This window comes from Astatotilapia calliptera, chromosome 4 (assembly GCF_964374335.1).
Source record: "Astatotilapia calliptera chromosome 4, fAstCal68.1, whole genome shotgun sequence".
Lineage (NCBI taxonomy): Eukaryota > Metazoa > Chordata > Actinopteri > Cichliformes > Cichlidae > Astatotilapia > Astatotilapia calliptera.
Genome location: NC_137425.1, coordinates 34,796,083 through 34,867,133, shown reverse-complemented (window position 1 = coordinate 34,867,133; position 71,051 = coordinate 34,796,083). Strand labels below are relative to the sequence as shown.

At 45.6% G+C, this 71,051-nt stretch overlaps 3 protein-coding genes and 2 long non-coding RNA genes across 8 annotated transcripts; 3 read left to right on the top strand and 2 right to left on the bottom strand.

Annotated features, from left to right (window-relative positions):
* The first annotated feature begins 10,522 nt into the window (after window positions 1-10,522).
* Window positions 10,523-12,199, top strand: tmem187 (transmembrane protein 187). The gene has a single exon (XM_026186305.2). It carries the CDS (start codon window positions 10,933-10,935, stop codon window positions 11,716-11,718), a length of 786 nt encoding a protein of 261 aa, XP_026042090.1. The 5' UTR covers window positions 10,523-10,932; the 3' UTR covers window positions 11,719-12,199.
* Window positions 12,200-13,520: 1,321 nt separating this feature from the next.
* LOC145428398 (uncharacterized) lies at window positions 13,521-20,373 on the bottom strand. Its single transcript, XR_013908693.1, has 2 exons — window positions 16,821-20,373; window positions 13,521-16,470 (listed from the first exon to the last, which is right to left on the bottom strand). It is a non-coding gene; the product is annotated as an uncharacterized LOC145428398 (long non-coding RNA).
* Window positions 20,374-21,707: 1,334 nt separating this feature from the next.
* On the bottom strand, window positions 21,708-23,505 carry LOC113033053 (uncharacterized). The gene is made up of 2 exons (XR_013908692.1): window positions 22,392-23,505; window positions 21,708-22,267 (listed from the first exon to the last, which is right to left on the bottom strand). It is a non-coding gene; the product is annotated as an uncharacterized LOC113033053 (long non-coding RNA).
* Window positions 23,506-35,397: 11,892 nt separating this feature from the next.
* On the top strand, window positions 35,398-51,543 carry ppl (periplakin). The gene is made up of 22 exons (XM_026186272.2): window positions 35,398-35,618; window positions 38,603-38,702; window positions 38,985-39,139; window positions 39,320-39,440; window positions 39,869-39,994; window positions 40,090-40,131; window positions 41,844-42,005; window positions 42,083-42,190; window positions 42,586-42,681; window positions 42,758-42,880; window positions 42,970-43,116; window positions 43,199-43,350; window positions 43,436-43,545; window positions 44,558-44,721; window positions 44,845-45,023; window positions 45,132-45,270; window positions 45,450-45,643; window positions 45,894-46,044; window positions 46,126-46,209; window positions 46,301-46,417; window positions 48,315-48,407; window positions 48,483-51,543. Exons 1-22 carry the CDS (start codon window positions 35,569-35,571, stop codon window positions 51,153-51,155), a joined length of 5,286 nt encoding a protein of 1,761 aa, XP_026042057.1. The 5' UTR covers window positions 35,398-35,568; the 3' UTR covers window positions 51,156-51,543.
* Window positions 51,544-54,663: 3,120 nt separating this feature from the next.
* glyr1 (glyoxylate reductase 1 homolog (Arabidopsis)) lies at window positions 54,664-70,621 on the top strand. Of its 4 annotated transcripts, XM_026186285.2 has the most exons (16): window positions 54,664-54,784; window positions 55,736-55,772; window positions 55,853-55,932; window positions 56,024-56,162; window positions 61,814-61,924; window positions 62,329-62,412; window positions 65,554-65,607; window positions 66,686-66,736; window positions 66,905-66,978; window positions 67,083-67,182; window positions 67,336-67,446; window positions 67,840-67,941; window positions 68,075-68,237; window positions 68,714-68,893; window positions 70,167-70,291; window positions 70,463-70,621. In XM_026186285.2, exons 1-16 carry the CDS (start codon window positions 54,747-54,749, stop codon window positions 70,535-70,537), a joined length of 1,524 nt encoding a protein of 507 aa, XP_026042070.1. In that variant the 5' UTR covers window positions 54,664-54,746; the 3' UTR covers window positions 70,538-70,621. The 4 variants fall into 4 exon arrangements, with proteins under 4 accessions (XP_026042070.1, XP_026042072.1, XP_026042071.1 ...); XM_026186287.2 differs by lacking the exon at window positions 62,329-62,412; XM_026186286.2 differs by lacking the exon at window positions 65,554-65,607.
* Window positions 70,622-71,051: the final 430 nt, after the last annotated feature.

The window sequence follows — 71,051 nt, the reverse complement described above, 5'->3', positions numbered from 1 at the left end:
AAGGTCATCCAGATTGACAGTGGTGTGTCATGGTGCGGGGAAGTGCGGATTTTTTCCACAGTGCTGGGCTCCACCTTCAGGCGGAGACTCCAATCAGCCTTCACACCTGACTGCAATCAAGTCACCGGCATTTAAGACCAGCACTCACAACAGACCTCTGCCAGATCTTCAGCTAACCTGTGTCAGTGCCAGGCCGTCAAGCTCTCATGATGAAATCCTTTAATGTTTGCAATTTTGCTCATAGTGTTTTCTCTCTGCCATAGTTACCTGCCTGGTCATCAATACAATACATTCCATCCATCCATCCATTTTCATCCGCTTTGTCCGGGGCCGGGTCGCGGGGGCAGCAGCCTAAGCAAAGAGGCCCAGACCTCCCTCTCCCCAGCCACCTCCTCCAGCTTATCCGGGGGAACACCAAGGCGTTCCCAGGCCAGCCGAGAGATATAATCTCTCCAGTGTGTCCTGGGTCTGCCCCGGGGCCTCCTCCCGGTGGGACATGCCTGGAACACCTCACCCAGGAGGCGCCCAGGGGGCATCCTTGTCAGATGCCTGAACCACCTCAGCTGGCTCCTTTCGATGTGGAGCAGCAGCTGCTCTACTCTGAGCCCCTCCCGGATGGCCGAACTTCTCACCCTATCTCTAAGGGAAAGGCCAGCCACCCTTCGGAGGAAGCTCATTTCTGCCGCTTGTATCCGCGATCTCGTACTTTCGGTCACTACCCACAGCTCGTGGCCATAGGTGAGGGTAGGGACGTAGATCGACCGGTAAATTGAGAGCTTCGCTTTTACACTCAGCTCCCTCTTCACCACGACGGACCGGTGCAGCGTCCGCATTACTGCAGCTGCAGCCCCAATCCGTCTGTCGATCTCCGGCTCCCTTCTCCCATCACTCGCGAACAAGACCCCGAGATACTTGAACTCCTCCACTTGGGGCAGGAACTCATCCCCGACCCGGAGTGGGCACTCCACCCTTTTCCGGCTGAGAACCATGGCCTCAGATTTGGAGGTGCTGATCCTCATTCCCGCTGCTTCAAACTCGGCTGCGAACCGCTCCAGTGCGAGCTGGAGGCCCTCACCCGATGAAGCCAACAGAACCACATCATCTGCAAAAATCAGAGATGAGATTCTGAGGCCACCAAAGCGAAAGCCCTCCGCCACTTGGCTGCGCCTAGAAATCCTGTCCATAAAAATTATGAACAGAACCGGAGACAAAGGGCAGCCCTGGCGGAGCCCATCACCCACCAGGAACGAGTCCGACTTATTGCCGGCAATGCGAACCAAGCTCTTGCAACGGTTGTATAGGGATCGAATGGCCCGTAGCAATGGGCCAGACACCCCATATTCCCGCAACACCTCCCACAGGACACCCCGAGGGACACGGTCGAATGCCTTCTCCAAGTCCACAAAACACATGTAGACTGGTTGGGCAAACTCCCATGCACCCTCAAGTATCCTGGAGAGGATAAAGAGCTGGTCCAGTGTTCCGCGACCAGGACGAAAACCGCATTGTTCCTCCTGTATCCGAGGTTCGACTAACGGACGAACTCTCCTTTCCAGCACCCTGGCATAGACTTTCCCAGGGAGGCTGAGGAGTGTGATCCCCCTGTAGTTGGAACACACCCTCCGGTCCCCTTTCTTGAAGATGGGGACCACCACCCCGGTCTGCCAGTCCACAGGTACTGCCCCTGATCTCCACGCAACATTGCAGAGGCGTGTCAACCAGGACAGCCCTACAACGTCCAGAGCCTTCAGGAACTCGGGGCGGACCTCATCAACACCAGGGGCTCTGCCACCAAGGAGTTGTTTAACTGCCTCAGTGACCTCGCCCCCGGAAATTGGCGGGTCATTCCCCTCATCCCCAGACTCTGCTTCCTCCTCGGAAGACGTGTCAGTGGGATTAAGGAGGTCCTCGAAGTATTCCTTCCACCGCCTGACAATTTTCTCAGTCGACGTCAGCAGCGCTCCGCCAGCACTATACACAGTGCAGGTAGAGCACCGCTTTCCCCTCCTGAGACGCCTGACGGTTTGCCAGAATCTCTTCGAGGCAGCCCGAAAGTCTTTTTCCATGGCCTCTCCGAACTCCTCCCACACCCGAGTTTTTGCTTCAGCCACTGCCCGAGCCGCATTCCGCTTGGCCTGTCGATACCTGTCGGCTGCCTCCGGAGTCCCACAGGCTAACCAAGCCCGATAGGACTCCTTCTTCAGCCTGGTGGCTCCCTTCACCTCTGGTGTCCACCATTTGGTTCGGGGATTATCACCACAGCAGGCGCAAACCACCTTGCGGCCGCAACTCAATGCAGCAGCTTCGGCAATGGAGATGCTGAACATGGTCCATTCAGACTCAATGTCCCCAGTCTCCCTCGAAATGCTGTTGAAGCTCTGCCGGAGGTGTATGTTGAAGATCTCGCAGACTGGGGCCTCTGCTAGACGTTCCCAGCACACCCTCACTACGCGTTTAGGTGCACCAGGTCTGTCCAGCATCCTCCCCCGCCACCTGATCCAACTCACCACCAGGTGGTGATCAGTTGACAGCTCAGTCCCTCTCTTTACCTGAGTGTCCAGAACATATGGTCGCAAGTCTGGTGATACGATTACAAAATCGATCACCGACCTACGGCCTAGAGCGTCCTGGTGCCACGTGCACTTATGGAAACTCTTATGTTCGAACAAGGTGTTCGTTATGGCCAAACTGTGATTAGCACAGAAGTCCAATAACAAAACACCGCTCAGGTTCAGATCAGGGAGGCCGTTCCTCCCAATCACGCCCCTCCAGGTCTCGCTGTCGTTGCCCACGTGAGCGTTGAAGTCTCCCAGCAGGACAACAGAGTCTCCAGGTGGAGCACCCTCCAGCACCCCACCCAGGGACTCTAAGAAGGCTGGGTACTTTGAACTGCCACTCAGGGCATAAGCGCAGATGACAGTCAGGACCCGTTCCCCGACCCTAAGGCGCAGGGAACAAACCCTCTCATCCACTGGGAAGAACCCCAACGTACATGCAGCAAACTGAGGGGATATTAGAATTCCCACCCCAGCCCGCCACCTCTCACCAGGGGCAACTCCAGACTGAGACAGAGTCCAGCCCCTCTCCAGGAGACTGGTTCCAGAGCCCAAGCCATGCGTAGAGGTGAGCCCGACTATATCTAGCCGGTACCTCTCAACTTCACGCACAAACTCAGGCTCCTTCTCCACCAGAGAGGTGACATTCCATGTCCCAATTGCCAGTCTTGGTAGCTGTGGATCAGTCCGCCAGGGCCTCCACTCCTGGCCACCGCCCGGCACACAATGCACCCGACCCCTACGGCACCTCCTGCGGGTGGTGGGCCTGCGGGAGGATGGGCCGTGGCCGGCCCAAAAAGGGCCTGTTACCTGTGGTAATGCAATTTATAATTTATATATTCTGTATTCAGTTATGAAGGCTCTAATTGTTGCTTGCGAGCTGCCGTTTAGATGCTTGTATGTGCCCGGGGCTCTTGATGGGTCTGTATGCAATGATGAGCGTAGCTGCGGGAAGTTTATTGGGGTTTTTTGTTGATGAGTGAGTATAGGGGTGGGATTTAATAAGTTTAGTAAGTTTTCTTCGTCCCACTCCTTTTTCAGGCAATTTTTGTTTTTTGTTTTGTGCATTTTAATATAGGTATTTGTTGTGCCTGAAAATGAACAAATAAATGAATGAAAAATGAATGAATATGCTCTGTCAAGGACATGTAGCCTAATTGGCCAGCGAACCTGAACTGTCTGAGGAGGTCAACTGTTTCTTTTTGATTAGCTTCTAGGTTTGCCTCCACAGCTCCAGCAAAGGTTCTAGTAAGCAGTAGCGGTTTTTGATACGGGTGACACGGGCGGTTGCCCGGGGCGGCATCGTGGTGGGGGGCGGCATCACGGGCATCGGCAAAAAAACTAAAATAAAATTGCTCGTACTCATGCCAGCGCATACTGGGGATGGCATAGGCACCGATCGGTTTTCTATCACCCATCTGCTGGCAGTAAGGGAGCCCTCCATCTGCGAGGTGCGCCTGCTGCTTGCGGTACAGGGAGGGGAGGGCAGGGCGGCGGGGGATTTTCTGGCTGGCTGGAGCAGCATCTAATAACCAACTCGCAAAATAAAACAAAATAAAAACAAACCAACAAACACGAAAACACCTAACATTATGATACAGAGGGAGTGTTCACCCAGGGCGCCAAACGGGCTAGGACTGCCACTGCTAGTAAGTAAAGGACCATAATGGCATTTACCTTGCCAAACAGATCAGGCTGTGCAGTCCTCTTGCCCCTCCGGTCTATGGTTCTCCAGGGGATGTGGATCGTCAAAGAGGCCTTAATCATACAGCCCCTCCCTAAGAAGTTGCCATCATCCAGCTGCTTCAAAGCCCTTTTGCAGCTCCGGTGACTCTTCTAAGCAGACTTTTAAGCTTCCAGACTTCTGCTTGTAAGTTTTCTGCTTTAAGGTTAAGGCCAGTAGGGGAGGGATGATTGTCAGGCTGGCTACCTCAGCTTCAGAGTCACCATCATCGTCCTCATTCTTCTCATTATGAGCTTCTCTCTCCCGAAGATCATTATGGCGGAGTGGAAAGAGCTTTCACACAAAGTGTTTTTGAACCCTCAGATGCTTTCAGGTCTCACAATAATGTCCCTCTTTATGAATGCTATCAAAGTCACTAGGGCTCGACTACATTTGTGGCCACAAGGATCATATGGCTACAAACGGAAGTACTCTTCTGTAGGCAACCGTTTTAGGCACAGACTGACGCTCTCCCAAGCATCTAAATATTGTCATCTTCGCAAAGTGTTGCACAGAGGTGGGAAGTTACAAAGTACAAATACTTTGTTACTGTACTTAGTAGAATTTTCAGGTATCAATCCTAAATCATTTCTGTTTGTGTAATAATGACCAGGGGATGTCGCATAAAAAGGGTTTTTTTATTTTTCTTGCAGTAACACCAGAACAACTGCAGGTGTCCATAAGTTTCGGTTGCAGTACTTCAGCATCTAGCTAGCCCTACAGAAAACAAGCAACCATGCAGGCAATAATGCCTTTTCAGTGGCAGGTAATTTCAAATGGAGCAAACACACAAACTGTTTGTGTGCAGTTTGTCACACAGTGTGTTGCAGCTAAAGGCGCAGCTGCTGTATTTCACAGGGAGAGAAAAGACAGAGAGCTAACTTTTGACACAGATGGAGAAAGATAAAAAAGCCAATATTAGAAGATGATTACCATTATGCAAATGTACTGTTTAAAAGGTTGGAAGCCTTCCATTTAGCTGAGACTGAAGAAGTCACCTGGAACAGTGACGAAATGTTTCTCCCACTGAAAACGTCCAGAAGAACAGAATCAACTTTTGGGAAGGCTGAGGGAGCTTTGCACATGGAGCCCTGTCAGCTCTGTCGGCATGGAGGGATACAGGAAAGCGTAAAAAACATCACAGTTCTAGAAGCATACAAAAAAGGACTAGATTGATTATGATGTATGTACAGTAATGCAGATGTAGCATAAGGACCTGACAAACTCGGCATTGCAGAGTAGTGAATGTTTATTTGCACCATTTCTTTGTCAGTCTTTGTTAGCTCAGCATTCAATACCATCGTTCCCTCGAAGCTGGACAGGAAACTGCAGGATCTAGGACTGAGCAGCTCCCTCTGCAGCTGGATCCTTAGCTTCCTGTCTGACAGACGCCAGGTGGTCAGACTGGGCAGCATCACCTCATCCCCCATCACACTGAACACTGGTGCTCCACAGGGGTGTGTACTGAGCCCTCTCCTGTACTCACTCTACACCTACGACTGCACAGCCACTAACAGCTCCAACATCATTGTGAAGTTTGCGGACGACACTACAGTGGTGGGTCTTATCACCAACGGTGATGAGACGGCTTACAGGGAGGAGGTCAGCGCCCTGACCCACTGGTGTCAAGACAACCATCTCACCCTCAACGTCGCAAAGACAAAGGAGTTGATAGTGGACTTCCGGAGGTGCAGAGAAGTACACACCCCCATCACCATCAACGGCGCTGCTGTGGAGAGAGTGAGCAGCTTCCGGTTCCTTGGCGTACATCTGGCTGAGGATCTTACGTGGTCAGTACACACAAACAAAACAGTGAAGAAGGCGCAGCAGCGCCTCTTCTTTCTCAGGAGACTGAAAAGATTCGGCATGAGCCCCCGCATCCTCAGGACCTTCTATCACTGTGCCATTGAGAGCATCCTCACTGGATGCATCACCACCTGGTATGGCAACAGCACCGCCTACAACTGCAAAGCTCTCCAGCGAGTAGTGCGGTGCTCTGAACGGATAATTGGAGGTGAGCTTCCCTCCCTCCAAGACATCTACAGGAAGCGGTGCCTGAGGAAAGCGGGGAGGATCATCAAGGACTCCAGTCACCCCAGCCATAAACTGTTCAGACTGCTTCCATCAGGAAGGAGGTTCTGCAGCATCCGGTCCCGTACCAGCAGACTGAGAGACAGCTTCTTCCACCAGGCCATCAGACTGCTGAACACGTCATAGACACCTCAGCTTCACTACTGGAACTTCAACATTATGCACTCCACACTGTATATAAATGCCACTGTTTTGCACATATTCAACTCTGTATATTTTATATATTTTATTATTATTATTATTATTATTATTATTTTATTTTTTTACTATTTAATTTGTAAAAATGTGTATACACACACACACACACACACACACACACACACACACACACACACACACACACACACACACACGTAGGAAAATATTTAGTATACACATCCAGAAATGCATACACTATTATATATTGTACATATATTTATTAGTTTCAGGTTGGCCATTCTTGTATTTTGCTCGTTTGTGTTGTTGTGTTTGCACATCTCTGTTGCTTGTGGGGCTCGCACACAAGAATTTCACTCGCATGTGCTGTGCCAGTGTGCCTGCACATGTGATGTGACAATAAAAAGTGATTTGATTTGATTTGATTTGATTTAGTGTAGCTAGTCAGCTGCCTTCTCTTGCTTAGATGATGGAGATCCCCTGTGGTGGTCAGCCTCCCCCAACACCACCCCTGAACCCACTGCTCCACCCATCCCCTGTAACTGATCCACAAATCACACCCTGCCACATACCCCCATCATCTCCCTCAGGCCAAAGAGCCATGCAACCTAACCTATTACCCACCCCCGCAAGCAGGACAGGAAATCAGCCATGACCATCTGTAGCCCTGGCCTATGGACCACCTTGAACTTAAAAGGCCAGATATCACCGGGGTTCCCCACAGGGAGTTTCTTCACCTGCACGAATGCCACCTGGCTCTGCTCTGTCCACCGGACCAGATCTGGGGCACCATTTCAGCTGAGGGCAGTCAAGGGGCTGGTAAGTGCTGTGAAGTTTTTGGCTTTAGGAGATGGATAGGATGTAATGGCTGTTGTTTTCTTCATATGAGGGTGCACCTGCCCACATCCAAAGAGGGACCCCTGGCACTGTACCTCCCTCCATCCAACCACACACTTCTCGGGTTTCCTAAAATGTGGTTCGACCTCTAAACAAACTGAACGGAAGTGTGACAAATTGGTACAAACTGTAGGCCGTTCTTTTCCTCAGACATCGGAGACAAGGGAATCTGCCAGTAGCTCTGATTTTCCATGTGCCCTCTAACTGGTTCTGTGTACTACTGTGCAAAATATGTCCCGTGGCCAAATGACAGAGATATATAGTTGTTTTTTTCCAGATCAAAGAGACATTTTATTGACTGAATATTTCCTGAAGATAAATCAGCCTGGTCTCTCTTCTAGCAGTTGCAGTTCCTGCTATTTAAAACACACTGGCAGCAAATTAGAACTGAAAATAAAAATCTTTATAAATTTTCTACATCAACAAGTTTATTGTTTCTATGGAGCATATACCACTATTCCACTTAAACTCTGAAACTTTCCTTTCCTTTCTGGGGCGATCGTGGCTCAAGAATTGGCAGTTCGTCTTGTAATCAGAAGGTTGCCGGTTCGAGCCCCGGCTCTGACAGTCTCGGTCGTTGTGTCCTTGGGCAAGACACTTCACCCGTTGCCTACAGAGACTGACGCCAATGCCCGGCAGCCTCGCCTCTGTCAGTGCGCCCCAGGGTGGCTGTGGCTACAATGTAGCTGCCATCACCAGTGTGTGGATGACTGGATGCGTAAAGTGCTTTGGGGTCCTTAGGGACTAGAAAAGCGCTATACAAATACAGGCCGTTTAATATTTCCTGAGACCAGCACACAATCCCAACTTTGTCGCAATGCTCCTATTTGTTTGACCACATGATTCCAGATCTCAGTATTTACATGAACTATTGTTACTAAACTTGGACTGTTTGTCTTATTGTCCATTCATTTACCTAAGCTTAAGTCCAGTACTTCTGTTATATCTGCAAAGATTAGGAGTTAAGCCTCAACCTATGAGGGCACAGGATGAGGCTCGCATGGGATTCATGAAGATCAAAACTAAACACACTCAATGAGTCTTAATGACATCATTCTGTCAATCATCACATGTTTTGGAGAAATCGTCGTGCAAACAAGGAAAGAAAAGTAAAAAGACTGTTAAAGACAGCAGTGTGCTGCTCAGTGTGCTTCAGAAAAATCTCTGTTAACATTTGTGTTGCTCACAACAAACCGATGTATAAGGCAAAGCATGCAGAGGAAGGTTTACTGTAATAACCACACAGCTGTTGTTGGACTCACCTTTGTTTTTTGCTCAAAGATGTGAAACTTTGCACGTGTTTGGTTGACTTTTAAGCTTTCTAGGAGTTTCTCAAGCAAAGCTAGAAGCTGGCATAGAATAAGACTTCTTTTTTTTTTTTTTTTTAATTTGTGTCCCGTTTGGATCTTTAGCATCAGAATTGTTGTCTTGAGGCCAAGAAAGATGCCAAGCGGATTTATTTTACCAAGTGGATCATCATGGCCTTGCCATATTGGTCCATTTGTTTGACCTTTATTATAATTATGAATTTATTTTATTTTCAGTTGCTACAAACGGGACAGACGTGACTGGGGGATAGGACAGGGAGAAAGAATGAAAGAAAGAGAGGGAGAGAAAGAAAACCAAAGGGGAGAAGAGACGGTGAGAAGGGGGGGGAAACAAACAAACAAAACACCTGGATCACCTGTATGGAGAAAAAAAACCAGAAGAGAAAGCAAACAAAAAAAAGAGCAACATAATAAAAAACAGCACCATCACAAGACTTCATTTTTTATAAATTTAAACATATATATTTAAATGAAAAGACTATATGTGTTTTCCTTCTGTTTATCACATATTTATGGGCAAATTCAGACCAATCGCATGCATGTTTAAATGATCCCCTGCTGAGCAGCCTCTGAACTATAAAGAAACTTGATTTTATCCTGCTGTGGATTTTGTATCTTGTAACGCTGGCGTGATGTTTTACTGTGAGTCTGGAGTTTTGGTCATAGTGAACCTGCATAACTCCTGCTGTTTGTGAGATACTCGCACCAGAAGCATCAGTGGGAATAAAAAGGAAATGGAAAAACATGTGTAATGTGAATTGAATTGGGTCGCGTCTAATTAATTTTATAGCTTTTCACAGTATGCATGTATTCCTTATGGTGGCACAGTGTGTGTCGGGGGTCTAGTGAGGATGAAGTCGCTGGAGCTAGTGATGAGCGATACCACTGATTTCCTTTCCAATCCGATACCAAGTAAAAATAAGGGTGGTATCGACGATACTGATCCAATACCGATACTTTGTACAAAAACGTATTTTATTTATTTATTTATTGTATCTTTAATTGTATCTCAAATCATTGTGATTACAGGACATCAGATTACTTGTTCTTATCATTTAATAATGCAGAATTCATCATATAGAAATGAAAAAACTGAAGTTGTGCCTATCTGAACACGTTGCCTGCCTGCAGCACTAAAGGACTCCGTGAGAGACGTCTGTCTCGCCCTGGCAGCACCTGTCCCTGTCCTCCTCTTCAGTTCGCCTCAGCATACGCTCATCTCATTCTGTGATATGATTTACTGTGAGGTGTTTGACGAGGTCAGCGGTGTTACCACAACACTTCACTTTCTTGCCACATGTATCACAAACCGCGTCTCGGCTGTTTGTGGAGGTAAAACACGTCCACACATGACTCCGTTTACACTCAGCCAGTGTTGTGAGTGCGCACGCCAGAGGCTGCAACACATTTATGCAGCCGTGTTTCACACATGACTATGAAAGGTGGAAGAGGACGTAGTTCCTTCCAATGCAGACAATCCGAATGTTATAGTTTCTTTCCGCTGTGTTCCTGTTAATGATAAACTACAAATTTACTAAAATATCGATATTTTAATGTGAGAATCGATTCTAGAACATAAATGACTGGTATCAGAGGAATCGATATTTCAGTATTGATCTGCACACCACTAGCTGGAGCACCAAATAACATTTGATGTTGAAAGCAGTGTGTGGCTCTCTCTCTGCTAATAGGAGTGAATGGAGATCGCCCAGCAGTCTCTGTCTGTCTCACGTTCTCGCAGTAATCATTAGAATAAGATATTTATCTGGTATTGATATATCTATATAATGTTTATTGACTCTTCACAGTCCACATCAAAAATAATAATGAGATATTGAGGATACTGTTTTCCTTCCAAAGCTGTCATTCAGTGCTGACGAGGCCAAATGACTCCGGATAATAAACAGTGAATCCTTGCGCCTGGCTCTACAAGAAGCAGGAACCTAACCCTTGTCTGGTCGTGGTCACGTGGCCTGGGTGTTTTGACCCACGCCTTGAGCAGTGTTTGCCAGATCTGCGCTTCTGACGCTCGTGACAGTGTTAAACGTCTGTTTCGAGGCTGCCGGCCTCATGCCCGGATCAAGGCAGCCAATCCAAGCCTTCAGTTTCTGTACCACGTGATTTTGAAACGCGGAAAAACACCTAAGACCTTTGGTTCCAGTCTCGGAGCGGAGGTCCGGAGATGATGAGGCGGGCCGTGGTGCACGTGTCCGTGGGCTTCCTGCTGTGTGTCGGCCTGGTGAACACCGGCCTGTTCGCGGACGTTGACGTGGACCTGAGTTCCGAACACTACGCGGAGAGGCGGGTCGACGGTCTGCCCGCGTTCTTGGCGATGCCCTGTAACTGCGTGGTCAATGTGGGTTACGTGTGCGTGGGGCTGTACTGGCTGCTGTGGCGCGGGGACGGCGCTGAGTCGGAGCGCGCCCGCTACCTGAGGCACGTGTTCGCCCTCATGGCCGTCTTTTACGGCCCCGTACAGTGGACGCGCCTGGCCATGCTGCGGCGCGCTCCAGCCGTTCTCGACCAGTGGCTGACTTTACCGATCTTCGCGTGGGTGCCGGTGTGGATCGACTTTATCGAGAGGCGGACCGAATGGCGCGCGTCGCACGCGGCGACGCTCGAGCTCGGCTCCGTTCTCAGCTACGGACTGGCGATCGCACACCGACGCGGCTTCGACACGGCGCTCGCAGGTCACGTGCTCTTTGCGGTGTACAAAGGGGTTGACGTGCAGCGGACGCACGGAGATGTGCGCACGCGCAGACACCTCGTGCTGGCTTTGCTGTCGTGTGCAGGCTTCGTGCTCCTGAAGCTGCTGGATCACCACCTGGCTCAGTACCGCCTGTTCCAGCGCTTCACCGGACACTTCTGGTCCAAAGTGTGCGACGTGCTGCAGTTCCACTACAGCTTCTGCTTCCTGACCAGGCTGACGAGCAGAGCGCGGGCCAAGACTGAGCCGCAGCAGCAGTGACAGCCACGCAGCATCCTCCAGCTGGGAGTTCATTCTGTCTCATTCCACACAAGACCACATCTTCACCTCAGCATAACTCTAGATTCTGTTCAGCTTCAATACTTTAGTTCCACATAAATATTGATTCTCCCTGAGCTACAGGAGCAGCTGCAGCATTCGATGTGCCCCAGCCACGTGGCTCCAGCTCCAATCAGCTGTATCTAATAATAGAAAAATGAGCAGAATGATGCCAGTGGGAGGGCAGAACAAAGAAAACCGCTGCTCTCAGGAAAAGGACCACCAGGATAGCCCCCCGGACTTTTGTGGACTCTTGAGACCAAAGATGACCACTGCAGTGTAGCTGAAGTAAACATGTGACATTAAGCTTCACCACCCCTTAGGGCTGCTCTGCTGGAGGAGGGGTGAAGGATTGCTGCTTACTTACAATGTTCAGTGGTGCACATGTGCAATCTGAGTTAAAATAAAGAAAAGTACACATGTCTGTGTGTTGTTTAGTCTGACTGTGACTTACAGACCATTAGTACCTACTCGGATCGACTCGGCATGGTTCGGCTCAGTTTTCAGGGTTTCCCATTATGTCACAGTATGTGGCACCCCTCCTCACAGGGGCGGATCTACAGGGGCAGCATGTGCCACCCTAGTTTTGCATATGTCAGTGTTGTTCATTAAAATAAGATAGCACCCCCCACCACCACTTAAAATGGTTCAGCCCAGAGCCTTTTCACATCTTACACTGGGGATTGATTGCGTGAGTGTTATTCACCCTCCGGGGGCAGCTATTGGTGTAAATGTACCATGATTTGGCAGCACCTGTGATTTGGTTATTTAGGAAGAGGGGAAAGTTTTGGGACAGTGGCGAGAGAGCGATATCGACAGCGACTTTTGAGTTGTGAGAGATTTGTGACGTTTAGCATGTAGTTAGTGTGTAGTGTAGTCATGAGCTTTGTGTGTCAAAACAATGAGGAAAGCCACCAAAGGCAGACGGCAGTGGAAACACTGGAATGATGCAGCAGCTTTACTCCTGTGCTGTTCTCCTCTGTCTTGTGGCCGACAAACTATTTTTTGCACTGGCACAAATAATTTGTGGGGCACCTTATTGTGACAACTAATTGTTCTCTAATTTTAGTGTTAGTAGTATTTTTAAATAGCTGTACAAAAAAATGCCAGATGTATTATTTTTAGGTAAATGGTTAAATATAACTTTATTTCTAACTTAATCTACAATTTATATTTGCATTTCAAGTTATGAAAATAATTCAATAAACATGTCTGTGGTTTTTACAGTAAAAATAGAACTTTCTCCTACTCGGTTTTTATATTTTTATGTGATTTCAGATCAATTGTGTTAGTACAGTATGTCAATGAAAACATTACTGTAAGTTCAGACGTGAGATTGTGCTGAAAAGAATGATGCCACAGAAGGCACGAGAAGAAAATTTAAAGGTGAAATACAAAGTAGTGAAAAGTGGCCAATGGTACCCTGGACCCCAGAGGTTTAACCTGAAAAGTCAGGTTTCTGTTGATGACAGCGCAGATTTAGAGGTAACTTTGGGTTCCCTCTTCTTCCTCTTGCACAAAGTGCAGTTAGCTGCAACATCTTTCTAAATTCTTCTTTTACTGTCATTTTCTTAAACTGACAGCCCATCAAATACGTGTGTCTACTGTCCATTTTTATAGTTGCATACTATCCTAATAACAGTTCCAAAGTTATTTCTACAGAGAATTTACTGAAAATTAGAAGCTCTATTGTGCCACATCAAACCTACAAAGGCAAAGTCATTCATTACTCTGTTAAAGACTCGTACTGGGAGACATGGTCAGTGCAGTTTAATGTCAGAGAGATATTCCTGAAACTGCTGGATAAACAGACACTCACTCAAGAACGAGTAGCACAGTTGAGGTCATAAAGGGCAGGAAGTTAAACATCACTATACCATCTGACATGCTGGGGAGGGGAACAGAAACAAGGGAATGTCTTCGATCATGCTGTTTAGGACAAGGCTTACAACTTAAAGCACAACAATGGCAACATTTAATGAAATCACTCTAAAATATAAGACATTGTAACAAAAAAGAAACATTGATGAAGCGTCCAAAAAGCCCCATGGTGAGTAAAATCCCAGAGAGAGCGCAGCTTTCACACCTGATCAGCGTGCAGCGTGCTTGTATGAGCGAGGCTTGTTGTGTAAAGCACTTTGATTTCTCCTGGAGAGTAGAAAGGTGCTGCATAAGAGTCAGTCCATTTACCATTAAAAGATGTATGGATGTTCTGCTTTGTCATTTCATAGACTTGGTCACTGGTACTTTCTTATTATAAGGATGCTCCTGCTCTGCTCCCATTCTACCTGCTGGCTCTTTAAAACGTGTGGGAAGTTTTGTCTTTGGTTCCAAGATTTCTTCCTTCTGTCTGTCCCCAGAGTTGGAAAAAGAGCAGTGAGATTTGCAGGCCTGCCCTCGTGCAGCATCAAATAAAACTTAATGAGCTAGTCTTACAAAAAGAATTGTACAGATTTATTTAACAAAGCTTGTTTATTTCACAAATTAATAGTAAGACACAGAAACTCAGTATTGATATGGATTAAACCTGCGAGAGCGAGTTACTCACAGCATGCATTACAAAGCGAGCACCTCATTGTTGATGCTGCTTTGTTTGGTGACCCTGTGTTTGGTTGGTGAGTAGGTCTGTAGGCCTTTAGACTGCAGGGTGACTCAGGGGAGAACCACTGATAACGCATGTTTGCATTAGGACTCCAGCTGCATTTGTTGTTCTGTTTTTACATTTTGTTATCTTTAAAAAGTAACCTCATTGGTTTTTGTGCTGTAATTAGTAATGTGAGTATTTGGTAACAGAAACAGAACTAATGCAAAGTGAAGCTTTTTATTGATGAGAATGCACCATGAGATATGTGTGTGTGTGTGTGTGTGTGTGTGTGTGTGTGTGTGTGTGTGTGTGTGTGTGTGTGTGTGTGTGTGTGTGTGTGTGTGTGTGTGCTGGTTTGGACACACACTGTGACTGTGAGCACTAATGGCTCTGCAAGGCTTAGTGCTGTGAACTGACAGAGCAGCAGTTTCCTGACTGCAGGGATTTACCCATGCTAGCAGGGCTTTAGGCGTCTCGTTCTCTCACCCTCTCTCTCACACACACACACACACAAATATCTATATCCAGTTTGTATTTCCTGAGAAGGCGCCTTGATATTTTCTTGATGTGTCTCTTGCAGTCATGCTCCATTTTAGTTTTGACTGAAAGAAACAGGGGCTGCAAATTGATATGTTTCTTTTTTGGAGTTCCACAGGGTTCAGTGCTAGGACCAATTCTGTTTACATTATACATGCTTCCCTTAGGCAGCATCATTAGAAGACATAGCATACATTTACACTGCTATGCAGATGACACCCAGCTCTATCTGTCCATGAAGCCAGATAACACACACCAATGAGTTAAACTGCAGGAATGTCTTAAAGACATAAAGACCTGGATGGCCGCTAACTTTCTGCTTCTTAATTCAGATCAAACTGAGGTTATTGTACTCGGCCCTGAAAAGCCTAGAAATATGGTATCTAAGCAGATTCTTACTCTGGATGGCATTACCTTGGCCTCCAGTAACGCTGTGAGGAACCTTGGAGTCATTGTTGACCAGGACATGTCCTTCAACGCACATATTAAACAAATATGTAAGACTGCTTTGTTCCTGTCTTCCTGACAGGGACTAGAAAGAGAGAGCAGATTTCTCCTGTTTTGGCTTCCTGTTAAATCCAGAATTCAAAATCCTGCTACTCACATACAAGGTCTTAAATAATCAGATGCCCTCACCCGTTGGTGCATTGATGGTTCTCGGTGTCCAGGGCTGGATGTTCGGGTTTGTACTGGCTCACTCCCGGGGGCTGCTTGGCGGGGCCTGGGGCTTTCCTCAGCTCTTTTCTGCTTTTAAGATTAGGCTTCAAACTTTCCTTTTTGCTAAAGCATATAGTTAGGGCTGGACCAGGTGACCCTGAATCCTCCCTTAGTTATGCTGCAATAGACGTAGGCTGCCGAGGATTCCCATGATGCATTGAGTTTTTCCTTTCCAGTCACCTTTCTCACTCACTATGTATTAATAGACCTCTCTGCATTGAATCATATCCGTTATTAACCTCTGTCTCTCTTCCACAGCATGTCTTTATCCTGTCTTCCTTCTCTCACCCCAACCAATCACAGCAGATGGCCCCGCCCCTCCCTGAGCCTGGTTCTGCTGGAGGTTTCTTCCTGTTAAAAGGGAGTTTTTCCTTCCCACTGTCGCCAAAGTGCTGCTCATAGGGGGTCATATGATTGTTGGGTTTTTCTCAGTATGTGTTATTGTAGGGTTTACTGTACAATATAAAGCACCTTGAAGCGACTGTTGTTGTGATTTGGCGCTGTGTAAATAAAGTTGAATGAAACTGAAAACTTTTTTATATATGAGGCTGTTTGTATTCCTTGCTTTTTTATACTTTCCCAGAAGTTCTCTAGTTTATTGTTTGAGTTTTGTATGTTGTTTCCTATTGCAGTTGCATTTTTATTCTGTTCCCTCAGCACTCCCTATTTAATGCTTTTGTCTCATTTCCCTGTTTAGGTCATGCTGTATCTTAAAAGCCTCTGTTTGGATGTGTTCCTTGTTGTGTTGCGCTGTGTGTTCCAAGTGTTTTTCCCGATATTCCCAGCCATGGAGGGCCCACAAGCCTATATATTCTAAGGGGGAGTGGTCAGTGATGATTGGAGCAGACTTCAATGGACTGGTGAAGAGAGCAGAGATGAAGAGGCATTGTATCAAGGACAAGAAATGCAAAAGGACAGATGGAGTGAGTGGAATTGCATCTGCGATCTGGGAGAGGCAGTTCAGAACACAAGTCATGATCAGTAAGCAGCAGTATGGCTTCATGCTGAGAAAGAACACTACAGATAGTAGAACAATATGAAGAACCATACGTATGAACCCCTTTACTCTACACAGGCCTCTGGGCTTCAGTGTCAGACGTTGCATCACTTGTAAAAGGCCTCATCGGTTCATGCTCCTCGTTAAAGTCTCGTACTTACCTCAGTTTCTTTGTGCTTTTAGTCACCTCGTCCTACCATCACCACTCACCTGCAGCTCAAGATCCTCTGAATGCTGGTGTCCACAGCAGGGCTCTGGTTTTGTTGCTGATTCTTCACCTCTCAGGTTCACACCATTCACCATTTCCACCTGCATGTCCTCCTGACACCGTCTCTTGTGGATCTCTGGAAAAACAAGGATGGAATCTTCTCACTTGCTCAGCACTCTAGGAGCTCACCTGGCTATTCACCTGCCCCAGAGCCTTTTACGCTTCACCTGCCAAGTAAGACTCCAATATCACCTCTCCAGTCTAGCTCCCCCTGCATCATCTCTAACCACACTCTCCCTCTGTTCACAGCTTACCACGCTCACTCCCTCGCCCTGTGTTTGAGTGAATAAAACTAGTTGAAGGTCCGTAGAAGCAAGACAGAATACATGAGAGGGAGACAGATGTACCAGCAAAGAGCACAGGTAGTGAATAATTTGAATACGTTTAAAAGCCTGAGATAATCCAAAGCAACAGACAGTGCACAAGAGACGTGAATAAGGGAACGTAGGCAGGGTGGAGTGGGTGGAGATGGCTAAAGGATAGCAGCAAGAAGGAAAGGGAAGGTAAGAGGCGGGAGTGAGCATGATGGATAGGATTAGAAATGAGTCCATCAGAGGGACAGCTCAGGTTGAGATATTTCGAGGCAAAGTTAGAATGGCGAGGCTGAGATAGTTTGGACGTGTGAAGAGGGGGGAGAGGGGGTACATCAGACAAAGGATGATGAAGATGGAGCTGCTAGGCAGGAAGAAAATCTCAGATAAGACTCATGGATGTAATGAAGGAGGACATTCAGAGGGCTGGTGTGACAGAGGATGCTGGGATAGGGTGAGATGGTGGCAGATGACCTGTTCGTGACACCTAAAGGATTTACGGCAGTAGGACAGCAGCTGAAATACAAGTAAGCAAACTGTTTCCTTCATTACACTGTCTTATTAAAAGTTATATGAGGTTCTTAGAGTCAGTTAAAAAACAGCTGCAATTATCAACAGAATGTGAAGAAATATGAGAAATCCTATAAAGACTTGTGTTTTGACTGAGAGCAGACTGGGAGTATGTGGTGAGTCTGACAGAAAGCTGAGCAGACACACAAATGGCCTCTTTCTTCACTTTTAAAGCATATTGAGATACATGAACAACACAAAGCTGGGCACTGTGTGACATGGCTAACTGTAAAGTGGATGATTCAAAATATTAATTCAAAATGAAGGTGGTATATTAGCACAAACGCTGGTTAAAGGCAGTGGCGTACATTCAGTCAGTCGAGTGATTTGTCATAGAGGCTAATCTGGAAGCGCTGCTACAGGCGTCCCTGCTCACCTTTGTCTGTGTGAGTAAACAGGAGTGCCCGTCTCCATCATCAAGGCTTTCTTTGTTAATGTGCTAAACAAATAAAGTTTTTACACTGCACTGTCACTCCTCTACATCACACATGTTGGCCAAGGCTAATACGTAAACTTTGGCTACAGTGAAGCTTGTTTCTTTGCTAATGCTAGTCCTGTTTGCACACAAAGCACAGATAATAACTGATCTCAGAGCTGTGAAAGTAGAGCCAGTGCCAGCTTGTCATGCACTGCACAGTAGTCTCCCATCAGCCCCTGTCAGAGACCAGAGGATTACAAACCAAAGTCAGCTTGAGAAGCTTCACAGACGCAGCTTTACTTCTAAGCACTGCTTGCAGCCACAAGATGGCAGTAAAGTAAAAGATGGATGCAAATTGGTGTGTAGCTTTGAGGTGAAAGGAAAGAGACTTTCACTGTTGTATGTTTAAAATGAGAGCTGAGTAGCTTTAGTTTGAGAGGGCCATCTGCTGCTCAGGAGGTTGGCAGTTCAATCCTTGGCTGCATCAGTTGGCCTGCCAAAGTATCCTTGGGCAAGTGTAGAGGTGGGAAGTGATGAAGTACAAATACTTTGTTACTGTACAGTCAAATTTTCAGGTATCTGTACTTTTCTTAAGTGTACAGATACATTTACTCCCCACATTTTAACACAAATATCTATCATTTCTACTCCAAACATGCTCGTTACCTTTGCTTTGACACATTCGAGAGGAGTCATTATTCCAAGTCACATCAATCTAAGCCTAAAAGGTAACATGTGAAAGGCAGTCCTAAAAGTGCATCAATCACCAGGTGTTATTGCATACAAAGTGATGAAAGAGGCAAAAACATGTCATTTATGCAGCACCACCAGTGCCTTTTTGGCACAACACCAGTACGAATGTAGATGTCCATAAGCTGTCACAGCACTGCAGCTTGCCCCACAGAGGAGGAGCATAAAGGGAGTAAGGGAGTCACAGTTTATATTACCATTTACTAATATAGTCTCATCACATTAATAAAACACATATTTGTCATTGTGTTGCTATGTTGCCTGATGTGCTAATCTGATGCTGATCATTACACTAATGGAGACAGGAGGAATGTTTACAGAGAGGACCACATATTTAAGGGCAGGGTGGAGTCACCTGGTTCCCAACAGACTATTTGAATAATGCGAAGCAGCAAAGGGTGGAGCAGAGTTTTGAAGTGCTTCAGTGTGTCTGTGACAATAGGAATAGATGTGTAAGTGAGCATGTTTGCTTAAACCTGAAAAGTGGCACACCCCTGTCCCTGATGAGCTGTAGCTGCACACGCCCATCACTGTGTGTGTGTGTGTGTGTGTGTGTGTGTGTGTGTGTGTGTGTGTGTGTGTGTGTGTGTGTGTGTGTGTGTGTGTGTGTGTGTGTGTGTCAGAGACAGCAGACAGCAGAAAGTGTCACAAAGTTTCTCTGTCTGTGTCCCATTCTGGAATTCAGATGGGTGTGGTTTCATCTCTCTGAGTATCGGGACAGGGTGAGGTCCCACTTTTTGCACTTTTATTTCATTTTTGATGCATTTGTAACCCCTGATATGATTTAATAAAAAGTTTACTTAACTGGTATATATATATATATATATAGGGAGTACAGAGTTGGGAGTTTGCCTCGGAAGGTTGCTGGTTCGAGCCCCAGCTTGGACAGTCTTGGTCGTTGTGTCCTTGTCCTTGTGTCGTTGGGTCCTTGTCCTTGTCCACTTCACCCATTCTTATTCTTATAACAGTTGATGGGTACATGCTACTTCGGTAGTGCTGTCACGGTCTGTGGATGCAGACTGTGTGGAGGTGAGATGGAATCTAATAAGGCTGGTAGAAAAAAATACAAAACAAAGTGCAAAGGCAAAACTAAACAAAACCCTAAAGTGGATAAACTAAAATTAAACACAGAAACACCCTGAATGTGAATCCTGGACCTGAGACACGGACTCCTGGAACATTAGTCATGGGAAACACACAACCTGACATTGAGAGACAGAGGACTTAAATAGACAGAAGGGAAACGAGGGAAGTGAAAACACATGGGGAACACAGCTGACACCGTGTTGGTCAAGTTAATGAAAAAAATAATCAGTAACTAATTACCGATTACTCCCCCAAAAAAGTAATCCCATTACTTTACTGATTACTTATTTTCAAAAGTAATTAATTACTTAGTTACTTCGTTACTTTTTAAAAACATGATTTACAACCTGAGTAGGTGATAAAGTGATAGATCTTTCAGCCCAATTCTACTTCCTGCATAATCCATCATACAAAATGTAATCAAATGGAAAAGTCTCTTTTTAAAACTTTTATAGTTTTATTAGTTTTAATCTTTTAACTTTATGCATCAAGCAAAAATTTAATTATATGCAACATTCTCTGACTGGAAGAAATTAGTTTAACATTTAAACCTATTTTCTGCACATTCCAGCACATAAAATAAAATATTTTGTGTGTTTACACTCAGTCTTTCAAATAGATGCAAGTAAAACACAGCAGAAAATAAATAAAGTCAAAGACTCAGCGGTCCTGTTGCTCTATTTTCACCTGTAAAGCAGGAGTGGGGCAGGCGGAGGGTTACCCTGGTGCAGGTGTGCCGCGGTCAGTGGAAGAATCCGCGAGTTTCTCTGTGAGTTTCCCATTACGTCGTAGCTACTCGGTGCTTGTTGGAAGTTTAGGGTTTTTTTCGCTGTAAAAAGAAGTTTTCTTCCCACGCACAGCGGACACTAATGTTTTTGTCACTTTTTATGGAATCAAACTCAAAGTAAGGTCAGTGCTTCCACGCTTTAAACGCTGCACGCTCATACTCTCTCTGCACTCGATATATGATCCATTGTTGATCTGCACACAGCTGCTGTCACCAACGTCGCACTTGCTTACGTCACTGTCATGAGACATTCTCGCAAAAAAAATCACGGTTTTAGTAACGCAGTAACGCAGCGTTCCTACGGGAAAGTAACGGTAATCTAATTACCGTTTTTGTAATAGTAATCCTTTACTCGTTACCTGAAAAAAGTAACGCGTTACTGCCCATCTCTGGCTGACACAAATCAACACAACACCACAGGGAAGCAAAACTAAACACACTGAACATGGAACACGAGACTGTCAAAATAAAACAGGAAACGCAGTGAGACGTAGACTGTGACAACACGAGGTTGACAGAGGGGTCGAGGGGACACGGGAGACAAAGACACGACTAAGACACACAAAGAACGAGGGAGACTTAAGCACGACAGACACGACCGACTCACACACAGTGAAGACATGGCATAGACAACAACAAGCTAAACCGACAAGAACTAAACCGGGAAACCAAACTTAAACACAGAGCTAACTGAATCCTAAGATATGTAATTATATAAATTAGAACATAATACAAAAAAGGCACAAAACTCTAAATATTGGCTCAAAATGACCCAGAACCATGACAAGTGCACCCTTCAGTATAGAAAACACAATGACCATAAAAGGTCCTTCTCCTAGATCTGTGACAACAGGGCTCAGATTAAAAAGCTCCCAAAGCAGGTGTTACATGAAGGCAAACACGGTGATTGTTTTCAAATGTTCTGCTTTATCATTATTATGTGAAACCAAACCTTGACAGTGGTGGAAATATTGACATGAGTACAGAGAAAACATTTGCCTTTTACTGTAATGTGCTGACTACTACCAATTTACCAACATTACCAGAATTTATCACCATTTCTCTACTGTGCTGTGTTCTCGATCCGTCTGTGTTTTCCACACCTGAGTTGTGACGTACTTCTGAAGTAACACCCACACCCTCAGTTTACAGGTTCCTGACTGAAAAAGCCTCCTGGTTATCCGTGCAGGGTGGAAGCTGAAGTAGCCAGGTGCCTGGACCCTAGACCCCAGGGTGCTCCCAGAAGACACAGGTTCACCGCCATCCGCTGGTTTATTCAGTGGAATTGTTTTAGGAATGAATTCATTCATTTGCACTACTATGAGTGGTGAGTCCAACTTTATTACCCATGTCGTTGTCCACGGGAAGACAGCAGGACTCATGAGACGCAGGGTTGGGCCCCAAGGACAACTTCACCTGTGCTGCTGGCTCCGTCATGATCGCCATCTACCTCTGAGCAGCAAAGCACTGATGTCATAATGAAAAAAGCAAATAAACAATAAAATATACAACAAATAATTTATAAAGCAGCCTTTAAAAACTATCAAAATGATAAAACCACAGTCTACACTTCTTAAAAAGAACACCTCACCACTGCATGGCACCACACCTGGCTTCACCCACGCATTTGAAACTCTGTTGGTGTCATACCTGTCATTCCAGCAGAGCGCCACCCTTCCTGAATGTGACAGCCATACACACCTGAAAGTGTCACACCTCTCTGGGGAATGTGGACTGTGGGCCTGACAAAGGCATGGATGTTTTTCCTCCTCATACCTGCAGTGCAGTGTGACTGCAATATAAACTGTTTTATCATTCAGCGGGTCAGGTTTCTGCTTTCTTCTCAAATCTCACTTGACTTAACCATGCATGCTTTGTCATCTTGGTTTGTCATGCTCATTTAATAAGGCCTGGCCCTCCTCTGTCTGTTACAGCAGTGTTGAAGAGCATTCAGTTCTATGTAGCAGCATAGTTGGGCTCATGACTTAAACTGGTCACAGAAATGCAGGTGTATTTATTCCTGTACATGGACACATCCTCTTTTTCCTCGCTATAGTCAGCAGAACTGAACCAAATGTCTTTATATATGCAAGACGTATGTATTAGAATCCTGTGAGTCAGGTTGTGCTGTGTGAGGCAGCAGGGTAGGACCTGCAATACAAACAGATGCAGGGCTGAACTCACTGCAGCTTTGTTGCTAAACTTCCAGAATAATATAGAACTAAAGCTGCAGACAATATATGCACACAGGAAATCAGGGCAGAGAGGAAACGCCAGGGGAACACGGCTGGACATAATCTAACTGATGAGACAGCAGAAGCAAAACAGCATGATGCACAGAGGACAAATGGCTATCAGAATAAAACAGGAAGTACGAGAAACACACACTGAGACTCAGACACACGACTTTACGTGGGAAGACAATAGCACATTTGGCAGACCGAGCCAAGAGACCGAGAGCAGTAAGAGAAAGTGAGGGACAGGAAGAGAACGACAGAGGCAGACACGAAAAGGAAGCAAAACAAACATGAGACAGAGAGGGAATAAACAGAGCAAACAAATGAACCATTAACAGGACACTAGACACAGGAGGACAGCGAGCACTGAGGGAAGATATATGTCTGTGTATAACAGAAAAAGACTACGACAAACCATCCAAACACCAACCAGCTGTAGAATTCATAATAAAAAAACTGCACTACAGCGGTCCCTCGCCACAGTTATGTTCTCAAAGTAACCTGCGATAGCTGAAACCTGCACAGTAGACAACGTTTTGTTTTTGTTTTTACAACTATTATAGATGTTTTAGGCTGTAAAACCCCTCACTACACACTTTATACACTTTTCTCAGACAGGCGTGAACATTTTCACACTTTTCTCTCTTGTTTAAACTCTTAAAGTTCAAACCGTTGTAGAAAAATAAGTCCAGTATTATAGAATGAAAGCAAAGGCATGAGCTGTTGCCTTTGACGGTGCAAAACTTTTGGTCAACATTGTTGTTTGTTGGGGAGGAAACATACAAACATACGGTGCAGCACTTCAGAGTCACACTGCTGGAGATCGAAGCTTGAATGAAGACTGGCGACGGAAACGGAGACCCTCAGGCGGCTGGTATATTTACTTTGTGCTTTCAGTGTTTATATACCATTTGCATTACTTTTAATGAGACTTTTGATGAGACTCCATATATTAAAAAGCTTCAGTTTTTACTTCTGCTCTCTCAATAAATGGTAAAGAGTCCCAAACTAGCTTCTCGTCCTCAGCAGACTTGGACGAGAGCTGCTCTCTCGCAGCCGGCCTGAGATGAGGAACCGTACAAACATCTGTCACCTGGCTGAGGTGGCGACAGAAAAGCAGGATGGATGGAGGACACTGTGTGGACTGCTCTGTAGAATATGAGAGAAGCAGCTGTTTTATTCTCTCCTTCCTCACAAAGGTCAAAGGTCAGATAATCAGGTGATTCAGTAGTCAGAAACCTGATGTAGCTGAAAACCTGCTGGCATGGGGGTGTGGTCTCTTTCCTCACCTAGCCTTTAATAATAATAATAATAATGGATTGGATTTATATAGCGCTTTTCAAGGCACCCAAAGCGCTTTACAATGCCACTATTCATTCACTCTCATATTCACACACTGGTGGAGGCAGCTACAGTTGTAGCCACAGCTGCCCTGGGGCAGACTGACAGAAGCGAGGCTGCCATATCGCACCATCGGCCCCTCTGGCCAACACCAGTAGGCAAGTAGGGTAAAGTGTCTTGCCCAAGGACACAACGACCAGGACAGAGAGCCCAGGGATCGAACCAGCGACCTTCCGGTTACAGATGCGATTCCCAACCCCCTGAGCCACGGGGGCGACCGTGGCTCAGGGGGCGACCCCCGTTTAGCAGCTAAGCAAATACATGCGGCTAAGCTGACCCTGAAGCTTAGTGTTTCCCCGGTGCTCAGTCACACGTCTCTCCTGACTCATGCCTGTGCATATGATCAGAATGCCGTTGTCCCAGTCCAGCAGCTTAGACAGACATTCCAGTCGTGGGATACTACAGCATTACGCCCTGCTGGGATCCTGCAACTCTTTGGATACTTTAGCAAAAGCTACGGGTCATTTTCAAGGACGTACGGTGAACATAATCAAACCACGACAGAAATAAAGGACGAGACCTCTGAAATAAGATGTGTAATGCTGCACAGATGCTCGTTAACAAAACACACCTGATAACAACACAATGCATCACGTGTCAATGCTTTTACAAGCAAACTATGAAAATTGCAACTTCAGAACTGTTACTCTATCATTTATCTTTCAAACATCTCTGAAGAGAACATTTACATTTTTACTTCACTTCCCAAGGCTGGGGAGACCTGCTGCTGTGTGCCATGACATCAGCACGAGACCAGAATAACTAACTGAGAAACATGGAGCCCGGGAGAAAGATCAGGGAGACAGAAACAACCATACATGATGGACCACGCAGACTGGAATGAACAAGACCTCACAACCAGGAATGATGAAACCAGGAAGAACAAGCAAACTAAACAATACTAAGAAACGTAGAAACATTCGGATGAATCGTTGATTGACTCTTGGAGTCATCTTGTTAGTCCGGACTTCGCTGAAGAGGTCCACCACTGTCCCAACTTTTCTTCTTGTGTGGATAACGGCTCTCCTGTGGTTTCCTGGATTCTTAAAGCTTTACAAAGGGCTTTGTAATTCTTTCTACCCTTACAGATGTCAGTCACTTTATTCTAGACTTTTCTTCAGATAGTGGCATGATGTGCTGCTTTTAGAAATCTTTTAGCCTTTTAGGTCTATTTAGGTGATTTCATGATTCATCTGGCAGGAATCTGGCCTGGGTGTGACTGAATTTAGCTTTCCAAAAAAATGTGGTTAATCTCACACAATTCATGATTTAACAAATGGGGGAATTCTTTGTTCCACACAGGACAGGAGGTTTGTGTGGGACGAGCTTCTGTCCCTTAATGAATGACATCATTAATTTGGGTTGTCTTTGTGCAACGATGATCCCAAACATGTAAGTTTGACAGATATGCAAAAAGCCATGCTGAAGGTCACATTCTGATAAAGAAAAAAGATCAAATGAACTGGACAGACTGGCCTAACAGCTGAAGGCTCTGCCTTGTCTAGGAACCACAAATAAACCAGCAGTCTGAGAGAGAAGGGCTCTGTTTTAGATAATATGGTACTATGAGGTCTTTGAGATATGACAGGAGCAGGACTGTGGTCTTGGACATACTAATTCTCATTCCTGCTGCTTCACACTCAGCCCTGAACTGGAGGATGGTGGTGAAAATGGAAACTTTCCATCTAGGAAATCTGTCATAAGTCATGAAAAGTGACACTGTAAGGGTTTTTTTTTTTTTACAAAGAAACTTTAACAAAACACACTGAACATTTCAAGAACAATAAAATCAAACTGAAATGAAAGTGAAAAAAGAAACAAAGAGAAACCAAATAAACTCAGCAAAAATTAATGAAAAATTTAATTACTGAAGGGAAGACTGAAGATACTGTGAGTTCAACTCATACTCCCAAAGTTATGAATATGGCTCTTATTTTACATTAATCAGTGCAACTCTTAATCTGTGTCTCGGAGTCAACAGGCATATGTCCTTCAATCTGCGTAAGGCAAATATGTTTGTGCGATGTCTCTAATAAGGAATATCCTCTCACAGCGAGCTCAGAAAACTAGTTCATTTACTTCGAGGCTGCACTGCTGTCATTTGTTACTCTCAAGATGTCCTAAACACTCCTCTTATCCACTGCATGTCCTTGTCCTGTTGTCCTCCCTTCATGCCCAACTGCAGCAGATGGCCCCGCCCCTCCCTGAGCCTGGTTCTGCCGGAGGTTTCTTCCAGTTAAAAGGGAGTTTTTCCTTCCCACTGTCACCAAAGTGCTTGCTCTTGTTGGTGCTTTCTCTATATTGTAGGGTTTACCTTACAATGAGGCACCTTGAGGTGGATATTGGTGTGATTTAGCTCTACATAAATAAAACTGAATTGAATCTTTGAGAATTTGAGCCTCCTTCAGTCAAAGCATCCTTTAAACTGAGGCTCATTTTATGGAAGAACAAGAACTCACATGATGGCAAATCTGGCAAAGTCACAGTATAACAAAGTCACAGTATAACTCATTTTCAGTCTCACACTGGGGGTTAAATTCACATACAGGAAAAAGGTCAAAATACATTTGCTTCTAGTCAAATTGCTGACCCGACTCGCCATCTTCTACTTGGAACCCTCTACGACTGAAACCAAACTGCTGGTCTTTATCTGAAGACTCTGAGAGAAGCTATGCAAGTGTGGTGGGGACCCAGGGCGCTGGTGGGAAATGGACTACTGGCCATCAATTCCATCATCTCACGTCCAAGACGCCGATTGACATTGCAGCGTGGAATGTCAGAACTGGTCACCATGTTGGGCAGAAGGAGATCATCGCCCGTGAACTTTCAAAACTCAACGTCTCAATAACGGCCCTATCGGAACTTCGGCTGACTGGAACTGGCACTGTCTCCTTCGAAGTGCCAGCCATGGACGAAAAGATGACGTTGTATTACTCGGGCAGCGACAAAAGAGAAACCGGAGTCGGCTTCATGGTACACCATCGGTTCTCTGCGAGCGTCGTGGCCTTCCAACCCATATCTGACCGTATCGCCGTCCTAACTGTCAACGGTACAATCAAGCTACACATCATTGCGGTCTATGCACCGACCGAAATGAACTCCGACGCATCTAAAGATGATTTCTATGATCGCCTGCAAGACGTCCTGGACTCCCTACCTCAAACCGGCATGATCATGATCGCCGGCGACATGAACGCCCACGTCGGAGAAGACCGCACTGGCTGGAAATCGACGATGGGAAAGTTCGGCCATGCAAAAATGAACAACAAAGGGCTACGATTGCTGTCATTCGCCGCCGCCAACAGACTGGTCCTCGGGAGCACGCTATTCCAACACTCGCTCAAGTACCGTCTGACATGGCGCAACCCAAGAGGAAACGACTCGGCGCTACTCGACTATGTGCTCATCAACACCCGGTTCCGATCATCCTTGCAAGATGTCCGGGCGATGCGCGGACCCGACTGCGGCTCTGATCACTATCTTGTCCGTGCCAGAGTGCGCCTGAAGCTCCAACGAGCGAAGAAGCCGACACCCAAACTGCCCAGGCTGGGCTGGCATCACCTCAACAACAATGACCGCTGTCAAGAATTCCAGATCGCATTATCGAACCGCTTCGCCCTCCTCCCCCTGAGCGACGATGCCAACAAAGAAGAGCAAACAATATCGGAAGTCATCTTGGACTGCGCCAAGCCGCTGTGCCCACCCGCCCGGCGTCGCACACAACCGTGGATCTCGGACAAGTGTCTCGACCTGGTCGTTGAATGCAAGAAGGCCAAGCTAACTAACTTTGAAAAGTATCATCGGCTAAACTGTGAGGTGCGGCTGAAGATGAAAGCAGACCGTGAGGCGTACTGGAACAAAGTCACCGAGGAACTTGAAAATACGGCTGAACGACAAGACTACAGGGTGTTGTACCAGACAATACGTAGTCTCAGTGGCAAGTGCAAGACGATGAATGATAACATCAGGAAGGTGGATGGCTCGTTTGTAAAGTCAACTGCAACGGTGGAAAGAATACTTCAATGAACTCTACAATCAAGATCCGCCCCAAGGTCCGGCTGCAGCGCCGCCCATCATCGACCCTCCTAAGGTGCCGATGTCTGATGCAGAACCAACGGTAGAAGAAGTCAAACTCGCAATCCATTTGCTAAAGAACAACAAGGCCGCTGGCCTTGATCATGTGGCGGCAGAAGCCCTCAAAGCTGGAGTAGAAGTCCTCGTCATACATCTACACTCGTTATTCAAACTGATCTGGACATCAAATATGATACCAGCAAATTGGAAGAAGGCGGCTGTCATTCCTATCCTAAAGAAAGGCGACAACCGAGAATGTAAAAACTACCGGGCATCAGCTTACTGTCCATCGTCGGCAAGGTCCTTAAGAAAATAATTCAATCACGCCTTCAAAAGCACTGTGAGATGACCAGCCGGGAAGAACAGGCCGGGTTCCGACCCGGACGAGGCTGCAGCAACCAGATCTTCACCCTACGTCGACTCATGGAGGAACGGATCAGATGTGGACGCCGAACAGTCATCATCTTCATTGATTTCAAGTCTGCGTTTGATTGCATCGACCGGCCAGCCTTGTGGAGGGCTTTGGCAGCCGAACACATACCCGTGAAGATCATCGAGCTACTACAAACCGCCTACGATGGCTCGACCAGCCAGGTACGTATTCATGATGAAGTGTCCGAAGAATTCCCCATCATGACAGGGGTCCGGCAGGGCGATGTGGTGTCACCACTGTTGTTCAACATCGTCATCAATGCGATAATGCGCAAAGCATTCAAGGGCCGCCGCGGAGTCCAAGCCTCGACCGATCGATTTATCACCGATCTAATGTTCACTGACGATAGCGCCATTTTTGCCGAAGATGACACTGAGGCAACTCACATCCTCTATGACATCGCCCGGCACTCCAAACTGTACGGCCTCAAGGTTAACGCCGAGAAGACCAAAGTCCTGACCACCGACAGCTCACCAACGATCGTCCACCTCGACGTTGTGCAGATCAAACAAATCCAACAATTTCAATATCTGGGGTCCTTCGTCGAGGAGAAGAAAGTGGCATCATCAGTAGAGATACACTCCAGAATTGGGCAGGCGGCGGCAGCATTTGCTTCCCTGCGCTGGTACGTTTGGAAGAAGAACAACATCTCATTGGCGACAAAGATCCACCTTTACCGAACCCTGATCCTGCCCATTCTACTTTACGGCGCAGAAACGTGGACAATGCTCAAACACGACCTGAGCAAGCTCGAAGTTTTCCAAATGCGTTGCCTTAGATGCATTCTCGGCGTTTCCCTTCGTGACCGTCATTCGAATGATACCATCCTCACCAGCTGCGGCAGCCAACCGACGATCGGCGACCTAATCCAGCACTGCCAACTCCGTTGGTTTGGCCACATTTGTCGAATGGACCCGAGCCGCTACCCCCATGGCCTACTCTGGTTGACCCGCCCCACCGATTGGAGGGTGCATCGAAATGCACCAAAGAAGACATGGATGAAACAAATCCAGGATGATTTGAAGGCCCTTCGACTTGACCTCGAGCAGGCAAGAACCATCGCCTTAGATCGAAAAGCTTGGAAGATAATCGTTGGTCAAGCAAGAGAACCTACGACACCTACAGCAGCGTAGTGGTTGCGCGGCAGACCACCGCCGCTGGTCGCCCGCTAAGGACAAGAAGAAGAAACTCTTACTGGAGCATCTGAAATAATGCCAAGTGTGGTCGTTCACCCTTTTTCTTGGTTTACAATAAAACATGCTCAGAAGGCTGCTTGAAATGGACAAATTAATGAGATCCACCCAGCTGTCAGAGTGCTTCCAGGTTGCATTTTGCACTAGAGGTGTAGTTGCAGGAAGAGCTTGACATGTTGTTCATGTTTAAGCGTCTCTGTCTCTAACTCTCACCCTGTCAGCAGAGGAATGCTGTGGTGACGGGGTGTCAGACGGGTTAGTTAGTAGTTAGTTAGTCAGGTGTGGAGGAAGTTGTCAGAGGGTGAGTTGGTGAGGTCCCAGACAGGAAATGGGCTCACAGGAGTAACATAGAGCAGACAGTCTGGTCAAAACTGAGTCCTGGAGCTGTCCTTACGTACTGGCTGCTGCTGAGGATGGTGAGGTGCAGGTGGTCTGACTGAAATGTGGGAGGTCCAGGCTCCACCCAGGGGTGGGGCAATCCCTGCTGGACTAAAAATGTTCACACCTCAGTAACATCATTATGAAATTACAGCCATAGCCATGAATGAGGTCATACATTTTTGTTACACATGTAATCTACCTGGCATTGAGCGACTGAAAAGAAACTACAGTGCAAGAAAGACAATGGGTCACGCAGAAATAAATAATCTAGGGAAGGTTCAAATGATAACTTTGCATCTAACAAATGATATTACAAAACATGTAGCAGTACTGCCCCGTAGCATGAAGGCTCTGCCTTTGCACCTGATGCTCATGCTTGTCATTTATGGAGCGAGGGTGACGGGTCTCTCTGTGTTAGCCCTGTGAAAATACTGGATGGAAACTGATAAGTAATTCATGATTAATTTCATCTGTAACATGAGTGGAGGTGAAAAGAGGAAAAAAAGGCTGTAAAACATCAAGAGTCAAGAAAATATGATTGTAAACATACAAATGATTTCATCTTACTTGAAGTATTCTGGAACTGGAACTCCGAGTTTATGTAAAATAGAATAGAATAGAATAGAATAGAATAGAATAGAATAGAATAACCCTTTATTGTCACTATACCTGTACAAGGAAATTGTGGGCACTCCACACCAACTGTACAGGAATAAGCTATAAATAGTAAGACAGCAGGAATATATACAAAACACGGGGAATATGTACAAAACAAGAGAAAGGCCCACAATAGAAGAACAGGTTGAAAGGATTTGGTCTGAGGCAAGTCTATGTGTGAGTGGCCTGAATGATAGGGGTTACTGAGGCCATGGCTCAGACTCATGGGTGGGCAGCGGTGGGCTGTGGGGCCATCGTGTTTGTTAAGAATCTAAACGGCCCTGCTTGTGAGTGTGTGGTGTGGGGCCTGATTATGAGGGTGGGGTCCATTATGAGTTCTTTTGTTTTAAGGATTGTGGGACTGATGCTGGAGAGAGAGAGGAGGTGTGTCGGGTCATGTTTACTGTCCAGTGGATTTCCAAACATGTCAGTGTGACACCTGTGGGTCATTTGCCACATCAAGAGAAATTTGGCAGTTTTCATGAAAGGGAAGAAGTGTTGAGGAAAATGACACACACCTACACACACACACACACACACACACACACACACCTACACACACACACACACACACACACCTACACACCTACACACACACACACACACACACCTACACACACACACACCTACACACACACACACACACACCTACACACACACACACACACACACACCTACACACCTACACACACACACACACACCTACACACACACACACACACACACACACACACCTACACACACCTACACACACACACACACACCTACACACACACACACACACCTACACACACACACCTACACACACACACACACACACTTGTTTAGGACCACATACTCATTTTTATTGATAACAGCTTTTATTTTCCAGCCCAGCAGAGGAACGACACGTCTTCATTCCAGAAGGATGGAAACACCAACTGTGTTTGAACACTGTGCAATCCTTACAAAGCTTTAAACAGGAAAAGACTAAAGTGACAGTGTTAACACAGGCCAGGACTACATTCAGCTGATCTTCACAAGGCAGACTGTCCATAATCCCAGGTAAAATAATACTTGCTATTTCAGGTGAGTTACTGCAGGTTCTAGATCACATGTGTAAGTGAAAGCAAACGTCTTTTGCTCTCTGGGTGCAAACTGTAATGTACTAAAAAGGTGCATGTTACTGATGAGCTGATAAAGCTTTCCATCTGAGAACACCTTTGGTTCCTGGCCAGTGAAACTTGAATCAATGTAAAGGCTAAGGCCATGCTAATGTTCCTGTTACCACACAAAAGTTACAAACTTACACTACAACAGATGAGAACACGTTATCAAACCTCTGAGCTTTTACAGCCAAACTATGAAGGGAACGATACTTTGTTTCAAATAATCCTGCACAAACCATTACAGCTACTTTACTGGCTCTTTTGAACATGTAATGCAAAGCAGAACTATGCTAAAGACTAAGACAACATTGTACTGGTTCTTAATGATCACTTTTCTACTCTGAGCACTCAAAGCACTTTACACAACATGCCTCAATCACACAAGAGCTGTCATCTATAGTGCTTCCTATCTCACATTCACACACACTCATAGCACGATGGATGCATCAGGGAGAAACGTGGGTTAGCACCTTGCCCACGGATATTTGGCACGCAGACTGGAGCAGACAGGGATCGACCCACCAACTTTCCAATTAGTAGGTGACCTGCTCTTACACCTGAGCACACCTCCCACATTGTACTCCATTATTAAGGAGTATTATTATTATTAAGGGTCAAAACTGCTGCTTCAGCCTTTTCCAGGTTTTCAGTTATTTTAATCTTTCACTTAACTCCCAGAACTTTATTGTAGTGCAATTGAATATTAGCTTCAGCCACAGAGTGCATCTGGGGTGGTTGTGCCTCAGTGGGTTGTCTACTGACAGATAGATAAGTTGCTTAAGTGTAGAAAAAGCACTTGTATGTATGCGTGTGATTGGTACTTTGAGCGCTCAGTTAGGGTACAAACGTATCGTCCATGTACACAGTGGTAACACTCTGGCAACATCTAGCATCTGTCTTGTTGGGTTAGTTCAGTTTTCCAAAAAATGAGCCAAACGTACAGTCACGTAAAAAGAAAGTACAGGACATAATGACAACCCTTTATTCCTTAGTGGGCTTTACAATGACGCAACATCAAATGAACAACAGCACCTTAACAGCGACTTTTACTTTTAACCACTTTAAGGCAAAACGAGTGTGTGAAAAACTAAGGCTGTACAATGCTCGGAGAAAAGGCCAAAATCCAAAAGCTGCATGTCACAGTCTTAATGCCTAAAGGTTAAAGTTCATGACAGTATGATTAGAAAGATACCAAACAAGTACGGCTGTTTGGAAGGGCTTCCAGGAAAAAGCCTCTTCCCTCTGAAAGGTGGCAGCAGGATTACCTTTGCTATGCACAAACCTGGACACCAAAGTGGAATTGTTAGTCTCTGATGCACAGAGAGAAACTCAGACTGCTTCACTGGTTGCCCATAGAAACCAGGATCAACTTTAAAATCTTAGTTCTCACGTTTGCATCCATAACCTTGGCCCTCTATCTCCGCTGTTTCCTGCTCTCTCAAGTCTTTCACTCATCTTGTTGTTCCTTCTGCTCGTCTCGTCACTGTGGGGCGCCGAGCTCTCACTCGCTCTGCTCCTCGGCTGGAGCTCGCTTCCTTCAGTCTTAAGAAATATAGATTCCCTTATTTAAGTCACAGCTCAAAACCTACTTGTTTAAACTGGCTTACTCGCTTTAATACAGATCGTACTCGCTGTCAAATCTTGTTTATTTGTTTTTTTCTTTTTAATTTGTTGTTTTTTGTATTTTAATGTATTAGAATCTATTTTAATCTACTGATTTATTGATGTCTTTTTCTCTTTGTAAGGTGACCTTGGGGTTTTTGAAAGGCACCCTCAAATAAAATGTATTATTATTATTACCTAACACCACCTGTCACCATGATGGAGGAGGTGCAGCCACAGGACCTGGGAAAGCAGTAACTGAGTGGACCATGAACTCCTCTGTATAACAATGTATTCTGTCCCACAGCCAAAGCTCGGACCAACCTAGGTCACCAACAGGACGACGATCCTGAGCTCAACAGCAAACCGACTGAAAAAAGTCAGGGTTTGGCAGCAGTCCAGACGTCAAGCTGACTGCAGACAGCTGTCCATAAATAAACACCTACAAACCTCCAACAACTCACTGGAGGTTGTATTCAGGAAAAGGGAAAGGTGCACTTTTTTCTATAAAACTGGATGTCAAACAGAAAACAAACTAACAAATAAAGTGAGCTGAATCAAAAAGTCGAAAACTAAAGTGTGGATGTTGAAATGCCTTTACTCTGTATCTGAATTCCTGCAGTCACACTGTCACTGTCGCACACACAAACACAACACAGCAATCACACAGAGCACAGTGTCAAGTCTGACTGGTTCAGCCAGAGCTGTCCTAGCTGCCACACCCAGAGCCAGTCATGCACACAGGACAGGTTGTATTTTCAGATACATACTCTGCAGGAAAAGGCAGTGAACAGAGATCCAGCTGTCTGAAACTGGCTCTGATTCGCAGTGACCCCAATACTAAGGTCACTGAAACGACCTGTAGCAGCTGGGGCCAATGATCAAACCTGCACATGCCACTTGGCCAGAGATCTGCAGAATATGAAGAAACACCTTCAACTTTGATGTTCCACAAAGTATTTCCAAATAGTTTTTGCTTTATAAAAGGGAACATTGTGCTGCTAACAGAGGTCACTCCCCTAACACCCAAGCGTGGCTGCTATGAGTCAAAGCTAAGATTTCCCAGCACTTTAAATAACTTGTGGGTGTGCCAGGCCTGCAGGTGTGCTGCTGATGTTTATATGAAAGAAAGAAATGAGAAACCTGACCAGGACACCCCGCTTTTACACAGGCCCGTGCTGCAGTGGCCATTCTGCAGCTGGCACTGAGCTTTGATACAGCAGCTGGTCTGCTGCATACCTGAGGCAGCCGTGCTGGTGTTACAGGTGCAGCACACAAACTGCTGATTACTCCCAACTGAAACTTTGAAACGGACGCGCCTCGTTTTACTGTAGAATTCATTCACTTTTTCAGTGGAACACACAACGTGTTTGCGTGGGTGTGAGAGGGGAAGGCTATGAAGGCGGGGCCTCGCTCTTTGGACCCTCCCACCCCTGGCTGCTGACAGGTAGAAGGTCAGGCTGGAAGCGCTGACTTCATTGGCTCTGGTACTCTGAGCTGGGACGGCACGCTCTGATAGTGAGAAGGGCGCGTGGACATATCTGACTTTGACACACAGCGACGCAGCGAGCGCGCGCAGCCGAGACTCACCTGTACTGCTGGGTCTGTTTCTGTGGAAAGCCGCTGACAGGTGACCTTCATCATGCTGAAGAAAAAGACCAAGTCCACCACGATAACGCAGCCGAAACAGACGTAAGTAGGAGCTTGTTCCTCTGCGCTCGAGCCGTTCAGAGCGGCTCGCGAGCTTCATCTGTCCTAACTTGTAGTGATTTCTACACGATCAGCGGACTCACGCCACATCTCAGACAAAAGGATGGTTAAATGATCACACCGGGGTGAGCCCGGCTGTGCTGAAGCTCGGAGTTTATATGCGCGTATCGTATTACTTGTTTGTGCACACAGAGCGGTCTTAGCGCAGCGCTGTGCGCTAAACCAGCAGCAGATGGAAAGAACGCGGAGCTGTCCGTCCAGGCGCTTTAACACAGGCTCGGATCATTGTGTCCTGATGGATCGCGGGATGTAAACGTTCTGGTGGTGTCTGTATGAGCTACAGTCAGACGGGCAGGGCCGAAACTCGGCGTTAGACTACATAGTTTGTGCATTAACTGGAGAGTGGGTGTGGCCGATAAGCCCTGGTTAGTTTGCGGTAACTGGTTCGATAAGTTTTCTGCTGCCCTCCTTAGAAACACAATGTGAGAGGAATTCCTTGCAGCCTCGCCCATAATGTCACTGCACCAGGGCCAGTCACTTCAGCTGTTGTACTGGCGTGGTCCAGGGTACATGCCGTGGTGAAAGTGAGAAAGTGAGCGTGTTAAATCATTACAGAGCGCTGGCTTAGAAACAGCACAGCCAAGCAGCAGGTATCGGTGAGAGATGTTTGTCCTGCTGCCACACCTGCGCCAACAGCAAAGGAGTCTTTGTTTTGGTGTTGTGGCGTCATGTTCGTGTGAAGCATGTGTTTACACCAGCACAGTGATTCGTCCGTCTTAGTGCATATCGTTCATTATAGTCACTCGTGCCCTGTGATAACCACCAACAGATTGCAATGGAATCTGAGTAATGCAGCTCCACCCCTCTTCATGCTGCTCTTCTTGTTCAGGTGTAGGTGTGCGTGTGTGAAGGATGAGCCAGGTTTTAAGCCAAAGCCCAGCAAACAGAGACGACTGTAAAGGCGAGGCGGCGGAGCTGGGGCTCAGACCACCGACCTTCCAGTTGGTTAACAACATGCTCAGCACATCTCAGTGTACACACAGAGAGGAAAGGGCTCGGGGTTTGCAGCGATGCTTTAGTGTTAGCAGCAGGCTTCCACACCCTGTGTGACCTAATGCTGGAGCGTTCTGGTTCTGATTTAACCAGCTCCCTGTGGAAACACGTGAGTTGTGTTTGTTGAGCGCCAGATCCTTTTCAGAACTAACACAGCCTCAGTGAGAACACTGTGTTAAAGCCAGCGACCTCCCCAGGACCCAGAAACACACAAAACAAAGCAGAGCAGCTTAAACTGTTGGAGCATTGCAGATCAGCACAGCACTGCTTCTTGTTTGGTGATCTGACACTGTGCACTCTTTGGTGACCACAGCAGGGTGAGCTCACATCTGTTCTGGATTCACAATGAAAACAACGCTCCACTTTTACACAAGTTTTATGCAACAAGTGGTGCCAATCATGCAGGAGCACAGTACAGACAGTACAGGCGTTCATGTTCCTGTGTTCTCACGTATTTGGTGTTGTGATGTTTAGAAGACGAGTGTGTAAAGTTGTAGATGAGACGTCTTCTTCATGTTTGTCACTACAGTCAGAAATCCCCCTCAGTCTGTTGGGTGTTGTTTTGGATGAGCTTGCCCAGAACAGCTCGACAGTGCGCACCAGTTCAGACTTGTTTGTGTTAAAGTAAAAATCAGCTCAGGTTTGAAAGTACTGCATCGAGCATTATGTAACGTGTGCGTGTGTGTGTAACAAAAACTCGCTGGGCTAGTTTCCCCCATTTTAGGGAATATGTCAGCTACCTAATGGCAACTTATCCACTGAGATCGGAGATTCACAGCATTCACAGTCAGACTCATGAGCTCTGATGTTATCAATCAACACACTTTATTAATCCCTCAGGAAACGATGTGACTATAGTTGCTCCAAGACAACAGCAGTAACAGACTGGACTAAATTAAATAATCCAACTTATTACAAAGTTACAAGTATGAGAAGTGGCTCTAATATATGAACAAACGGCTCAATTATAAGCATCCAGAGTATTGAAGAGATTAACTTTATACGACTGACGTTTTACTCTGAACTGTAAAACTTTCTTATTTTGGTGTTTTCACCGTAGACGATGTACAAACAGGTGTAACTATCGCACTGTGTGCTACAGTGATGGATGCCTCAGATGGAGGAGCTGTGCAGGGAGATGACCACAGGACTGATTTCCTGTGTTGTTCAGTGGTGGCTAACGTTTGCGCCGTACTGTAGTGAGTTGTGCTCATTTTCACCCAAATTGTCACCGGTCATTGATTGCTGTCTGACACCAGGTGTGATGGAAACATGCAGTGAGATGATGACTCGTTATCACTCTGTGTAATGAACAGCACAGGTACTGTACAGAGTACTCGCTGCTTTCCACTTAAATCCACAATTAAATCTATCGAGAAGGTCAGCTGGGTCCTGGATCACCTGTACGAGTAACACGATGTCAGTTTCTGTACAAACATGTCGCTGTTGAAACTAACAGTGCACAGCAAAGAAGTCCAGTACATTTATCCTGCATTTGTTGCCCCATTCAGAACTCTGACACTGACTACATTTGAACTCTTTACATGCCTTGGCACTCTTTGCTACTCGTGATGGGTTCCCAGTTTGTCAGATCTGCTGGTTTAGTTTTAAACCACGTGCTCTGCACTTCTCTGATGCCTCGTTAAAGTACTAACCCTGGAGTAGTACTTTAGTGATGGGGCTTGCAGTGCTGAACACTGACTGATCAGTTCTTGGTGTTTTGTATTTCTGAAAGCGTCGAGCTGCTGTTCTGCGGCTCATAATCGAAGGGGTTGAGCTTGTTACGAAGCCGCTATTTTCAGCTTCTGCAATTATGATATATGTTCCATCGAGTGTTACAGAGTTGCTTCACAGGGATCCAGAAAAGCCTGTGTGTGACGTCATTAAGGATGTCTCTGTGTGTCGTCTCTCAGTGCTCCCAGCACAGAACTCGCCACACTGATCGAGAAGCTGCAGAAGAATGCTGACAAAGTGGAGAAGAATATCTACGATGTGGAGCAGAACCTCAACAAGGTAGAGTGCTGCAGCAACGCTCATGTCTCCAGTCAGTCCAATCAGCTTCATGTGTGCTGTCGGCTATAATTACATATGTATCAGCCTCTTTGAGAAATAGACCACAGCTTATTTCAACATGGAGCATGTTAGCCGTCATATAAAAACCACCGCAGCCACACGTTAGTGCCCATCTGAGCTCAGAGCCACAGCACTGTCATGATACACTTTCAGCTTCTGTCTATTCAGCTGAAAGGCTGGCAGTGTTTGGCTAACTCCACATGACTGACTCTTTCCTCACAGGATGTGAGCAAGATCAATGAGGGGAAGCAGCCCCTGTATCAAGAAGACACCAACAAGAGACTCCTCAATTCTCTGGAGCTGCTGAGTGGCCTGGATGAAGACGTCGTCAACGCCAGACGCCTTCAGCATCCGCAGGCTGAGATGATCGCACAGGAGTGAGTGAACGCTATTTCACGCTACGCAAACCACCTTAGTTGTGCCTGCTAGTGCATGATGCACACAAAAGCTTAATGTTAAGTCATGAATATTCACGAAGACCTGAGGAAGACCTGGTTACTGTTACCTGCTGGCTCTGTTACCTAAAATGTTGTGTTCGCGTTTCTGTGTGTATTCAGCATGAAGCAACTGCGTGACAGAGTGACGAAGCTGAAAGAGGAGCACGGCCACATCTACCACCTGGTCCGCACTGAGGGCAAGCCCAGCATCAACTGGGGCAACATGATGGATGAAAAGCTGGTAAACAAAAACCCAGCAAACATGAATTCAAGCCACAGTGTGCAGCACTCGCTGCTAGGTCCAGCACGGTGTTACAGAGGAACGCCTCGTTAGGTCTTTATGTCAGTGCAACAACTGAGAAACTTTCAGTTACTGAGGGAACACAAGCACGCCTTAGCTGTGTGTGCACATGGTGCTTACATGCAGCAGGTGGCTCGCACGCTGCAGATCACTGTCACTGTGGGTTAGCAGGAGTCCTGCTTAAACAATGGAGTCAGGTATTTGTTTGTACAGTGCACAGGTGAACACAATAAAAGTATTCCATGTCTGCATGGCAGAAATTTCACATCACATGTCTGCAGAGGGTGTTAGACATAGGTCGCTTTTTAGACGTTTCATTTCAGAAAAGTGGAATTCATTCATGATGCACACCATGTGTCTCTGCTCAGGACAACCTGCAAAACAAGGGCTTTGGCCAGGACCTGCCCTCTGTGGAGAACGAGGTGGAGGAACACAACATCTTCCACAGTGAGGTGGAGGCTCTGGCTCCTCACATCTCTGCCAGTGGAGACAAGGTGACATGATGTCAGAATCAAAGGTTTGCACAGTTGGACGTCCTGCGTCGGTTCCTCGCTGACCCTCTGTGTGTCTGCTCTGCTTTGTTCTGCAGGAATACGTCAGCAGCCTTCAGTCAAAGTACAACAAACTGCTGGTAAGTGTTCGTTTCTGTGTGTATGATATATGTGCGCTTTTGTGTAGTTTCACTGTGATCCATGGTGAGTGCGGTGTATGCACACAGCATCCAGCCGGCTGACAGTAGGGCTGGGTATCGTCACTGATTTCTAGAATCGATTCGATTCGGGAAGATTTTGCCTCAGACAGTCAGAAATATTATAATTCTGATCACTTATCAGTACATATCTATATTTTTATATCTATAAAAAGAAACCTGACACTTGTGAGACTTTATCAGAGGTGTGAGCATCACAGCAGAGGCCTTTGTGTCAAAGTAACTGAGGATGAAACGCAGAACAACATGAAGGCATTTTTCCTGGTCTGTGTTTTTATAGCAGATGACCTTAAAAATATTGTGCAGTCAAAAACAAAGCGAAGCAGAGCAAAGTAACAGAGGTTTGATTGGAGACATCGCGAAGCATTTTGCAGTTTTGCATAATTTTAAAAAGTTTTAATTTGTTCAGTATTGAACAGCAGAAATGAGGCTTTCTTGTCGGAAGTAAGAAAAAACAACAACAACAAAAAGCAGCTGCCAACACCAGCAAAACAGCAAAGGTCAGAGTGAATTGGTAAATAAATGGTAAATGGCCTGTATTTGTATAGCGCTTTTCTAGTCCTTAAGGACCCCAAAGCGCTTTACATATCCAGTCATCCACACATTCACACACTGGTGATGGCAGCTACATTGTGGCCACAGCCACCCTGGGGTGCACTGACAGAGGCGAGGCTGCCGGACACTGGCGCCACCGGGCCCTCTGACCACCACCAGTAGGCAACGGGTGAAGTGTCTTGCCCAAGGACACAACGACCGAGACTGTCCAAGCCGGGGCTCGAACCGGCAACCTTCCGATTACAAGGCGAACTCCCAACTCTTGAGCCACGATCGCCCTCATGACGACGTTTATGTGAAGCGTAGTTTGGATCTTCGGTCAATATTGTTTGGAGAGAGATAAACTAACTGCTTCAGAATCAGCGCAAAAACGACGTAAACACAAAACGCCGATGCTTCAGAGTCAGCGAGCTGTCGGCTTTCAGCCCCGACGGCGTGTCCCTGTGCGTGCCGTCGGGTGAGAAAGTCACATCTCACTGATTCTGATGCGTCGGCGTTTTGTGTTTACGTCTTTGTGCAGAAGCCGTGTTCCTGCTCTCATTTACTGTTTTGTTGGTGGTTGTTGAAATTTGGTGAGGTTTAACCTGAGATTCTGGCATTTTGGGCAAAATAAATTTATATTAAAAAATCGATTCAGGATTTTAATGACTCGATATCACGTTATCCAGACCAGAATCGATTTTACTCGATAAATCGATAATCAAAACCCAGCCCTAGCTGACAGTAGTGCTGCTGACACACCAGCCGGTTCTCCACTGAAGTGTTTTATCTTTAGCAAAAACATGAATTTGTTAACAACTCAAGAACTTGATTTTACTACATGAAATCTTTTCAGCACCTAGTTTTTGAAAAGATTAATAACAAGTAAACTCTGACTGTAGCACAAGTTGTTATCATTCATACAGGCTGGAAAGGCCACTTACAAAATCAAGCTCATCAGATTCATGCTAATTATATTAAAACACAGAATCATATCGTTTGAATTCAAACGCAAACAAAACTTTCCTTGACTCGTCCAGGCGCTTGTAAAAACCTCAAATAAAGCTGTTGGTGACTAAGCTTCCTGTTCCTTCGGCTAGGCTAACTCCAGCGCTCGACAGCGCAACCTGATGAGCCTGCGAGACTACATGCAGCGCTGCACCAACGAGCTGTACTGGATGGACCAGCAGGCAGAGGAGAGGATCAAATACGACTGGAGTGACAACAACCTGGACTACCCTGCCCGGCAGAGGCAGTACGAGGTAGCTGTGGAATTCACACACGTGCACGGCGAGTGAAACAAGCTCAGCTCGCTCAGCAAATTTGTCTCAACCAACAGAATTTCATCAGTAAATGTCTGGAGTCCAAGGAGGGCACTATCACCAAGCTGAACGATGATGGAGAAAAGCTGATTGCCTCCGACCATCCAGGGAAGAATGTTATGGAGGTACCCACCATCCGCACACTTTGACTCTTTCATAGTGCGTTTCTGCCTGGGCCCTGGGTCCACGGGAGTCTGCGGTAGAGCAGGGTCATGTTTTAAAGACAGCGGGGCTTCAAGGCGCTTTTCAGTCCTCACACAGCAGACGGATGATGCGCTTCTCGTTTTGTCTAAAAACACTGTTTGTGGGTTGGACCCAGTTGGCATACGAGCAGCTCAGGCAACAAATGAGCTGCTTCCACTTGTTATCTCACAGTCTGTTATGGGCAACGTAAGACGTTCATCCTTCAGATGGATGTAAAAAGGGGGGAAGAAGCCATACTGGTGCTTCTTATTGTCTCATTATTAACTCTGTTGCCGCACATCTCTATAATGTTACGCATAAACCACATTGTTGTCAGGCTCATATGGAAGCAGTCCACGCTGACTGGAAGGAACACCTGAACCTGCTCATCTGTGAGGAGAACCACCTCAAACACATGGATGAGTACCACAAGGTCAGTGTGACAGGTGACATGCACAGAGACGCATTTAAAGAGTGAAGCTCATCTGTACGTGTGTGTCTGCATGCAGTTCCACAAGGAGGCGCGCGACACTCAGGACCTGCTGAAGCGTCTGGACACGGAGATCAGCCAGAAGTACAACCCCGAGTTCAAAGACATGTATCAGATGGAGGGCCTGATCAGGGAGCTGGACGTGAGTTCTTTTATCTGCACATAGACCGTAGCTGATAGCATCACTGACTGCGTACGGTGACGACACGCTTGTGCGTTTCTTGTGTGCAGGATGAAGCCAAGGCCATCGAGAACTTTGACGAGCGGGTTAAGGCTCTTCAGAAGCGCAGCCTTCAGGTGTTGCCTCTGAAGTACCGCAGGGAAACACCCCAGAAGCTGATCCCTGTCGAGGCTCTGTGCGAATTTGACACCGATGACGTACGTACTGCGTCCTTCACACGTAATACTGAGACGATAGCGGCGTGATCCAGTGACGCGTTCTAACTGTTTCCCCGTGTAGGGTCAGATCGTGCGGGGGGAGAGGTACACTCTCCTGCGGCAAAATGGTTCCAAATGGGACGTGAAGGATGCGGCCGGACACAAGATCACTGCCCCGGGCATCTGCTTCATGTTCCCCCCCACCGACCCGGAGGCTGTGGCCATCGCCGACAAGTGAGTGTGTACAAAGGGCTTTCTAAACTCCTTCGGCCGATGAGGGCATCTACAGCTGTAACAGTATGTCGTGTGTGTGCTGCAGCCTGACCGGACAGCAGAAAGCTATCAAACAGAAGATGGCAGCCACCAAGGGAAGTCTGCAGAAACGCTTGGACGAGCTGAAGAAGACGAGCGGAACTGCAACCGCTACAGGTACGCATGACGCACAATAATATATTAGCACCACAATTAGCCAAGTTAGTTGGTTATGACAGACCAGCTGATTTCTAGTATAACCTTCCAGTGTGCTGGTGCCTCTGACTCACACTGTTTGCTGCCAGTACACTCAAATATATGCAACTGCTCTGCCTTCCCTCCAGGTGAAAGGCTGCCCTGGTTCTTAGAGTTAATGACGTTGCTCTGTTTGTCACAATAATCCTCACACTAGGAAACTCGCATAACCGCAACATGCTCTGTTTTTCTCATCTATTCAAGCAACTATGTTAGTGAAACCTTCACCAAAAATATGTTGAGTTTTTCTCAAATAATAAGATGACGTTGAGCCTTTGTTTCTTCATAATTAGGACATAGGATCATGAGGAACGTGCAAACAGACAGTTTGTAGAAATATTTGGTGTGAGCACCGCTGAGCACAGCCTGAACTCTCAGCTTTCTATCCAAGCATCTTCAGGAACACTTCTCCAGGCTTCCTCAAGCTGTTCTCTCTCCTCTCTACATACAATAATAATTTAATCACTGCACTAGAGCTGACTGATGTTTCAGTCCAGTTCTCTGCAAATTTGGATGATTTCTTGCTCAGAACACCAGGACAGAGTGGGGCAATCCAGATGTGGTTTACCGTCTGCTTTTGTGTTCGCCTTGTTTCTTCTATGACACATTTGTTTTTCTCACACACAGTAAATCTGAGCAGGCTACATACAAAAAGGACACACACAGAATAGACATGTTGCCTTCATGACACAGTGATATAAACTGTTGTTTCTGCCACTTCTTTTCCATCTGTTAGTCGAAACTTTGGGTTCTTGAGTTACTCAGAAGTAACTCAAAACTTCAAGTTGCTCATTAAGTTGAAATTTTGAGTTTCATAACCATGAAGCATGAAAAGAAGCTACTATAAATCTAAACGTGCTGCTGGCTGGAAGATTTCAGATCAAGTGTGCGTGTGATGAATATGTTTCCTGCCCTCTCACACTGCTGCATGTAGCCTCAGACAAACAGGAACAGCAATGCCGCCAGCTGATGGCTGGTCTGGATAAGGTTGTCAGTGACCTGGACAAACAGGAGAAATCCATCTATGCTCGAGTGCGCCCTCCGCTGGAACAGAACAGGACACTGCAGGACAGTACTGACCGCCTGCAGGACATGAAAGTAAGAACGTCGGCTTTGTTCTTTGGTTTGATATTAAAGCTGCTTCTCTCTGCTCGGTTTAGCCCACCAAGCAAAGAGTGTGTTTTTGCACTGTGCAACTCACCAGTACACGTTTCTCTCCAGGACATTGCTGCTGCTGTCAGAAGGATTGAACCAGAGAAGTCTTCTAAAGTGCAGGAAGCACAGAGCTTCTTGGTCTCAAACCCAAATTGTGCCAGCACATCTCAACTTCACAGCAAGGTGGATGAGGCCAACAAGAAGTACACCAAGGTGGAGCAGCTTCTTCAGTGCTCTCAGGAGAAGTATGTGACCTGGTTATTGCTTTCAAAGTGCCATCAGTGCAGCAGCATGCCTCTGCTTTTTCTGTTTTCAGTGTGCTCAGTGACAGGCATTTTTGAACTTTGCTTTAGGCTGAAGAATTCCAACCAGCTGGAGTCATCTCTGCAAAATGGAAAAACCTTACTCTCCACCTACGAGAACAAGCTGGCCAGGGAGGAGGTTGCTCCTGCTGACGTCTCTTCAATGGAGAAAACCCAGCGGGAACTTGCAGTAAGATGGTCTTATATCAGAACAGAATTTATTCACTTTTATATGAACTGAACTGAAAATTGTTGTTACTGTTTCAGTTTATGTTCCTTCATGTCCAAACTGCCACACGTTCACAGACAGGTGACGTGACTGTTTACTGTAGGTTGTCTCAAGCAGTTTGTCTTTTGCTGCCCTGGCAGGATATCGGAGCGGACCTGCGGTCACAGAGGACACTGGTCTCTGACACAGAGCAGAACCTGCGTCTGGCCAAGAGCAGCTGTGAGAACATGGCCAACAAGTTCCAAGAGCACTGCCCTGACATCGAGAGGCAGGAAGCTGATGTCCAGAAACTCAACAAGAGATACAACAACCTCAACCAGCAGACTGACTCGAGGTAAGTTGGGCAGGAAAGCACGTCAGTAATATGTAAAGCAAATACAGCGCAGGACGTCATCGACAGCCAGAAATGTCTAGCACAACATCACCTGCCCAAGGTGCATGGAGATAGCGTGAAGAAGCACTACAGAACAACTGTATTACCTGACCGACGCTCTGGCTTGTGACCATCAGGGTCCCTGAAGCACAGACGGTCATTTCATATGTAAAGACAATCTCTGATGATATGTTTTGGTTTGTTTGTGCAGGGCTCAAAGCTTGCAGAGAGCCAAGATGGCGTACAAAAACTACCGCAATGATTATGACAATTTGAACAGCTGGCTCTCTCGTGTTCCAAATTACGAGCCCCGTGACACTGATGACCCAAAACAAGTGGAAACGAAGCTGAGAAATCAGAGGGTATGAATGCTGAGCAATAACTCTGCATATTTCTCGTTACACATGAATGTTAGTGGCACTTAACTCTGCTCTTTTCTACAGAACCTGTTATCTGATATAGCGAGAAAGGAGTCTGATTTAAACAATGTCTCCAAAAATGCCCAGCTGTACCAGCAAGCTGTCAAAGTCAGTTTTTCTCCATTGATTTTTTTTCTTTATCATATGATCTTTTAGAAAAGTTAAAGGTTTGATGTTGGTTTACTGATTCACTCTTCAGGACTATGAGACTGAAGCTGAGAAGTTCAAATCTATCCTTGATCTTGAGGATGGACTTGTACCTCAGACATACAAGAGGAGCAGATTGGAATCACCTGCAGCAATAGTCAAGGCAGAGGTAAGGCACAGCATGCACGGTGAAGTGAAAATACACAGCACAGTTTAAACTTGTGTTGCTAACTGCTATGACCAACACAAGTCTTCTAGCTCAGAGCTCATTTTCAGCTGGGATACAAATTAAAACAATGAATAACCAAAAGCAAGAGAACCTGATATATCCTGAAAGAATCGTGACCTCAGAAATGTTCCAGTCTTTTATTGGATGCATTTCAAACTACAGTTTTCTCTGGTACTCTCAAACAAGCGCTGAGATTACCCTGATGACGCAGTTATCGGGTTGTTTAGACAAGCTGAGTTCGGACACAAACATGGTCAAAACAACAGTTAGTGGGGATAGGTTAACTGATTAATCCAAATTGTCCATCGGTGTGAATGCGGGACTGAATGGTTGTCTGCCTCTATGTGTTAGCCCTGCGACAGACTGGCGACCTGTCCAGGGTGTACCCCGCCTCTCGCCCAATGACAGCTGGGATAGGCTCCAGCAGCCCCCACGACCCTGAAAAGGATAAGTGGAAGCGAATGGATGGATGGCATCACAAAACAAGGAGCTGGTGATAGACTTGCAGTTGTGCAGCACCTGTGACGATGCTAAAGCAGCTTAAATAATGTGCCCTGTAATAAATTTGAATTGAATCCCAGCCTACAGCATGAGCTGAGCTGTAGGCCTGCATTAAGATCAGCTGATCTGCTGGCATTGTGTTATTAAATACTAGAAAACACAGATTTACCAATAACAAACACTACACAGTAGCCTGCACAATCCGAAATGTTCAGGATTAGAGAACGGTAAGATGGGTATGATTAACATCAAAGTGTTCCACTTACCTGGATTATATCCATCCATCTATTCTCCTCTGTTAGGGTCGTGTGAGGTTGGAGCCTGTCCCAGCTACCATAGGGCGAGAGGCAGGGTACACCCTGGACAGGTCGCCGGTCTATCACAGGGCTAACACACAGAGACAGACAACCATTCGCACTCACATTCACACCTACGGGCAATTTAGAATTACCAATTAACCAAACCCCACTAACTGCATGTTTTTGGACTGTGGGAGCACCCTTATCTTTATAGGCTACTCTGTAGTGTCTGTAATTAGTAATGTTTTCTGGTAAAGGTTATTTAGGGCGGGGGGGGGGGTGTGTATTTACAGTGGGAGCCAAGATGTTTTACACTGGGACTTGAATGCATTTTCCATTTGTGGATCTGGCAGCGTTCAACTTGTCTCAAAACCCCAAGTTGGCATGCGATGTGATCTGTGTACGCATAGCAAGGTTATCGAAAAGTAAAATCATCTGATTCAAGACGCTAAATGATCTGAATGTTTTTGTTTGTATGTACGCATTTGTAAAATTGTTCGATGTTTGGTCAAACGTAGCACACTCATGCGAGTCCTCAAAAGGTTCACAAAATTATTGTACACATTTGCAACCCCTTTGAGGAACATTTCTCTCCGTGTAGACAGTATTGCCATTGCTGCTGTGACATCCATTGGTTTCCTCAAGATGAATTTTTTCACTATTGCCATCTTGGTTTAAAGAAAAAAAAAAAAAAAAAAGACAGATGTGATAAGGAGGGTCATGTCTGACTGAGAATCCATTTCCTCATTGACATGTCAATCACAAGCTGTACAGATAATCATCCATTCTGAAATGCGGTGTGGCCAATATTTACGCACAAATATAAATTGTTGAGGCACTTTGACACCGGCCAGAAGCAACATCAATATTTATACTGTCTATGGGCAAAAGGTATCTACAGGAAAAGAGATGCTTCTTGACACAAACAGACTCGTGCAAATTAACAACCACAATCCTCAGCTTAAGGGCATAAGCCAAAAACCCCTGCAGAAGTTACTGTATATGATTTTCATTACATGTTATTTTATCGTTTGCAGGAAGCAGCTATTGAGGCAAAGTTTACTGAGGTGAATGCTGTAAATAAGCAAAGACTGCAGAATCTGGAGTTTGCCAACAGTCTTCTGAGCCAGGTAAACTATTTTACATATCATTGCTACATAAACATAAAAACTACAGTAATAATAATGATTATTTTCTTTCTATAGCAATCTGAGACTATCCAAGTTACAAATGTCAAGTCGGTCCAAGCCAATGCCCCTGGTGAAGAGCCGTGGAGAATAAGAAAACAGCTAGACGATGAGATCCATAGGCGGGAGCAACTAGAAAAAGAAATAGAGACCATTCAGACTGACATTTATATGCTTGAAGGACAAAAGCCCCAGGATACAATTGTTAAGAAGGAGCTAATTAAAAAGGTTCCAGACCCCCAGCTGGATGAAGAAGTCTACAAAGTCCAGCAGAAGTTGTCAGAGGAGCGCCGCACTACCCATGTCCTGGAGAATGACCTTGAGGTACTAAAGTTGAAGCTGCGTGGCCTTGAGACAGAGGTCAAAGAAGGGGCACAGCAGTACACAGTGAAGGAGGTCTTGCGTATAGAAAGAGACCGTGGTCAGGAGGAGGCGGTCCGAAAGCTTCGGGAGGAGCTGGAAGAGCTAAAAAGGCAGAGGCTGATGAAAGACAACGAGCTCATTGAGATCCAAAAACATGTGACACTCCTGGCTGAGGAGAAGAACAAGGAACAGGAGGTAATCACTGAAGAGGAGGTGATCAAAGTCCAGAATGACCCCCAACTTGAAAGTGAGTACAGGGTGCTGCTTGACAGGAAAGAGAAGGAAATAGAAAGCAGAAGGCAGCTGGAGGATGAGTTGCAATTTCTTCAAGAAAAGCTTCGAAGACTGGAGAAGGAGAAATCAATGGCTGAGGAAAAGATTTCCATCAAGGAAGTGCTGAAAGTTGAGAAGGATACTGCCTTTGAGAGAGAGGTAGAAAACCTTAGGAGGCAGTTCGAAGATGAGAAGGCCAAAAGAAGATCATCACAGCGGGAAAAGACTGACCTCCAGAGGAAAATTGCAAGCCTGGAGGAGGAGAAGTCTAAGGTTGTGATTCAAGAGAAAGTACGAGAGATTGTCCGGCCCGATCCCAAGGCTGAGAATGAAGTGGCCAATCTCCGTCTTGAACTTGTAGAGCAACAGAGGCGGTATAAAGATGCAGAGCTCCAGTTGAGATCTCTGCAGGATGAGCTGACCATGCTCAAGAACAGAGGGCCTCAAGTGGAAGTTAAAGAGATCATCAAAGAAGTAATCAAATATAAGATAGATCCACAAACTGAAAGAGAGCTGGAGAGACTTCGCAATGAAATTGTAGATAAAAGCCACCAGACTGAGAAATCTGAGCTAGAAATCCGCCAGCTTCGAGATGAAATCGAAAGATGGAAGAATACCAAACCCCAAGTGCAGACCAAAGAGGTTGTCAATGAAGTGCTGCAGTACAGAGAAGATCCAAAGACTAAGGAAGAAATTGAAATGCTAAAGAGGAAGCTGGCTGATGAACAGCAGAAACGCCTGGACCTTGAGAGAGAACGGACAGAACAAGAAGAAAAAATTAGACTAAGAAAGATGGATTTGTCTCAGGTTCGTGAGAAGATTGTTCAGCAAGAAGTGGTCAAGATGGAAGAGGATCCTCTCCTTAAGTCAGAATGTCAAAGCTTCTTACAGAACATCAACAATGAGCAAAAACAGAAGGAGAGCCTAAAAACAGAGCTCTACCAATTGCAGAGACAGAAGACTGACCTGGACATGCAGCTGGAAGAACTGGAGCGTGAGCGCAGGGCAAGGCGTGATGCAGAACTAGAGATCCAGCGGCTTCGGGTTAGACTTAATGAGCTAGAGATCCGTGACAAAGAAAATCGTGAAAAGGTGACAGTCAAACAAAAGGTGGTTCTGCAGCAGGATCCTCAACAGGAGAAGGAACACTCCATTCTCAAACTACAACTTGATGAAGAGCGTCACAAACGCACCCTCCTTGAGAAAGAGTTGAATGTCCTTATTCAGCAGCAGATCACCCTGGAAAAGGTAGATGTGAAGGAAAGGGTTGTCCGCACTGAGAAAGTCCAAGTTGAACGGGATCCAGAGGCAGAGATTGAGATTGAGAACCTAAAGAGAACTCTGGAAGAGGAGAAAAGGAGAAGGCGAGAACTTGACCAAGAACTATCCACCCTCAATTCCAGGCTCTCTGATATGGAGTTTTCTAACACCAAGTCTACCAAAGAATTGGACTACATCCGTGATGAAAGTAGCCGATTGCAGCAGGAAAACCAAAGGCTGCAAAATGAGATTCGCAAGTTTCGGTCAGAGATTGAGATCACAAGCAAAGAGACTCGGCTAATTACAGAGTCTGCGCCAAGAGAGGATTCAAAGAACTTGGAGTTGAGGCTTGATTCATTACAGAAGGAATTGGCAGAGCTGAGGGCTGTAACAAACCAGAAGGATGAGGAGATAGAGAAGCTTAAAAAGAACCTGGCAGCTGTGAGGATGAAGAGGGAACAGAGGGAAAGCCATCTCCGCAGGTCTATTGTCGTCATCGACCCAGATACAGGCAAGGAGATGCGACCAGAGGAAGCCTACAAACTAGGGCTGATCGACTGGAAGATGTTTGTCAACCTGCAGAGCCAGGAGTGTGACTGGGAAGAGATCTCAGTCAAAGGGCCGCAGGGAGAATCCTCTGTGCTTCATGACAGAAAGTCAGGAAAAAAGTTTTCCATCGATGATGCACTGCGCCTTGGACACATCACAAATCGCCAGCTTCAGCAGTACTTAAATAAAGAAATCTCCATCCAGGAGTTTGGTGCATTGGTATCGGGCAAGAACAGGGGGCTTTAAAAGATACGCTTTTGATTTTCATTCTAAAAAAATCTGTTTTGACTGGTCTTCCTAGCTTTTAATATATACTTATATTCTCACTTTAATATTGTGGTGACCCTCAGTTACTATGTGTTTTACCTACGAGTCCCAACTACACCATGTATTAATTTTCTTATGCATATCTGGCATGAATACATGGACTCATATTACCATCATCACAGCCAGCCACATAAATTTTTGATGCTGAAAAGTTCGATCTTTAATTTCTTTAACTTGGTGGCAGGGTTAAGAATGTATCTTTGAAATATTGTCACTAAAACTCACAAGAGTACTAAGTGTTTCATTTATTTATGGGCTTTAAACAGGGTTGTCGGCTGTGTGCTTTCAATAAAAAATTCAAACAAAATGTAATGTCTTGTGGGGTATTTTATTGTGGAAAACGTATGGAATTTATGGTATCAATATTCAATTTTATTTATGTATCACTGAATTACAACAATTGCCTCGAGGCAGTTTATATTGTAAAAAGTAAAGACCCTACAATAATACAGGAAAAACAAACAACAATCGGATGCTCCCCCCACCCCCTATGAGCAAGCACTTTGGTGACAGTGGGAAGGAAAAAACTCCCTTTTAACAGGAAGAAACCTCCAGCAGAACCAGGCTCAGGGAGGGGCGGGGCCATCTGCTGCATGCAATTGGAGAGGAGGGAGGAAGACAGAACAAAGACATGCTGTGGAAGCGACCCAGAGATTAATAATAACTAATAATTAAATGCAGAGAGGTGTATAAACATACAAGTTAATGGCATTACAGGAAGCTCCCAGCAGCCTACACCTATTACACTGTAAATATGGAAGGGAATCGTTACTAGTTAAGGTTAAAGGGATGGTTGCCTCAACAGAGCTCTAACTTTCTGTCAGCCTGTCTACAGTGCTGAAGAGAAACCTGGGGTTGTTCTTACTATGCAGGCTCCTTCTGCACCCTGCACAGTTATCCAAGGGGAGTGCAAAGAAGGAAGACAGTCCTGCGGCACTCATTACTGTGTCTAACAGGTTTGAGGTGCTAGGTCCAGAAGCCACAGGTCCCGAGGAAAGTCCCCGGTACCACCTCAGAGCCCATAAGATTTCACACATGACAGGTGACAGCTCTCATTACTGGTGACTCAAAAATGAGAAACGGTAAAACAAGCTCAGCATGTCAAAGATTCTTGGGCAAGATACGGAATTCAGAGCCACTCCTGATACGTTCATCGGAGTATGAATGTGTGAATGTTAGACAGAAAGATGTCCTTGAATGATGAATAAGACGTGTAAAGCAGGGGTGATTCTAGGATCAGAGGTTTGGGGGTGCTGAGCACCCAGAGCTGCTCAGCCAGGCAAGATCAACTTTACTCGTCACGATGAGACTACTTCTTCCTTAAATGTCTCCAGTTGTCCCGAGTTCCCTCTGACTGTCTCCTTGGTGCATTTAAACCTGTTCCTCCCTGTCCTCGTCTCCATTATCAGTCATCATAATTTTACCATCTCTGTGCAAGTCTGCAAATTTCTTTATTAAATCATAAGATTCTTAAATTCATCAAGTCTCTCTGTGCCTGGGTCCTCGTCACAAAACATGACATCACTGCTTTGTACATTTTAACCCAATTTAATCCCACATTTGTGAAAGAAAAGCAAAATACTGCAACAGTCTGTAACAAAACCATCAAATCAGATAAAGGTTATTTAAATGCTGCAAAAGAAGAATGGATTGGAATAAAAAAAAAAACACATCCTAAACTTAATTACTTTACTGGGGGAAAATGATGAATGGGGATCATAGTGAGTATTAAGTAAACAGAGTGCATTTTTTGGACAGAGATTCACTTTTAAGGTGTGTGTGTGTAATACAATACAGATACATGAAAATAGACTCCAAAAATAGAGTCATTGAAATGTACAAATTATTGATAAAAAAAAATAAATTATAAAATTGGAGGCAACTTTGCCTATGGTACAATGTATGAAAGTATCTTTACTGCAGATACTACTATGGCTCTGCAGATTTATTCCTTTCATTTTAACCTGTGTCGCCTCACCTTGAAGTTGGAAAATACTTTTGGTCGTCAACTCTCTCAAGCAGTTTAACAGTTTCTGTTGTGCCTGTCACTGCTCCCTCTCTGTGTCCTTACCTAGTTCTTCCTGACCTTGCACTTTCTCCTCACGTTCCCCTCTTTCCTCGCTCCCTCTTTGGACTGATAATCATACACAAATAGATTGTATTCAATTAGATTAAAAAATTACATTAATATGAAAAAAATATTAAGATCAATAATAAAAAAAAGTCCTCTCTCAGTGTACTTTCAACCAAAAGGCAAATAACCAAACCACATGAACATCTAATAAAAGATATAAACATTGAAGCACTGATCCAACATTATCCTTTATTGACGGATCCTTTGTTCTTACACTTTTACCTGAATGTGGCTCCTGGGTTTAATCTTGGCACATATGACAAAATAAGCAGCTTCTCTCACTCCATTTCAAACAGGACAGTGGTAACAACAGCAGGCTACGGACAATTTTAAGTTTTAGATTTTAAACAGCCTGTATACATTTCAATGGGAGCAACAGGACAGTCAAATGTCGCTGATTTTACTACAGAGCAGGACGGATTGTAGAGTAGCAAACATCGTCGGGAAACACGTTTCAACACTGCAGGTTACCTGGTGTAATGTTTTTCAGCTAAAAAGAAACATGGCCTGACTCCTACCAACTATATAAAGAGTAACTGAAGGTTAAATGCAGCTAATATGTCCTGTTTTAAGCCAGGCACTCACACCTCCGCTCCGCTGCGTCTCAGCCACCATCGCTCTGGCAGAAAGAGCGCTAGAGCCAGAGCAGGGGAGAGCTGGAACAAACCATTTTGGGAGGGGGTGGGGGGGGTATGTATACTTTTGTTGTTAAAATATTACGTCTCAACCAAGTACTGTATGTTTTTTATATTTTTAGTAGTGTATCACACAAACAGCAAGTGTTGTCAAAAAAAAGTAAGAAATCTTTGGGGGTGCTTTGATTCATTTTGCTGAAGCACCCCCAAAAATGGGCTAAAATCGCCCCTGGTGTAAAGTGCTTTGAGTGTAGAAGCAGTTACTGTCACCGCACACCTGTGTAGAACAACTTGAATCCACCTGCAGTGCTCCTGCTCTCCCTCCACACACCCACACCCAGCGCCTCTCTCCCACCCTCCCTCCTTCTTGTGTGTCTTCAGGCAGCAGCAGAGTTGGTCGACCCTATGTGGAAAGCGCATTTTTGTAATAATGGCCGTTTGATTCGGCCGAGGCTTTGTGGCGGATCCCCTTCCCGATGTAACCTTCCCCGTTTCTGCCGGCCTGGGACCAGCGTGTGGCTCCCCGTGGCTGAGTCATTATTGTGGGTTTATATCGTTATGTATGGAAGATATGCTGTAGATATTGTGCACGCTGCTGTTGCTGCTGCTTGAAATGTGTAGTAAACAACAGAGCGACGGATGTGACGTACGAGAAAGGGGTGGGGCTGGCCTCACATGTGATTAGTGGGTGTGTGTTGTCTTTTCCTCTCATTCAGTGCGACGTTTTATTAAAGTTGTAAGATGGCGACGGTGCATCTGAGGATCGGGGATCTAGTGTGGTGAGTAACCTTTAGACAAGGTTGAGTGCTCCGGTTCCTGTCTGCGGGCCATAGAGCAGCGCTGCATTAGGACGTGTGGCAGTGATGTTTCTCCGTGCCGTAAACCAGGTGTAATCCTTGCAAGTGTTTCCCGTGCTGGGTTAGTGGATAGCCGACCCAAACAAATCGCTAACCGAGCTGACTCAGCCTGCAGCCGACGCTAGCTGCTGGCTAGCAAACAAGCTACAGTAACGGTTTAGACCCAAACTAGGCAGCTGTTTTTCCCCATGCAAACTTGTCTTTGGAGATCATTTTATTCCCCGTCGTGTGTGTGTGCGTGCAGACCTACGTTACACGGGCTCAGTGCCTCGGCTCGTGGAAATGTTGTGGTCTGCGACGATCTTTGCTAGCAGCGGAGCCTGAGCGGATGTCTGCGCTCGGCTTCCGTGTTACTGCGGGCGGGCACATTTGCAAGTTTTTCGTAAAGGCTTGATTTCCACACATTTGCGCATTTGTTTGTTGAGACCGTTACAAATGCACCGCGGGAAGGGTGGCAGACGACGCAGTTAGCAATCTGAGTGAAACCGGGCCGAACAAGTGCTGAGAAGGCGAGGGCAGTGTGCGGAGGCACGGCGACAAATCCCACCGAGCGCCGCGAGCTGAGCACGGGTACTGATCAGTACCAGCCGTCTGCGAATCCTGCTGTTAGCGCTCAGACTGCTGGCTCAATACTTTAGTACCGAATCAACACCGCGGGCGGTTGAGGCGGGCAGCTGATGCCACACAGACCTGGGAGTGATCCGCGCTTGGCCCAGTTTCTCTTTATCTGACAGTTCATGGAGTCTGACTTTCACTGATAATGTTAGCTGATGTATCGCGTCGCCAAAGCTCATTGTGGGACTGCTGAGCAGAGAGAGTACAGTGAACTGTGAAGATCGCGGGCTCGGTGCTGACTGTGTGGTCTTATTTCAGGGGGAAGCTCGGTCGTTACCCACCATGGCCAGGAAAGGTAAGGAGCCACAGCTTGTCCATGCCTCTGTTAAATTAAGAAAATGACGGTAACGTTACACCAAAACACTCTCGTTTCAGATAGTGAGCCCCCCCAAGGACCTGAAAAAGCCCAGGGGCAAGAAATGCCACTTTGTGAAGTTCTTTGGAACAGAGGACCAGTAAGTATGGATCATCAGCTTCATGTTCTGGCCAAGCATGCTGTGCCTTCTCCAGCTGATGCGGGAGAGTTGTGTGTCTGTGTGTCTCCAGTGCCTGGATCAAAGTAGAACAGCTGAAGCCGTACCATGCCCACAAAGAAGAGATGATCAAGATAAATAAAGGAAAGCGCTTCCAGCAAGCTGTTGATGCAGTGGAGGACTTCTTAAAGAAAGCAAAGGGGAAAGAACAGGTGAAGCACGACACCTAACACCGAGAAGATGCAGAAAAATCACAGTCTGCTTAGATGTAACCCTGTACGTGATGACTGGAGGTTTTAAATTCATAGCAAGCAGCACCACAGTAATTTGCCTAATTAATGCTGAGCCTTTTGCTCAGTGTCTTTATTCACATAGACTGTCACAAACAGGTGTTTGTTTTTCTTTGTTTTATTTCTTTTTCTTAATCGAGAACATTAAAAGGGACTCGTGTGCTGTTAATGGTCAGAGAAGTCTGTGGCCACGTCCCCACAGAGCCCAGGACCCACAGCTGTGGTGCTGCGTGCTTTTTATAAAACTGAGTTTGTATGTGGAAATCTTCACATGCTGATGATGACGATGGGGCCTAGTAATCACACTAAAACAACAGGAGCAGCAGGAGTTCAGTGCAGCCTGCTGCCCTGCAGGTTGCTGTTTACAGAGCATAAACCTGTAGCTACAGAATGCAGTGGTCGCACAGGACAGTGAACGCATCGCTGGTCCTGGTCCCGCCTCCTCCTTACCCAGTTTATGGAGATGAATCAGTCTGTTAGATACGATGCTCCTCTGGATATCCAGTGTACCTGCCGTTCTCACCCTCGCGAACCGTGTTGCCCATCACGTCGACTGGCTCGAGCAGTTCTTTGGGATTCCTGCTAGCTTTTTCCAAGAGAAGGTTTTACCAGTGATACAGGAAAGATGCTACAGACATTTTCTTTTACTTGCCCTGAGCTCACCGTCTCAACAGCTCTGACTGTTTGCTTGTATGGGAGTTACTCGTCCTCTTTGCATGCAGCCTCTGTGTTGGTCTGTTGATGATGTGGATGCCCAGGTTCTTGGACTTCTCCACCACATCAACATCCCACAGGTGGTGTATCCTTCCTCTTCCTTTTGAAGTCAGTCAGCATCTCTTTTGTCTGATTCACATCCAGAAGGAGATTCCTCCCGTAGTCCAGCTCTAGTACATCCAACCACTGCAGCTTTGTCACAGTGTCTGTAGGTGGCGTGACCCAGAGCTGTACTGAGAGTCTGAGGTGTGCACGATGAACCGCTGTCAGTAATCCACAGGATGTAGGGCTGTAGCTTCTCCGCTGAGAAATCAAAGGTGATCATCACCATGGAGATGGGAGTGCACTCTGTGTGTTATGTATGATTACATCATTTCCTCTGACATTTGTTTTTGTGTCTTTGTGAGCAAAGACTAGTCTCTACATCACCTTCATCACATGAGATGTGAGGGTCGGTGGATGACGTTTGGGCTGGTGTGGCTTGTAAATGCCCGATGCACTGAACAGCAGGTCTACTGCTCTTCTGTCTACAGCTGAAATGTTGTTGGCAGGTTGCTAATGTTTTATTCGGTGACATGCGATTAATGTTGCTGGTAATAACAATAAAGCATTAGGCTGCCATGTAGCAGGGGTGCTACTGTGGAGTGTGCAATGTCACATGCTCCCTCTGCATAGCTGCTGAGTGTAGATGTATCTCATGGGTCATGGATGTGTAAATGGAGCAGAGGTTGGTGCCTCATAGATTCAAATCTAAACAGTGTTTGAAACTCAAAACTGAAGTGCTGCAGAACGTACTGCACACTGTTCTCATCATTTCCTTCTTCAGTGTAACAAATACCAACATGGAGCACGTATGGAGAAAAATGAGCCTCAGTGGTTACAGCACGAGCCACGTGCAGTGAGTTGTGTGTAACCTTTGAGCACATGCTTCAATCCACACACAAATATGAAGCCATCTGACCACACGTAAAACTATCCGGTCGTTCAGTCTGACGTCACTAGCCGTGTCTGGGTCTAAACTCCGCTGCAGGTCCATATATCAAACGATCACTATGGCATTACTGAGAGTTGAAAAACTGTCTAAAGTCTTTCATCTTTAATAAAATGATCAGCGTTCTGCTCTACCAGGTGTAACAATTGAGTTTAACATCCAGGCATCCATGAAAACGGAATTTATGACATTTAAAGGAGTTAGAAGTTAGCAGGGAGTTAGCTCGCTAGCTTCTATCTAAATACAATATAGCATGTCCTGACTGCGGGGTTTTGGAAACAAATTCAAACGTACAGCTCTGCTATCACTTCCAACATAAATGAAGACAGAAAACTAAACAGCAGTGACGTTTGTAGGGTTACTGGAGTTGGGCTAGCTGGTATATAATGATGTGCTACGTGACCGCTAGCGACACAGCTATGTTAGCATGATATAAACAAGCTAACTTTTTTTCCACTCGATAAAAGTTAACGTGAGTGTTCTCGGTGGTCAGGAACAAATGTAATCGCATGGCAGGATGCTGTAAAAGGACCAAACTTCAGCCAGGAGAACAACTGAGATAATCCATCCACAATACGAGGTTAGTCATTCATATACTGCTGCATGGGCTGGGCTGTAGTTACATCCTAAGGTTTTAAAAACTGAGCTTAAATAAATGATTAGCGGTAATAAAAGCTGAGGGAGGTCAACAGGGATCACTGACTGTTTCAGGAGCTTTTTGAGATCAAATAGAAGAAAATACATAACATTAAACATGTTAACAACACAAAAGCCATATTAAATGCAGACTACTTTAGACCCGGAAGTAGGATTCGTCGCGTCATCCCTGAACAACCGGATATGCTGATCATTTACGCACAGTTTAGGAAGTTCAGCTTCACAAATGGGATGCGTTTGTCTTTCTCTGCATCCAGCTGTCTACTGCATGCAACGTTCCTCTCCATCACTTACAAACCCTAAAATATGAGTGCACCAGTCGGCTGATCCGCACAGATCACATGCCTGCGTCGGATTCTGAGACAAATTTCATGCTGCCAGCTTCACACAGATCCACAAATGTAAGCTGTGTTCTTGTCCCAGTTCTTCTTCCTATTTGGATCGATTCACCACAGATCGCCGTGACTCGACTCGGATCGACTGGTTTTCCGTTACAATCTGGTTCTACTAACGTGCGTGGTTGTCATCATAGCAACATGGCCGAGCATCCCGTGGTGAAATTGATATGTGACATGGATTCCACAAAAAAGGTGGACATCGTTGTTGTTGTGCTTGTTACCAGTTTCAGACACTGTAAAAGATATTTGATTCGAATCTTACTGTTATCTAATAACAGCAGGCTAACACTAATATTAGCTTAATGACTAACCCTGAACATGTTAGCGTGTAGCAGCAGCTTATTTAAACCATAAGCTAACCTTCACAGAGTACTGTGTGGTGTCTGTAACCATAAATCTGTCCTTTGGTCGTTCTGTTCGTTTAGAAGAAGCCCAGATGTCCCAGTTTTACACTGGGTCTTGAATGCAGCTTACATTTGTGGATGTGTGTGAAGCTGGCAGCATGAAATCTGTCTCCCCACGCTGCCATGTGATCTGTGCATAACAGGCAGTTGGTGCACAGAGAAATGTTGCATGTGGCAGACATTTGTACGCACAGAGAGTTTTGAATGAGGAAACTGTCCGGACCTGAACTGAAGAAGTGATCAGTGTGTACGCCTTTGTATAGTAATAGTTTTACTGGTAGATACAGTTTGGAGCTGAGCTTCCACACAACACATGGATCCTCGTGGTGTGGTGCAGAGGGGGGTTCGTGGTGGATTAGGTTGGGGCTGCAGCTATCGAAGGTTTTAGTAATCGAGTAATCTGTCCTCGGTTCCATCGATAAATCAAGTAGAAGAATCCTTTAATTGTCACTAGGGCTGAGCCATATTATACAGTTTACGGTAATACCGGTACAATGTTAGGCAACGATGAGAAAATGAAATATCGCGATAGAATTTGGGTAAAACGTGCATGTGCAGTGCCTTTGTTGTCATACGCACATGGCCGAAAAAGCATAGCAGATTGAGTAAAACGGATGAACCAGAATTGGTTTGTAAAAATGGTGCCACTTGGAACTGGTTTGGTGTTTGTCCGGCAGATACACAACAAAGCACAGTTTTTTTTTTGTTTGTTTTTTTTGTTTGTTTTTTTGTAGAACATGCAAGCGGCCGTCGTTATTGCCGTATTTGTCGCACTAAGGTGCTCGTAAATCAGAGTAATCTGGGTCCTAAACTCCGTCCCCTTCAGGTCCCAAAGTCATGAAGTTTAACATCCAGGCATCCATGAAAACAGGATTTATTACATTTATCAGAGTTAGAAGTTAGCAGGAAGCTAGCGGAAGTTAGCTCGCTAGTTTCGCTAGTTACCTAAGCATGATATAGCATGTTCTGACTGAGAGATTTCTGAAAACATTCAAACGTACAGCTCTGCTATCACTTCCAACATAAATGAAGACAGGAAACTAAACAGCAGTGACGTTTGTAGGGTTACTGAAGTTGGGCTAGCTGGTATTTAATGATGTGCTACGTGATCGCTAGCGACACAGCTATGTTAGCATAGCATAAACAGTGAAGCTGGAGGACGAACACTAACACTTTTCCCCTCATGAGTTAACGTGAAGGTTCCTGATGGTTAGGGACAAATGTAATCGCATGGCAGGATGCTGTAAATGGACCAAACTTCAGTCAGGAGAACAACTGAGATAATCCATCCACAATACGAGGTTAGTCATTAATATACTGCAACAACATGGGAATAGAGCCGCTGTGATAGAATACAGCATTAATGACTCGATGGGACAGAAGTGGAGGAAGCAAGAAGAATGAGTTGAATAAAGTTTGATTTATCTGACTGCTTTGTTTCGCTTAATGTGCCTTATAATCCCGTGCACCTTATGGTCCGAGAAATACATATTTGACTTTTTTATTTGGCACACTGCAGTTTAATGTTGCAAAGCACCTTTTTTTAACTTCAGTGGATATTATACATGGTTATGCTCAGGATATGTCAGCACATGTCTACTGGAGATGCCTTTTGGTTAAACTTTCAGCAAGGAATTTGCATTTGCACTGTTAAATTTTTATAAAGCTTTAATGCACATAAAAACAGCTGCTTGTTTCAGTGACAATAAATGGATGGGTTTTCTTTGTGCTAGTAAAGTTGTTCATGTTTGAGTTTGTGTGTAAGCCTCTAACACGGTGGCTGCAGTGAAGAAGCCAGCGTGTGCTTGTGTTAATTCAGTGGCTCAGAGTTTTACTGGTACATTTTATTGGCTTGTGAAAAATCTGAATCTAATTTAACGAACTCAGCATTTGATATTATTTCACGTTGAGTCTGAAACACGGAGCAGCTACAGAGGTTGCTTTTCCTCACGTCGGAGTTTGTTGATCAGCTGTTGGGATGAAGGACTCGCGCTAGCTTTTTCCGGCTGTTTTGGAAAACACATTTTCTTTTGGCTCCGCCTCTTTGCGTTGAAATGTCCCAGTGTCACCATCACTGCTGCTGTTGGGTCTGCGTGGGCTCGTTGTTGTCACTCTGTATTGGTTTGCTGCTACCAACTATGTTTCCACTGCACGTCTGTTTGTCGTGGCAAATGTGCACTCACGTTTCCATGGTGACAGTGGTGAGAGCCGCGTGTTAAACAAAGCATCGAGTCGAATTTTTCATTTACAGAATTACTGGATGAACGGCTGCAGCCCTGTTTGTTACTATTTTCAGGCAGATTTCTCTCCATAAACGTAAACACGTCTCATCACTGAGACTTTTCTCACGACATGTGAATAAACACATTCAGTTTGGCAGCTCAGTGACACTGTGTGTGTTTTTGAAAGAACTCAGATGGCAAAGGAGACTCAAAAGGAAAGAAGACGCCCAACAAGCCACTAAAAATTCTGGATGAGGATGATGAGGACCTCAGTGCCCTAAAGGACCCCTCTGAGAAGGTCAGTTCAGACGCTAACACCACTGTGAAGATGACTGTATTTTATTGTAAAGGTTAAAAACGGTTCCCTTCCTGTCAGTGCTTGTCTAAAATATCAGAATCAAACCTGCTTGGACTGTTTTTGAAATATTATTATAAAACAACACCTGAGTTACATTTTGTAGCCACAGAAACAAAGAGTGTGGAGGACTAGTGAGTCAAAGTGAACCACATCCAGCTTCCATTGCTGTTCACAATTCATCTGTTTCCTGTTAAGAATGTGTGATGGTTTAAACAAACCAAAGTAAAAATAATCCAGTCGAGTCTCCTGCACATGATAGAGACAGCGCCCCCTGCAGCAGATGCTGACCTCTGCAGATTTCTCACTGATTTAAAGGTGAATATGTGTCTTTTTTCCTCCTTAAGGACTTAGCTGACTCTGACCCCGAGCCATCCACTATTGAGAGGCTGGGGGCTGGACCGGGCTCAGGATTCAAATGGGAAAGCAGCGTAGGTGAACGCCCCCTCCCACCAAGCCTTGTCTTGACTTCTACCTGACCTTAATCTTTGGCTTTAATTCACCAGCAACTGCAGACCTTTCCCTTCTGGCTTGTTTGGTGCTCTCTGTGACTGCTCAGATTGTTTGCTGTGATCTTGAAATGGTCAGCAAGCCTGCGTGCAGGGCTCAGTGCCACATGGAGCTTTGATTAGGGCTGGGCGTTTTGACTGAGAAATATTATAATTCAGATCATTTATCAGCACTGACACCACAGCAGAGGCCTTTGTGTCAAAGTAAGTGAGCATAAAACAGAAAAACATGAAGCAGATTTTCCTGGCCCGACTTTTTACAGCAGCCTTAAAAATATTCTGCAGTAGAACAAAAACTGAAGAAAACCACGAATCAGCATCTGAACATGACCTGATGCTGCTGAAGTCACAGAGGTTTGATTAGAGACACAGCTGAGAGTTTTGTAAAAGTTGACATTTCTTCAGTATTGACAGCAGAAATGAGGCTTTCTCGTCCAGAGTCGTTTTTGAAGTTTTGCTGTACAAATAATGCAGAAAACAGAGATCTGAGACTGGAAGCTGTTCCTGAAGTACACAGAGAGACAGAGCTGCGCAGGAAGTGAGATCTTATTGTGGCGGAAGCTAAACAGCCAAAGTCCGAGTGAATTAATGACGATGTTGATCAAACATGTAGTTTGATCTTCTTTTGCTGCTGGTTCAGTGAATTTTGGTCCGAGTGATGAAACCTGCAGCATCAGAGTCTGTGAGGTGTCGGCGTTCAGCAGCGACGTGTCTGCACACGTGCTGTCGGGGCTCCATCCACGCTCCGTGTTTACATCTTTGTGCACAATCCGTCTTCCTGCTCTCATTTACTGCTTTAGCTGTTTGGTGGCGGTGAAATAGTTTCGTGAGCTTTAACCCGAGTTTCTGGCAAAATACATTTATATTTAAAAATGGATTTAGGATTGAATGAATCGATGTGGCTTTATTCAAGCTAAACTCGATTTGAAACCGAAAATCAATTTTTTAAACCCTCCGTAGTTTTAGTTTAGTTGGCTGCCTGCTCCCTGACCTTCACTGACAGGTTAGGAAGCAGGCAGCCTCGGAGGTGTCATGAGGACCGAGCTGGTCCTTGGTTACGGGATGTGACCGCGCTGAATGAAATGCCCTTTGACAGGTTTGTATGTGTACGTATGCAAACGGCTCACCCACCAAAACAATGCAGACAGTAACAGTTTTTATTTGTCAGTAAACATTTGGGTGGGTGAAGGTGTCCAAACGTCAGCCTGCTACTGCACGTTACAGCTAATTATTGTCCCAGGAAGCAGTTCAAGCCCCCGTGTTAGTGCAGTGAGAGCCAGCGGCTCCTCAGGCTGCTTCATCACGCTTCCTTGTTTTAGTTTCCGGTCTATGCAAAACATCCATTTCCTCTTTGTCCGTCGTGTTAGGCAGAAATAACTGCACGTTCCTTTAGTCATGTAAAGCTCGTTCAATCAGTTTTTGGCTAAAATGGAGCCGTGAACCAGTCTGTAACTGGGGCCTCGTCACTGGTTTCTACTTTTATAGAGAAGGACAGTGAACTTGTGGGGTCACCTCATTTTAATAGAAGTATCAGAGTTCAATCTGCACTTTGTGGCGCAAACTAACACACATTTCCATGTTAACGTTGTCCTGCTTTGTAACTCCAGTATGCTAACGTTCACAGACAGAAGAGCTGCATCGTCCTCTTGTAATTAACCAAAGTTATGAGCGCCAGCTAGATGCATGCAGCATGCAGCACTTGTTACAGATCTGAATCTTATATTTCTATTCATTTCAGATGGTGTGTTTTCTTTTTACCCCTTTAATAAGCCGTACCAAGGGCCACCTTAAAAACCAGGGCCACGTGTATGTTTGCATCACAGATCCGCTGACGGCTGCCTCCATAATAACAATTACAGCACTGTGCAAAAGTCTGGAGCCACCCTTTATTTCTTTAGATTTTACTACTGAGGAGCCTTTTCAGAGCTGTTCGCCCCTCGGCTGGATGATAAGGTTTTGTTGTCACCCTGTCGGTTGTGCAACGGCGACTCCTTGTTCCTAGAGTATTTAAAAGTAGAATGGGAGGCAGAGCCTTCAGTTTTCAGGCCCCTCTTCTGTGGAACCAGCTTCCAGTTTGGATTCAGGAGACAGACACTATCTCTACTTTCAAGATTAGGCTTCAAACTTTCCTTTTTGCTAAAGCATATAGTTAGGGCTGGACCAGGTGACCCTGAATCCTCCCTTAGTTATGCTGCAATAGACGTAGGCTGCCGGGGACTCCCATGATGCATTGAGTTTTTCCTTTCCAGTCACCTTTCTCACTCAGCATGTGTTAACAGACCTCTCTGCATTGAATCGTTAGTTATTATTAACCCCTGTCTCTCTTCCACAGCATGTCTTTATCCTGTCTTCCTTCTCTCACCCCAACCAATCGCAGCAGATGGCCCCGCCCCTCCCTGAGCCTGGTTCTGCTGGAGGTTTCTTCCTGTTAAAAGGGAGTTTTTCCTTCCCACTGTTGCCAAAGTGCTTGCTCACAGGGGGTCATCATCGTTGGCGTTCTGTGTTATTGTAGGGTCGACCTTACAGGATAACGCACCATGAGCCGGTTGTTGTTGTCATTTAATGCTGTATAAATAAAATTGAATTGAACCAAATATTCTCTTTCAGGCTCATTAGAGTAGTACAAACTTACATACTGTACTTCATGTCTGTTTACAGCTGTTACACCTACTTCTCATTTTCCTAAGATAAAATGAAGGAAATAAGGTGTGGCTTTAGACTCGTTGCTGCTTCCCCAATTAAGCCCGAAATTCATAAAATCATAAAACTGGTGCTCTGCAAGAGTGTATCTCTAAAATGTCCATGTGTGAGAGGCTGCAGGTGAGATCATTACAGGCGTGGCTGTGGGAAGATGGCATGATGCAAACACCACCGCGCCTTAATGTGCTGTGTTGATGTTTACCTCGAATGTTTTCTTTTAAAACACTGTAGAGTGCAGACAGGCTGCCAACATTAGCTTTTAATGCAGGAGCTTTAGAACATGATTGAGTGGCTCTAACACTGTAACCTGTCAGATCACTGCACGTCTGTATGAACACTCATCCACTGCACTCTGTGTTGTAGCCTGTGAAGGATGATCCACATTTTCACCACTTTCTGCTCAGCCAGTCTGAAAAGGTAAGCAGGAACATGTGGTCAGAGGTTTCCATATACTCCGCATAGGCATGAATGACGGCTCATTTAAGTTTCTAATGTTTTTTTACAACAACAAACAGGAATATGGTTTCCATTTATCTAGAATGTTCTCTGATTCGCACACCTGCACCAACACCAACATTTGGTTGCATGCTCTGGAGCCATCAGCACTCCGGAGTTCGGTTAAATTGGTTGGTTTGGTTTCTTGGCATGGACCAGTGTTTAATAGGTCTGAGGTCGGGCCTTTGGGAAGGACATTAGGCTGCTTTTCAAAACCAGTTTGTGGTGTGTTTGGGATCATTGTCCTGTTGGAAAACCCAATCGTGTCGGAGGTTGAGGTTTTTTATTCCATTCACTCTGTGCAGTGTGCCAGTGTCGATGCTGCCTCCACCGTGTTTGACAGGTGGTACCGTGTTCTTCATTTTGAAGGCCTTAGATCTTTGTCTCATCTGGACTTTAAAGTTTGTGCAACAGCAAACATGAGTTTAGCTTGAAGGTCAGTTTTGGATCAGGGGCTTCTGTCCATGGTGACTCGCTGGGACTCCACAGTTGTTGGCATTAAGATGTTAGTAGGACATAATCTCCACTGGAGAAGAGTTGTTTTTAACATCTCCAACACTTCAAACCTGATGAAATTCAATATCTGGTGTAAGATTTGTTTCACTGACACATTGTTTCTTATTGCAGCAACCACCAGTTAGTCTGCAACACAAACTTCACTTCTACACTCACATGTTTTCATGTCTAAGTTGGTCCTCTAATAATTCAGTTAATTAGATGAATTAAAAATGATGAAGTGTGTTTATAAAGCTTGCTGTAGTGGCAGCTGGTGACACTGTCAGTTATGTACCAGTTACTTGATGGCGTATGATGATTCCTGGTTCTGTAAGGAATGTGATGCAGATTATCTCCTCAGTCTGTCCACTTTGCTGCTTTTAGCACTAACTGATTATCGATTGGTGTGAAATGAAAACATGTTGTATGAATTACAGCTCGTTAAAAACGACTCGTTTTAAATATAAGTTGCATTGTTTTTACTTTGTCACCTCTGCGCCCACAGCCAGCTTCGTCAATGGAGCCCATTAGCAAACGCCTGAAGATCATTGAAGAGGTAAAAGCAATAATGTAGGCTGCTTTGATTTGCTTGAAATGATTGTTCATTGGCAGGAACAGAGACTTGCATGTGTGCACGGTGCATACCAGGCAAAGGACATGTGATTAATTTTTTCATTTAGTTCCCGTGAGTGTGATTTCTATAGATTTGCCTCTGATTGTGCAGGTCACAGGGTCAACATCTATCCAAGCAGCAGACAGCACAGCGATCAACGGCAGCATCACACCCACAGATAAGCGGTATGGCACATCCTCGTCACAGGGTTACACAACACTGTTGCTAAATTGATCACAGGGCTCGTTTTCATGCTTTGATCTGTATGTTCTCGGCTTCTGCTCTTCAGAATAGGCTTCCTGGGTCTGGGGCTGATGGGTAGCGGCATTGTTTCCAACCTGTTGAAAATGGGTCATGTCGTGACAGTGTGGAACCGCACTGCAGAAAAGGTAAACGCACTCATGGTCAGCCAGTGGCTGCTGTCTCTAACACGATCACATTCAGTCAGATTATAGGTTCAGCAGTATTAAAGCGCCCAACGTGGACGTGGTTGGTTGAAAGGGGGTGTGGCTTGCTGCTGATTCCTCCCTGCTATGTTTCAGTGTGACCTGTTCATCCAGGAGGGGGCACGGTTAGGCCGCACTCCTGCAGAAGTGGCCTCCATGTGTGACATCACCTTCTCCTGTGTGTCTGACCCTAAGGCTGCCAGAGACGTGAGTACGCTGCACCGTGGCATGTTCAACACCAGTCTGCAAATAACAAGCTAACGACAGAATAAACGTGAAGAAAAATCAAATGGATCCATGATTTCATGCATTCATCAAGTGCACAGAGAGTGAGTGGGTGGGGATTGTCAAGGGTGAAGTGGGCGGGGCTATAAATGAACAGAAAGGTGCTCTGACTTTTTGAGTCACTGGCGCCAGCTGGTGTTTCACTGTAAGGAACATGGGTGTGAACGCGGCTCTTTGATGGATGTGACAAAGTTGTTCATTGAACAGGTCGTTGATATTTAACTCTGAATCACACCAACAGTTATCGTGTGAGGCAAAGACACTAATGCAGATCAATCACATAGCTCTATATTCACATTTCTGTCTTTTATGAAGTTGGTGTTGGGACCCAGTGGAGTCCTACAAGGAATCAGACCGGGCAAATGCTACGTAGAGATGTCTACAGTCGATCCAGAGACCATCACAGAGCTCTCACAGGTAAACACCAGCATGATCCAGTAAATAAAATGATTTTAAAACTGTCTCATGCTGCCTTCATCTCGGTTAGAAGTACCTACAGTAGGAGCAGCTGAGTGTATCAATAAATTCTTATTCAGTATTTGAATGTCAGGTGATCACGTCACGGGGCGGCCGCTTCCTGGAAGCTCCGGTGGCAGGAAGCCAGCAGCTGTCCAACGACGGGATGCTGGTCATCCTGGCAGCTGGCGACAGGACGGTCTATGAGGACTGCAGCAGCTGCTTCCAGGCCATGGGCAAGACCTCGTTTTTTCTGGGTACGGAAAGATCGGCGTCCAGTACACTCAGCAAGGCCCACGCAGAAGACGGATGAAGTGTTGGGCTTTAGACATCCGAGGGGACACACATGCAGCAAAAGGAACTTGAGTTATTTGTGTGCCTTTGTCTATCAGTCTGCACCAGCCCATATCGACAAGATGAAAACATGAGAACTGCTCCTTTGTTATTAATCCGTGGCTGTCTTCCTCAGTGTCTCTCTCCCATCTCTCGCCCCTCACCCCAACCCATCGCCCCTCCCTCAGCCTGCTTCTGTGGGAGGTTTCTTCTTTCCTTCCTTTAGCACCTTGTTGTGATCTGGTGCTATGTAAATAAAAATTGTAGTGAATCATTGTAGCCAGTGCAGACTGATGGCACAGAGGATTTGGGCCAGATTATAACTGTGTGTGTGTGTGTGTGTGTGTGTGTGTGTGTGTGTGTGTGTGTGTGTGTGTGTGTGTGTGTGTGTGTTTTTAAGGTGAGGCAGGGAATGCTGCAAGGATGATGCTAATCCTCAACATGGTTCAAGGCAGCTTCATGGCCACTATTGCAGAGGGGCTAACATTGGCACAGGCCACGGGCCAATCACAGCAGACCTTCCTGGACATCCTGTGCCAGGGTCAGATGGCTAGCACCTTTGTGGACCAGAAATGCCAGAGTAAGTCAACACAGAGTGTGACGTCACTGCTCACTTTGATTTGTTGTCATCAGGGCTGCCATGATTAGTCGACTAGTCACGATTACGTCGACTATCAAACTCGTCGACGACTGATTTAATAGTCGACGCGTCGTTTGAAGCTTTGTAAGATCACAAAAGACGCAGGAATAAGTAGCAGGATTTAAGAGTGTAATAACGGACTGAAACAGAAGATGGCAGCACTGCATGTACAAGGATGCCAGCTGCCGTTAAACAACAAGAAGAAGAAGAAGCTGTGTCCGGTATCGTAGCTGTGTCCAAATTCAGGAACTGCATCCTCCTGTGCCCGCATTAGTAGGCCGGTTACGTTACAGCGACACGACGAAGACGGTCCAAATTTGAAGACTCCGACAAATGAGCCCTTCATGTCCCCAGATTTGAAGGATGGGTGGGGTGTATACTTCGTGGCCCAACCTATCCCAGAATTCATAGCGCAGCCCAGCTTAGTTTCCAACAATGGCGGCAGCTAGTTAGTGTTAATATTACTCTTATTATTCTTTCTGGGTCACAAAATAAACGTTTAACATATTTTCAGGCGAGAATGTAGCTGTGTGAACTTCAAATATCTGCTCAGTTTATCAGGACACCACATATTTTCAAAAGCGCTCCGACGTTTTCGGAGACGTCTGTTACCCACTAGCTTGATAGCGAGCCGGGGGCTAGGCACTTTTTTCAGTATTTTATTTGTTCCTGAGTAAATCGGTTTGGCTGAGATTAAAGTTATAGTTTTTACACAGCTGAATAAACATCAAGCAGACAGCTGATTATCAGAAGTGTGAGATGCTCGAGAATTTACTTTATATTTTAGATAGCAAGAAGTTTATTAAACTTCACCAAAACAATCTGCAGATTTCATTAAAATTGAATAAACTATCATCTTGTCTTTATTTTTAATTAGCACAGACCTTGAACACTTCAAGCTGTAAGCTAATGATAGTTATATAAGAGCAGAGCTGCTGGTGCAATAAGCTGTACGTTTTACGTCCAATGGATGATGATCTGATTAGTCGACTATCAAAATAACCGTTTGTGGCAGCCCTAGTTGTCATAGTGTAGTGGCTTCGCCTAACAGTCAAAGATCCGTGGTTGAACTGGGGAACGTGCCAAATCGAGACTGCAGCTTATTTTTTCTTCTTCTTTTTTTAGTCTTAACTGGGACAAAAACAAGTCCCATGAATATCAGGAGGTCCTACTGTAACCTAGCCTGTAATGACCGTCTTCCTGCCCCTTCCAGATATTTTACAGGGCAACTTTAAACCAGACTACTATTTGAAACACATTCAGAAGGACCTAAGGCTAGCCATCTCCATGGGCGACATGGCCAACCATCCAACCCCGATGGCTGCAGCTGCCAACGAGGTACAGCTCTCACAGCTTTCTCCTCTAAATTTCTGTAATTCTTTGTGGTAAAACTTTTCTTCTCAGAAATGAAGTGTTTCCTGCTCATGTTGCTTGTCCTCTAACATATGAGCCTTGGGGCAGCAGAAACGTTTTTTCTCCGTTGTCCAGCCGTTGTTTTCTGTTTTGCAGGTTTATAAGCGGGCCAAGGCACTGGACCAGTCGGACAATGACATTTCAGCAGTTTACAGAGCCTACATTCACTAGAGCGAGGTGTGGCCTGGCCTGTGGACCACACAGTCTTTGATCCCTCCTTTTCTCCCTTTGTCATTAAAGGTTTTTTGTTTTTAATTTGAAACTTTTATTTTATTTTTCACCCCAGTGCCAGCCGCGTTACCTGCCCGCAATTCCGGGACTGTAATTCCGTGTTTTAGAGGCAACATTAAGCATTGCACTGACTGTACTGTGGGAATTTTATGCTGTAAGAGTGCCAGGAACGAGGCTGAACTACTGCACTGCTGCAGTTTGCCGTCAGAGGGGCGCTTTGCCTCGTTCCTGACATCGTTGTTATAAAACAGTATGAGTAATGCTGGGCGCTACTGTCAAGCTAAACAAATTGCCATGTGAAATCAGAACCCTAACATATTTGAGTTTTCCCCCTTTTGTTTAATTATCTGTGTGAGCTCTGCTCCAGAAATCCATGAGAGTAAGCAACAGAACATGCCACTGCATTGCCTTAATATTGTAACCCCTCGGGTCCTTCGACAATACACGTATTTAT

Bases quoted from the DNA above. Each gene is read 5' to 3' on its own strand.
- tmem187 (XM_026186305.2), top strand. From the start codon at position 10,933: ATGATGAGGCGGGCCGTGGTGCACGTGTCCGTGGGCTTCCTGCTGTGT.
- glyr1 (XM_026186285.2), top strand. From the start codon at position 54,747: ATGGCGACGGTGCATCTGAGGATCGGGGATCTAGTGTG. The intron at 61,925-62,328 runs GTCAGTTCAGAC...TTCCTCCTTAAG, and splicing joins TAAAGGACCCCTCTGAGAAG to GACTTAGCTGACTCTGACCC. The intron at 62,413-65,553 runs GTAGGTGAACGC...TCTGTGTTGTAG, and splicing joins GATTCAAATGGGAAAGCAGC to CCTGTGAAGGATGATCCACA.
- ppl (XM_026186272.2), top strand. From the start codon at position 35,569: ATGCTGAAGAAAAAGACCAAGTCCACCACGATAACGCAGCCGAAACAG. The intron at 43,546-44,557 runs GTACGCATGACG...TGCTGCATGTAG, and splicing joins CGGAACTGCAACCGCTACAG to CCTCAGACAAACAGGAACAG. The intron at 46,418-48,314 runs GTAAGGCACAGC...TATCGTTTGCAG, and splicing joins CAGCAATAGTCAAGGCAGAG to GAAGCAGCTATTGAGGCAAA.